This window comes from Pan paniscus, chromosome 6 (genome assembly GCF_029289425.2).
Source record: "Pan paniscus chromosome 6, NHGRI_mPanPan1-v2.0_pri, whole genome shotgun sequence".
In the NCBI taxonomy this organism is placed as follows: domain Eukaryota; kingdom Metazoa; phylum Chordata; class Mammalia; order Primates; family Hominidae; genus Pan; species Pan paniscus.
In genome coordinates this window covers 127,633,211-127,705,299 of record NC_073255.2, presented here as the reverse complement: position 1 = coordinate 127,705,299, position 72,089 = coordinate 127,633,211, and positions in this window count along the sequence as shown.

Here is a 72,089-nt window from a genome sequence, read left to right as displayed (position 1 = left end):
TGTTTACAGAGATGGTGGTGTAAGTATTTTCATGTTTATAGAGATAGCGGTGTACATATTTCCATGTTTATACAGATAATGGTGTTGTTATTTCCATGTTTATACAGATAGCGGTGTAGATATTTCCATGTTTCTAGAGATGGTGGTGTAGATATTTCCAAGTTTATGCACGTAGCGGTGTAGATATTTCCATGTTTATAGAGATAGCGGTGAAGATATGTCCATGTTTATACAGGTAGCAGTGTAGATATTTCCATGTTTACAGAGATAGCGGTGTAGATATTTCCATATTTATACAGATAGCGGTTTAGATATTTGTATGTTTATTCAGATGGTGGTGTAGATATTTCCATGTTTATACAGATAGCGGTGTGGCTATTACCATGTTTATACACATGGCAGTGTAGATATATCCATGTTTATACAGATAGTGGAGTAGATATTTCCATGGTTATAAAGATAGCGGTGAAGATATTTCCAAGTTTATAGAGATAGCGGTGGAGATATTTCCATGTTCATAGATATAGCGATGGAGATATTTCCATGTTTGTACAGATAACGATGTAGATATTTCCATGTCTATGCAGATAGCGGTGTAGATATTTCCTTGTTTATGCAGATAGCGGTGATGATATTTCCATGTTTATAGAGATAGCCATGTAGATATTTCCATGTTTATACAGATAGCGGTGTAGACATTTCCATGTTTATAGGGATAGCGGTGTGGATATTTCCATATTTATACAGATAGCGGTGTAGATATTTCCATGTTTATACGGATAGCGGTGTAGGTATTTCCATGTTTATACTGATAGCGGTGTAATTTCCATGTTTATACAGATGACTGTATACATATTTCCATATTTACTCAGATGGCGGTGTAGATATTTCCATGTTTATACAGATGGCGGTTTAGCTATTTCCATGTTTATTCAGATAGCGATGTAGATATTTCCATGTTTATAGAGATGGCTGTGTAGATATTTCCATGTTTATACAGATGGCATTGTAGATATTTCCACGTTTATACAGATAGTGGTGTGGATATTTCTATGTTTATACAGATGACTCTGAAGGGATTTCCATGTTTATACAGATGGCGGTGTAGATATTTCCATATTTATAGAAATAGCCATGTAGATATTTCCATGTTTATACAGATAGTGGTGTAGACATTTCCATGTTTACAGAGATAGCGGTGTAGATATTTCCATATTTCTACAGATAGCGGTGTAGATATTTCCATGTTTATACAGATAGCCGTGTAGATGTTTCCATGTTTATACAGATAGCGGTGTAGATATATCCATGTTTATACAGATCATGGTGTAGATATTTCCATGTTTATACACACAGCGGTGTAGATATTTCCATGTTTATATAGATAGCGGAGTAGATATTTCCATGTTTACAGAGATAGATGTGTAGATATTTCCATATTTCCACAGATTGCGGTGTAGATATTTCCACCTTTATATAGATAGCGGTGTAGATATTTCCATGTTTATACAGATAACGGTGTAGATATTTCCATCTTTATTCAAATGACTGTGTAGATATTTCCATGTGTATACAGATGGCAGTGTAGATATTTCCATGTTTATGCAGATAGCGGCGTGGCTATTTCCATGTTTATGGAGGTAGCGTTGTAGATATTTCCATGTTTATAGAGATGGCTGTGTAGGTATTTCCACGTTTATACAGATAGTGGTGTAGATGTTTCCATGTTTATACAGATGACTGTGTAGCTATTTCCTTGTATATACAGATGGCAGTGTAGATATTTCCATGTTTATAGAGATAGCGGTGTAGTTATTTCCGTGTTTATACAGATGGCAGTGTAGATATTTTCATGTTTATACAGAAGGCGGTGTAGACATTTCCATGTTTATAGAGATAGCGGTGTAGATATTTCCATATTTATACAGATAGCGGAGTAGATATTTCCATGTTTATACAGATTGTCGTGTAGATATTTCCATGTTTATACAGATTGTGGTGTAGATATTTCCATGTTTACAGAGATAGAGGTGTAGATATTTCCATATTTGTACAGATTGCGGTGTAGATATTTCCATCCTCACACAGATTGCAGTGTACATATTTCCATGTTTACACAGACAGCTGTGTAGATATTTCCATGTTTACACAGACAGTGTTGTAGGTATTTCCATGTTTATTGTGATTGCGGTGAAGATATTTCCATGTTTATAAAGATAGCAGTGTAGATATTTCCACGTTTATGCAGATAGTGGTGGAGATATTTCCATGTTTATACAGATAGCGCCGTAGATATTTGCATGTTTATACAGATGGCGGTGTAGATATTTCTATGTTTATACAGATGGCGGTGTAGATATTTCCATGTTTATACAGATAGCGGTGTAGATATTTCCATATTCATACAGAGAGCGGTGGAGATATTTCCATGTTTATACAGATAGCGGTGGAGATATTTCAATGTGTATAGAGATGGTGGTGTAGATATTTTCAAGTATATGCAGATAGCGGTGTAGTTATTTCCATGTTTATAGATATAGTGTTGTAGCTATTTCCATTTTTATACAGGTAGCGGTGTAGATATTTCCGTGTTTACAGAGATAGCGGTGTGGATACTTCCTTATTTATAGAGATAGCGGTGTAGATATTTGTAAGTTTATTCAGATGGCGGTGTAGATATTTCCATGTTTATACAGAGAGCAGTGTAGACATTTCCATGTTTATAGAGATAGCGGTGTAGATATTTCAATATTTATACAGATAACGGAGGAGATATTTCCATGTTTATACAGATAGTGGTGTAGATATTTCCATGTTTATACAGATAGCGGTGTAGATATATCCATGTTTATACAGATTGTGGTGTAGATATTTCCATGTTTTTACAGATAGCGGTGTCGATATTTCCATGCTTATACAGAGAGTGGTGTAGATATTTCCATGTTTACAGAGATAGAGGTGTAGATATTTCCATATTTGCACAGATTGCAGTGTAGATATTTCCATCTTCACACAGATTGCGGTGTACATATTTCCATGTTTACACAGACAGCGGTGTAGATATTTCCATGTTTACACAGATAGCGGTGTAGATATTTCCATGTTTATACAGATAGCGGTATAGATATTTCCATGTTTATACAGAGAGTGGAGGAGATATTTCCATGTTTATACTGATAGCGGTGGAGATATTTCCATGTTTCTAGAGATGGTGGTGTAGATATTTCCAAGTTTATGCACGTAGCGGTGTAGATATTTCCATGTTTATAGAGATAGCGGTGAAGATATGTCCATGTTTATACAGGTAGCGGTGTAGATATTTCCATGATTACAGAGACAGCGGTGTAGATATTTCCATATTTATACAGATAGCGGTTTAGATATTTGTATGTTTATTCAGATGGTGGTGTATATATTTCCATGTTTATACAGATAGCGGTGTGGCTATTACCATGTTTATACAGATGGCAGTGTAGATATATCCATGATTATACAGATAGTGGAGTAGATATTTCCATGTTTATACAGATAGCGGTGTCGGTATTTCCAAGTTTATACAGATAGCGGTGTAGATATTTCGATGTTTATAGAGATGACTGTCTAGATATTTGCACGTTTTTACAGATTTCCCTGTAGATATTTGCATGTTTATACAGATGGTGGTGTAGGTATTTCCATGTTTATAGAGAGAGCAGTGCAGATATTTCCATGTTTATTCAGATAGAGGTGTAGATAATTCGATGTTTATACAGATAGCGGTGTTGGTATTTCCATGTTTATACAGTTCCCAGTGCAGATATTTCCATCTTTATACAGATGGCTGTGAAGATATTTCCATCTTTATACAGATAGTGGTGTATATATTTCCATGTTTAAACAGATGGCGGTGTAGATACAGCCATGTTTCTGAAGATGGCGGTGTATATATTTTCATGTTTACACAGATGGCAGTGTAGATATTTCCATGTTTACAGAGATTTCGTTGTAGATATTTCCATGTTTATAGTGCAAGTGGTGTAGGTATTTCCATGTTTATAGACATAGCGGTGTAGTCATTTCCATATTTATACAGGTAGCGCTGTATGTATTTCCATGTTTATACAGATGGCGGTGTAGATATTTCCATGTTTCTAAAGATGGCGGTGTAGGTATTTCCTTGTTTATACAGATAGCGGTGTAGATATTTCCATGTTTATACAGATAGCGGTGTAGATATTTCCATGTTTACAGAGATAGCGGTGTAGATATTTCTAAATTTGCACAGATTGCCATGTAGATATTTCCATTTTTAAACAGATAGCTGTGTAGATATTTCCAAGTATACACAGATTGCTGTGTAGATATTTCCATGGTTACACAGATAGCGTTGTAGATATTTGCATGTTTATACAGATAGCGGTGAAGATATTTCCACGTATATACAGATAGTGGTGTAGATATTTTCACGTTTTACAGATAGCTGTGTAGATATTTTCCTGTTTACACAGATAGCGTTGGAAATATTTCCATGTTTACACAGATAGCTTTGTAGATATTTCCATGCTTACACAGATTGCGGTGTAGATATCTCCAAGTTTACACAGATAGCTGTGTAGATATTTCCATGTTTACACAGGTAGCGTTGTAGATATTTCATTGTATATAGAGATAGCGGTGTAGGTATTTCCATGTTGATAAAGATACTGGTTTAGGTATTTCCGTGTTTATAAAGATAGCGGTGGAGATATTTGCATGTTTATACAGATAGCGGTGTAAAAATTTTCATGTTTATACAGATAGCGGTGTAGATATTTACAAGTTTACACAGATAGCGGTGTAGATATTTCCATGTTTATACAGATAGCAGTGTAGATATTTCCATGTTTATAAAGATGGCTCGGTAGATATTTCCATGTGTATACTGATGGCGGTGTAGATATTTCCATGTTTATACAGATAACGGTGTAGATATTTCCATGTTTATTCAGATAGTGATGTAGATATTTCCAAGTTTATAGAGATGGCGGTGTAGATATTTCCATATTTATACAGATTGCAATGTAGATATTTCTATGTATATAGAGATAGCGGTGTAGATATTTCCATGAGTATAGAGATGGCACTGTAGGTATTTCCATGTGTATAGATATGGCGGTGTAGGTTTTTCCATGTTTATACAGATAGTGGTGAGGATATTTCCGTATTTATTCAGATAGCGTTGTAGATATTTCCATGTTTATACAAATAGCCGTTTTGGTATTTCCATGTTTATACAGATAGCGGTGTAGGTATTTCCATGTTTATACAGATAGCGGTGTAGATATTTCCATGTTTACAGAGATAGCAGTGTAGATATTTCCATCTTTGCAGAGATACCTGTGTAGATATTTCTATGTTTACACAGATAGCTGTGTAGATATTTCCATGTTTACACAGATAGCGTTTTAGATATTTTGATCTTTATTCAGATAGCGGTGTAGATATTTCAATGTTTATACAGATAACGGTGTTGGTATTTCGATGTTTATACAGATAGCGGTGTAGATATATCCATGTTTATACAGAAGGCGGTGTAGACATTTCCAAGTTTATAAAGATAGCGGTGTAGATATTTCCATGTTTACACAGATAGCAGTGTACATATTTCCATGTTTATACACATGGCTGTGTAGATATTTCCATGTGTATACAGATGGCAGTTTAGATATTTCCATGTTTATACAGATGGAGGTGTAGATATTTCCAAGTTTATACAGATGACTGTGTAGATATCTTCATGTTTTTACAGATGGCTGTGTAGATATTTCCATGTTTATACAGATAGCGGTGTCACTATTTCTATGTTTATACAGATAGCAGTGTAGCTATTTCCATGTTTATAGAGATAGCTGTGTAGATATTTCCATGTTTATACAGATAGCGGTGTAGATATTTCCATGTTTATACAGATGGCAGTGTAGATATTTCCATGTTTATACAGATGACTGTGTAGTTATTTCCATGTTTATACAGATGGCGGTGTAGATATTTCCATGTTTATAGAGATAGCCATGTAGATATTTCCAAGTTTATTAAGATAGCGGTGTAGGCATTTCCATGTTTATAGAGATAGCGTTGTAGGTATTTCAATATTTATAGAGATAGCAGAGTAGATATTTCCAAGTTTATACAGATAGCGGTGTAGATATTTCCATGTATATACAGGTAGCGGTGTAGACGTTTCCATGTTTATACAGATCGTGGTGTAGATATTTCCATGTTTATAGAGATAGTGGTGTAGATATTTCCATGTTTATCCTCATAACGGGGTAGATATTTCCATGTTTACAGAGATAGCGGTGTAGATATTTTGATATTTGCAAAGATTGCGGTGTATATGTTTTCATCTTTCACAGATAGCGGTGTACATATTTCCATGTTTACACAGATAGCGGTGTAGATATTTCCATGTTTATGAAGATAGTGGTGTAGATATTTCCATGCTTATACACATAGCGGTGTAGGTATTTCCATGTGTTTAGAGATGGCAGTGAAGATATTTCCATGTTTATACAGATGGCAGTGTAGATATTTCCATGTTTATACAGATAGTGGTGTACATATTTCCATATTTGCGCATATTGCGGTGTAGATATTTCCATCTTTACACAGATAGCGTTGTACATATTTCCATGTTTACACAGATAGCTGTGAAGACATTCCCATGTATACACAGATAGTGTTGTAGATATTTCCATCTTTATACAGATAGCGGTGTAGATATTTCCATGTTTGTAAAGATAGCGGTGTAGATATTTCCATGTTTATAGAGATAGCTGTGGAGATATTTCCATGTTTATACAGATAGCGGTGATATATTTCCCTGTTTATACAGATAACGATGTAGACATTTCCATGTTTATACAGATAGCGGTGTAGATATTTCCATGTTTATACAGATGGCTGTTTAGATATTTCCATGAGTGTACAGATGGCGGTGTAGATATTTCCATGTTTATACAGATGGCGCTGTAGATATTTAATGTTTATACAGATGGCAGTGTTGATATTTCCATGTTTCTACAGATAGCGGTGTAGATATTTCCATGTTTACAGAGATAGCGGTGTAGATATTTCCATCTTTGCACAGATTGCGCTGTAGGTATTGCCAAATTTACCCAGATAGTGGTGTTGATATTTCCAAGTTTACACAGATAGCTGTGTAGATATTTCCATGATTACAGGGACAGCATTGTAGATATTTCCATGTTTATACAGATTGCAGGGTAGTTATTTCCGTGTTGATACAGATGGCGGTGTAGATATTTCCACGTTTATACAGGTAGCAGTGTAGAAATTCCCATGTTTATACAGATCGCTTTGTAGACATTTCCATCTTTCTACAGATGTCAGTGTCGATATTTCTAAGTTTATACAGATGGCAGTGTAGATATTTCCATGTTTATACAGATGTCTGTTTATATATTTCCATGTTTATGCAGATGGCGGTGTAGATATTTCCATGTTTATAGAGATAGCGGTGTAGTTATTTCTATGTTTATAGAGATAGCGGTGTAAATATTTCCATGTTTACAGAGATGGTGGTGTAAGTATTTTCATGTTTATAGAGATAGTGGTGTAGATATTTCCATGTTTATACAGATAACGGTGTTGGTATTTAAATGTTTATACAGATAGCGGTGTAGATATTTCCATGTTTACAGAGGTAGCGGTGTAGATATTTTGATATTTGCTCAGATTGCGGTGTACATATTTCCATGTATACACAGATAGCTGTGTAGATATTTCCATGTTTACACAGACATTGTTGTAGATATTTCCATGTTTTTACAGATAGCGTTTCAGATATTTCCATGTTTATAAAGATAGCGGTGTAGATATTAACATGTTTATACATATAGCGGTGTAGATATTTCCATGTTTACACAGATAACGGTGTAGATATTTCCATGTTTATACAGATTGCGGTATAGGTATTTCCATGTTTATAGAGAAAGCGGTGTAGATATTTCCATGCTTATACAGATAGCAGTGTAGGTATTTCCATGTGTATACAGATGGCAGGGTAGATATTTCCAAGTTTATACCGTTGGCAGCGTAGATATTTCCATGTTTATACAGATAGCAGTGTTGGTATTTCCATGTTTATGGAGACAGCTGTGTAGATATTTCCATGTTTATACAGATGGCAGTGTAGATATTTCCATGTTTATACAGATAGTGATGTAGATAATTCCATGTTTATACAGGTAGAGGTGTAGATATTTCCATGTTTATGCAGATCTCTGTGTAGGTATTTCCATCTTTCTGGAGATGACAGTGTAGATGTTTCTATGTTTATAGAGATGGCGGTGTAGATATTTCCATGTTTATACAGATGGCGGTGTAGTTATTTCCATGTTTATGCTGATGGGGGTGTGGATATTTCCAAGTTTATAGAGATGGCGTTTTAGATATTTCTATGTTTATAGAGATAGCGGTGTAGATAATTCCATGTTTATACAGATATGGGGGTAGGTATTTCCATGTTCATACAGATAGCGGTGTAGATTTTTCCATGTTTATACAGATAGCGGTGTAGATATTTCCATATTTATACAGATAGTGTTGTATATATTTCCATCTTTATGCAATTGACTGTGTAGATATTTCCATGTTTATACAGATGGCAGTGTGGATATTTCCATGTTTATAGATATAGCCATGTAGGTATTTCCACGTTTATACTGCCAGCGGTGTAAATATTTCCATGTTTATAGCGAGAGCGGTGTAGATATTTCCATATTTTTAAAGATAGCGGTGTAGATATTTCCATGTTTATACAGATAGCGGTGCAGATCTTTCCATGTTTATACAGATTGCGCTGTAGTTATTTCCATGTTTATGGAGATAGCGGTGTAGATATTTCCATGTTTATACAGATGGCTGAGTAGATATTTCCATGTGTATACAGATGGAGGTTTAGATATTTCCATGTTTATACACAGGGAGATGTAGATATTTCCATGTTTTTACAGATGACTGTGTAGATATTTCCATGTTTTTACAGATGGCGGTGTAGATATTTCCATATTTATACAGATATCGGTGTGGATATTTCCATGTTTATACAGATACCTGTGTCGATATTTCCATGTTTATACAGATGGCGGTGTAGATATTTCAAAGTTTATGAAGAAAGCGGTGTAGATATTTCCATGTTTATACAGATAGCAGTGTAGATATTTCCATGTTTATAAACATTTCGGTGTAGGTATTTCCATGTTTATAGAGATAGCGGTGTAGATATTTCCATGTTTATACAGATGGCTGTGTAGATATTTCCATATGTATACAGATGGCAGTGTAGATATTTCCATGTTTATACAGATGGAGGTGTAGATATTTCCATGTTTATACAGATGACTGTGTAGATATTTTCATATTTTTACACATGGCAGTGTAAATATTTCATTGTTTATACAGATAGCGCTGTGGCAACTTCCATATTTATACTGATAGCAGTGGAGGTATTTCCATGTTCATAGAGATGGTTGTGTAGATATTTCCATGTTTATACAGATGGCAGTGTAGGTATTTCCATGTTTATACAGACAGCGGTGTAGATATTTCCATGTTTATGCAGATGACAGTGTAGGTATTTCCATGTTTATACAGATGGCGGTGTAGATATTTCCATGTTTATACAGATGGAGGTGTAGATATTTCCATGTTTATACAGATGACTGTGTAGATATTTCCATGTTTATGCAGATTGCGGTGTAGATATTTCCATGTTTATACAGATAGTGGTGTAGACATTTCGATATTTATAGAGATAGCGGTGTAGATATTTCCATGTTTATACAGATTGCGGTGTAGGTATTTCCATGTTTATAGAGAGAGCGGTGTAGATATTTCCATGTTTATACAGATGGCTGTGTAAATATTTCCATGTGTCTACAGATGGCAGTGTAGATATTTCCATGTTTATACACATGGAGGTGTATATATTTCCATGTTTATACAGATGGCTGTGTAGATATTTCCATGTTTTTACAGATGGTGGTGTAGATATTTTCATGTTTACACTGATAGCGGTGTGGCTATTTCCATGTTTATACAGATAGCAGTGTAGATATTTCTATGTTTATAGAGATGGCTGTGTAGATATTTCCATGTTTATACAGATGGCTGTGTAGATATTTCCATATTTATACAGATGGCAGTGTAGTTATTTCCATGTTTATACAGATGTCAGTGTAGATATTTTCATGTTTATAGAGAGAACGATCTAGATATTTCCATGTTTATACAGATGGCGGTGTAGATATTTCCATGTTTATAGAGATAGCCAGGTAGATATTTCCATGTTTATACAGATAGCTGTGTAGGCATTTCCATGTTTATAGAAATAGCGTTGTAGATATTTCAACATTTATAGAGATAGCGGTGTAGATATTTCCATGTTTATACAGATAGCGGTGTAGTTATTTCCAAGTTTATACAGATAACGGGGTAGATATTTCCATGTTTACAGAGATAGCGTAGTAGATATTTTGATATTTGTACGGATTACGGTGAACTTATTTTCATCTTGACACAGATAGTGGTGTACATATTTCCATGTTTACACAGATACCTGTGTAAATATTTCCATGTTTACTCTGATATTGTTGTAGATATTCCCGTTTGTAGAGATAGCGGTGTATGTATTTCCATGTTTATAAAGATAGCGGTGTAGATATTTCCATGTTTATACAGATAGTGGTGTAGATATTTCATGTTTATGCAATCGACTGTGTAGATATTTCCATGTTTATACAGCTGGCGGTGTAGATATTTCCATGTTTCTAAAGATAGCCAAGTAGATATTTCCACGTTTATACAGCTAGCGGTGTAGATATTTCCATGTTTATAGATATAGCGATCTAGATACTTCCATGTTTATACAGATCGCTGTGTGGATATTTCCATGTGTATACAGATGGCGGTGTAGATATTTCCAAGTTTATGGAATGGCGGTGCAGATATTTCCATGTTTATAGAGATAGCGGTTTAGATATTTCCATGTTTATAGGATAGCGGTGTAGGTATTTCCATGTTTATACTGATAGCGCTATAGATCTTTCCATGTTTATACAGATAGCGGTGAAGATATTTCCATGTATATGCGGATAGCGGTGTTCATATTTCCATGTTTATAGGGATAGCGGTGTAGATATTTCCATGTTTATACAAATAGCGGTGTAGATATTTCCATGTTTATAGAGATGACTGTGTAGGTATTTCCATGTTTATACAGATGGCCGTGTAGATATTTCCATATTTATACAGATAGTGATGTAGATATTTCCATGTTTATACAGATGACTGTGTAGGTATTTCCATGTTTATACAGATGTCGGTGTAGATATTTTCAGGTTTATAGAAATAGAGGTGTAGATATTTCCATGTTTATACAGATAGCGGTGTAGTTATTTCCATGTTTACAAAGATAGCGGAGTAGATATTTCCATATTTATATAGATAGCGGTGTAGATATTTCCATGTTTATATAGATAGCGATGTAGATGTTTCCATGTTTATACAGATAGCGGTGTAGATATTTCCATGTTTATAGAGATGGTGGTGAAGATATTTCCATGTTTATAGAGATAGTGGTGTAGACATTTCCATGTTTATAGAGATAGGGGTGTAGATATCTCCATGTTTATTCTGCTCCCGGTGTAGACATTTCCATCTTTATACAGACGACAGTGTAGATATTTCGATGTTTATACAGATAGTGGTGTAGATTTTTTCATGTTTATAGAGTTGGTGGTGTAGATATTTCCAAGTTTATAGAGACTGCGGTGTAGATATTTCCATGTTTATAGAGATGGCGGTGTAGCTGTTTCCATGTTTATAGAGACAGCGGTGTAGGTACTTCACGTTTCTACAGATGGCGTTGTAGATATTTCTATGTGTATACAGATGGCATGAGAGATATTTCCATGTTTATACAGATGGCGGAGTAGATATTTCCATGTTTATAGAGATAACAGTGTAGATATTTCCATCTTTATAAAGATAACGGTGTAGATATTTCCATGTTGATACAGACAGCAGTGTAGATATTTCCATGTTTACATAGATAGCGGAGTAGATATTTCCATCTTTGCACAGATTGCGCTGTAGATATTTCGATCTTTTCACAGATACCTGTGTAGATATTTGCAAATTTACAAAGATAACTGTGTAGATATTTCCATGTTTACACAGATAGAGTTGTAGATATTTCCATGTTTATACAGATAGCGTTGTACATATTTCCGTGTTTATAGAGATAGCGTTGTAGGTATTTCCATGTTTATACAGATAGCGGTGTAGATATTTCCATGTTTATACAGATAACGGTGTAGATATTTCCATGTTTATTCAGATAGTGATGTAGATATTTCCAAGTTTATAGAGATGGCGGTGTAGATATTTCCATATTTATACAGATTGCAATGTAGATATTTCTATGTATATAGAGATAGCGGTGTAGATATTTCCATGAGTATAGAGATGGCACTGTAGGTATTTCCATGTGTATAGATATGGCGGTGTAGGTTTTTCCATGTTTATACAGATAGTGGTGAGGATATTTCCGTATTTATTCAGATAGCGTTGTAGATATTTCCATGTTTGTACAAATAGCCGTTTTGGTATTTCCATGTTTATACAGATAGCGGTGTAGGTATTTCCATGTTTATACAGATAGCGGTGTAGATATTTCCATGTTTACAGAGATAGCAGTGTAGATATTTCCATCTTTGCAGAGATACCTGTGTAGATATTTCTATGTTTACACAGATAGCTGTGTAGATATTTCCATGTTTACACAGATAGCGTTTTAGATATTTTGATCTTTATTCAGATAGCGGTGTAGATATTTCAATGTTTATACAGATAACGGTGTTGGTATTTCGATGTTTATACAGATAGCGGTGTAGATATATCCATGTTTATACAGAAGGCGGTGTAGACATTTCCAACTTTATAAAGATAGCGGTGTAGATATTTCCATGTTTACACAGATAGCAGTGTACATATTTCCATGTTTATACACATGGCTGTGTAGATATTTCCATGTGTATACAGATGGCAGTTTAGATATTTCCATGTTTATACAGATGGATGTGTAGATATTTCCAAGTTTATACAGATGACTGTGTAGATATCTTCATGTTTTTACAGATGGCTGTGTAGATATTTCCATGTTTATACAGATAGCGGTGTCACTATTTCTATGTTTATACAGATAGCAGTGTAGCTATTTCCATGTTTATAGAGATAGCTGTGTAGATATTTCCATGTTTATACAGATAGCGGTGTAGATATTTCCATGTTTATACAGATGGCAGTGTAGATATTTCCATGTTTATACAGATGACTGTGTAGTTATTTCCATGTTTATACAGATGGCGGTGTAGATATTTCCATGTTTATAGAGATAGCCATGTAGATATTTCCAAGTTTATTAAGATAGCGGTGTAGGCATTTCCATGTTTATAGAGATAGCGTTGTAGGTATTTCAATATTTATAGAGATAGCAGAGTAGATATTTCCAAGTTTATACAGATAGCGGTGTAGATATTTCCATGTATATACAGGTAGCGGTGTAGATGTTTCCATGTTTATACAGATCGTGGTGTAGATATTTCCATGTTTATAGAGATAGTGGTGTAGATATTTCCATGTTTATCCTCATAACGGGGTAGATATTTCCATGTTTACAGAGATAGCGGTGTAGATATTTTGATATTTGCAAAGATTGCGGTGTATATGTTTTCATCTTTCACAGATAGCGGTGTACATATTTCCATGTTTACACAGATAGCGGTGTAGATATTTCCATGTTTATGAAGATAGTGGTGTAGATATTTCCATGCTTATACACATAGCGGTGTAGGTATTTCCATGTGTTTAGAGATGGCAGTGAAGATATTTCCATGTTTATACAGATGGCAGTGTAGATATTTCCATGTTTATACAGATAGTGGTGTACATATTTCCATATTTGCGCATATTGCGGTGTAGATATTTCCATCTTTACACAGATAGCGGTGTACATATTTCCATGTTTACACAGATAGCTGTGAAGGCATTCCCATGTATACACAGATAGTGTTGTAGATATTTCCATCTTTATACAGATAGCGGTGTAGATATTTCCATGTTTGTAAAGATAGCGGTGTAGATATTTCCATGTTTATAGAGATAGCTGTGGAGATATTTCCATGTTTATACAGATAGCGATGTAGATATTTCCATGTGTATACAGATAGCGGTGGAGATATTTCCATGTTTATACAGATAGCGGTGGACATATTTCCATGTTTATACAGATAGCTGTGTAGATTTTTCCATGTTTATACAGATAACGGTGCAGGTTTTCGCATGTTTACAGAGATAGCGGTGTAGATATTTTCATATTTATACAGATGGCTGTGTAGATATTTCCATGTGTATACAGATGGCAGCATAGATATTTCCATGTTTATACAGATGGAGGTGTAGATCTTTCCAAGTTTATACAGATGAATCTGTAGATATATTCATGTTTTTGTAGATGGCGGTGTAGGTATTTCCATGTTTATACAGATAGCGGTGAGGCTATTTCCATGTTTATACAGATAGCAGTGTAGGTATTTCCATGTTTATAGAGATAGCTGTGTAGATATTTCTATGTTTATGCAGATAGCGGTGTAGATATTTCCATGTTTATGCAGATGGCAGTGTATATATTTCCATGTTTATACAGAAAACGGTGTAGGTTTTTGCATGTTTATACAGATAGCGGTGTAGATATTTCCATGTTTATACAGATGGCTGTGTAGATATGTCCATGTGTATACAGATGTCAGTGTAGATATTTCCATGTTTATACAGATGGAGGTGTAGATATTTCCATGTTTATACAGATGACTCTGTAGATATTTTCATGTTTTTATAGATGGCAGTGTAGGTATTTCCGTGTTTATACAGATAGCGGTGTGGCTATTTCCATGTTTATACAGATTGCGGTGTAGGTATTTCTATGCTTATAGAGATAGCGGTGTTGTTATTTCCATGTTTATACAGATGGCTGTGTAGATATTTCCATGTGTATACAGATGGCAGTGTAGGTATTTCCATGTTTACACAGATGGAGTTATAGATATTTCCTAGTTTGTACAGATGACTGTGTAGATATTTTCATGTTTTCACTGATGGCTGTGTAGGTATTTCCATGTTTATCCAGATAGCGGTGTCGCTATTTCTAAGTTTATACAGATAGCAGTGTAGGTATTTCCATGTATATAGAGATAGCTGTGTAGATATTTCCATGTGTATACAGATAGCGGTGTAGATATTTCCATGTTTATACAGATGGCAGTGAAGATATTTCCATGTTTATACAGATAGTGGTGTAGGTGTTTCCTTGTTTATACAGATGACTGTGTAGGTATTTCCATGTTTATACAGATGGCGGTGTAGATATTTCCATGTTTATAGAGATAGACATGTAGATATTTCCATGTTTTTACAGATAGCTGTGTAGGCATTTCCATGTTTATAGAGATAGCGTTGTAGATATTCCAATATTTATAGAGATAGCGGTGTAGATATTTCCATGTTTATAAACATAGCAGTGTAGATATTTCCATGTTTATTCAGATAGCGGTGTAGACGTTTCCGTGTTTATGCAGATCGAGGTGTAGATATTTTCATGTTTACGCAGATAGCGGTGTAGATATTTTGATGTTTATACAGATAACGGGGTAGATATTTCCATGTTGACAGAGATAGCGTAGTAGATATTTTGATATTTGCACAGATTGCGTTGTACATATTTTCATCCTTACACAGATAGTGGTGTACATATTTTCATGTTTTCACAGACAGCTGTGTAGATATTTCCATGTTTACACAGATATTGTTGTAGATATTCCCATGTTTATACAGATAGCTGTGTAGATATTTCCATGTTTATAAAGATAGCGTTGTAGATATTTCCATGTTTATACAGACAGCGCTGTAGATATTTCCATGTTTATACAGATGACAGTGTAGGTATTTCCATGTTTATACAGATACTGGTGTAGATGATTCCATGTTTATACAATTAGTGGTGTAGACATTTCCATGCTTATACAGATAACGGGGTAGACATTTCCATGTTTAAAGAGATAGCGGTGTAGATATTTTGATATTTGCACAGATTGCGGTGTACATACTTTCATCTTTACACATATAGTGGTGTACATATTTCCATGTTTAAACAGATAGCTGTGTAGATATTTCCATGTTTACACAGATATTGTTGTAGGTATTCCCATGTTTATACAGATAGCGGTGTAGATATTTCCATGTTTATAAAGATAGCGGTGTAGATATTTCCATGTTTATACAGATAGCGGTGTAGATATTTCCATATTTATACAGATAGTGTAGATATTTCCATATTTATGCCATTGACTTTGAAGGTATTTCCATGTTTATACAGATGGCAGTGTAGATATTTCCATGCTTACAGAGATAGCCATGTAGATATTTCCATGTTTACACTGCCAGCGGTGTAGATATTTCCATGTTTATAGCGATTACGGTGTAGATATTTCCATATTTTTACAGATAGCGGTGTAGATATTTCCATGTTTATACAGATAGCGGTGTAGATATTTCCATGTTTATACAGATAGCGGTTTAGATATTTCCATGTTTATACAGATAACGGCGTAGATATTTCCATGTTTACAGAGATAGCGGTGTTGATATTTTGATATTTGCACAGATTGCGGTGTACATATTTCCATGTTTACACAGATAGCTGAGTAGATATTTCCATGTTTACACAGACATTGTTGTAGATATTTCCATGTTTTTACAGATAGCGTTGCAGATATTTCCATGTTTATAAAGATTGCGGTGTAGATATTAACATGTTTATACATATAGCGGTGTAGATATTTCCATGTTTACACAGATAACGGTGTAGATATTTCCATGTTTATACAGATTGCGGTATAGGTATTTCCATGTTTATAGAGAAAGCGGTGTAGATATTTCCATGCTTATACAGATAGCAGTGTAGGTATTTCCATGTGTATACAGACGGCAGTGTAGATATTTCCATGTTTATACCGTTGGCAGTGTAGATATTTCCATGTTTATACAGATAGCAGTGTTGGTATTTCCATGTTTATGGAGACAGCTGTGTAGTTATTTCCATGTTTATACAGATGGCAGTGTAGATATTTCCATGTTTATACAGATAGTGATGTAGATAATTCCTTGTTTATACAGGTAGAGGAGTAGATATTTCCATGTTTATGCAGATCTCTGTGTAGGTATTTCCATCTTTCTGGAGATGACAGTGTAGATGTTTCTATGTTTATAGAGATGGCGGTGTAGATATTTCCATGTTTAAACAGATGGCGGTGTAGTTATTTCCATGTTTTTGCTGATGGGGGTGTGGATATTTCCATGTTTATAGAGATGGCGTTTTAGATATTTCTATGTTTATAGAGATAGCGGTGTAGATAATTCCATGTTTATACAGATAGGGGGGTAGGTATTTCCATGTTCATACAGATAGCGGTGTAGATTTTTCCATGTTTATACAGATAGCGGTGTAGATATTTCCATATTTATACAGATAGTGTTGTAGATATTTCCATCTTTATGCAATTGACTGTGTAGATATTTCCATGTTTATACAGATGGCAGTGTAGATATTTCCATGTTTATAGAGATAGCCATGTAGGTATTTCCATGTTTATACTGCCAGCAGTATAAATATTTCCATGTTTATAGCGAGAGCAGTGTAGATATTTCCATATTTTTAAAGATAGAGGTGTAGATATTTCCATGTTTATACAGATAGCGGTGCAGATCTTTCCATGTTTATACAGATTGCGCTGTAGTTATTTCCATGTTTATGGAGATAGCGGTCTAGATATTTCCATGTTTATACAGATGGCTGTGTAGATATTTCCATGTGTATACAGATGGAGATGTAGATATTTCCATGTTTATACACAGGGAGATGTAGATATTTCCATGTTTTTACAGATGACTGTGTACATATTTCCATGTTTTTACAGATGGCGGTGTAGATATTTCCATATTTATACAGATATCGGTGTGGATATTTCCATGTTTATACAGATACCTGTGTAGATATTTCCATGTTTATAGAGATGGCTGTGTAGATATTTCCATGTTTATACAGATGGCTGTGTAGATATTTCCATGTTTAGACAGAAGGCAGTGTAGATATTTCCATGTTTATACAGATAGTGGTGTAGATTTTTCCATGTTTATACAGATGACTGTGTAGGGATTTCCATGTTTATACAGATGGCAGTGTAGATATTTCCATGTTTATAGAGATAAACATGTAGATATATCCATGTTTATAAAATAGCGGTGTAGGCATTTACATGTTTATTGAGATAACGTTGTAGGTATTTCAATATTTATAGAGATAGCGGTGTAGATATTACCATGTTTATATAGCTAGCAGTGTACATATTTCCATGTTTATACAGATAGCGGTGTAGACATTTCCATGTTTATACAGATCGTGCTGTAGATATTTCCATGTTTATACAGATAGCGATTTAGATATTTCCATGTTTATACAGATAACGGGGTAGATATTTCCATGTTTACAGAGATAGCGGTGTAGATATTTTGATATTTGCAAAGATTGCGGTGTACATATTTCCATGTTTACACAGATAGCTGTGTAGATATTTCCATGTTTACACAGGCATTGTTGTAGATATTTCCATGTTTATACAGATAGCGTTGTAGATATTTCCATGTTTATACAGATAACGGTGTAGATATTTCCATGTTTATACAGATTGTGGTATAGGTATCTCCATCTTTATAGAGATAGCGGTGTACATATTTCCATGCTTATACAGATAGCGGTGTAGTTATTTCCATGTTTATACAGATAGCGGTGTCGCTATTTCTATGTTTATAAAGACAGCAGTGTAGATATTTCCATGTTTATAGAGATAGCTTTGTAGATATTTCCATGTTTATATAGATAGCGGTGTAGATATTTCCATGTTTATACAGATGACTGTGTAGATATTTTCATGTTTATACAGATTGCGGTGTAGGTATTTCCAAGATTATAGAGATAGCGGTGTAGATTTTTCCATGTTTTCACAGATAGCGGTGTCCTTATTTGCAAGTGTATACAGATGGCAATGTAGATATTTCCATGTTTATACAGATTGCAGTGTAGATATTTCTATGTTTATAGAGATAGCAATGTAGATATTTCCATGTTTATACAGATTGCGGTGTAAGTATTTCCATGTTAATAGAGATAGTGGTGTAGATATTTCCATGTTTATGTAATTGACTGTGTAGGTATTTCCATGTTTATACAGATGGCGGTGTAGATATTTCCATGTTTATAGAGATAGCGGTGTAGATATTTCCATATTTTTACAGATAGCGGTGTAGATATTTCCATGTTTATACAGATAACGGTGTAGATATTTCCATGTTTATACAGATTGCTGTGTAGGTATTTCCATGTTTATGGAGATAGCAGTGTATATATATCCATGTTTACACAGATGGCTGTGTAGATATTTCCATGTGTATACAGATGGCAGTGTAGATATTTCCATGTTTATACACATGGAGGTGCAGATATTTCCATGTTTATACAGATGACTCTGTAGATATTTCCATGTTTTTACAGATGGCGGTGTAGATATTTCCTTGTTTATACAGATAGCGGTGTGACTATTTCCATGTCTGTACAGATAGCTGTGTAGATATTTCCATGTTTATAGAGATGGCTTTGTAGATATTTCCATGTTTATATAGATGGCTGTGTAGATATTTCCATGTTTAGACAGATGGCAGTGTAGATATTTCCATGTTTTTACAGATAGTGCTGTAGATTTTTCCATGTTTATACAGATAGTGGTGTAGGTGTTTCCTTGTTTATACAGATGACTCTGTCAGTTTTTCCATGTTTATACAGATGGCGGTGTAGATATTTCCATGTTTATAGAGATAGCCATGTAAATATTTCCATGTTTATACAGATAGCAGTGTAGACATTTACATGTTTATAGAGAAAGCGGTGTAGATATTTGCATGTTTATACAGATAGCGGTGGATGTATTTCCATGTTTATGCAGATGGCGTTGTTGATATTTCCAAGTTTATGAAGATAGCGGTGTAGATATTTCCATGTTTATACAGGTAGCGGTGTAGACAATTCCATGTTTACAGAGATGTCGGTGTAGATATTTCCATATTTGCACAAATTGCGGTGTAGATATTTCCATCTTTACACAGATAGCGGTGTACATATTTACATGTTTACACAGATACCTGTGTAGATATTTCCATGTTTACCCAGATAATGTTGTAGATATTTCCATGTTTATACAGATAACGATGTAGATATTTCCACGTTTATAAAGACAGCGGTGTAGATATTTCCATGTTTATAGAGATAGCGGTGGAGATATTTCCATGTTTACACATATAGTGTTGTAGATATTTCCATGTTTATACAGATAGCGGTGGGGATATTTCCAAGTTTATAATGATACCGGTGTAGATATTTCCATGTTTATACAGATTGCGGTGTGGCTATTTCCATGTTAACAGATAGCTCTGTAGATATTTCCATGTTTATAGAGATAGCTGTGTAGATATTTCCATGTTTATACAGATGGCGGTGTGGATATTTCCATGTTTATACAGAAAGCGGTGTAGATATTTCCATGTTTGTACAGATGGCGGTGTAGATATTTCCATGTTTGTACAGATGGCGGTGTAGATATTTCCATGTTTATAGAGATGGCCATGTAGTTATTTCCATGTTTATACAGATAGCAGTGTAGACATTTCCATGTTTATACAGATAGCCATGTAGATATTTCCATGTTCATAAAGATAGTGGTGTAGATACTACCATATTTATACAGATAGCTGTGTAGATATTTCCATGTTTACACAGGTAGAGGTGTAGGTATTTCCATGTTTATGCTGATGTCGGTGTAGATATTTCCAAATTTCTACAGATGGCAGAGTAGATATTTCTGTGTTTATTGAGATGGCGGTGTAGATATTTCCATGTTTATACAATTGGCGGTGTAGATATGTCCATGTTTATACAGATGGCGTTGTAGATATTTCCATGATTATGGAGATGGCAGTGTATATATTTTCATGTTTATAGAGTTGGCGGTGTAGTTATTTCCATGTTTATATAGATAGCAGTGTAGATATTTCCATGTTTATACAGATGGCTGTGTAAATATTTCCATGTGTATACAGATGGCAGTGTAGATATTTCCATGTTTATAGAGATGGTGGTGTATATATTTCCATGTTTATACAGAGGACAGTGTTGATATTTCCAGGTTTATATAGATGGTGGTGTACATATTTCCATGTTTATAGAGATAGCGGTGTAGATATTTACACGTTTCTACAGATAGCGCTGTAGATATTTCCATGTTTATAGAGATAGCGGTGTAGATATTTCCATATTTATACTGATAGTGGTGTAGATATTTCCATGTTTATACAGATGGCCGTGTAGATATTTCCATGTGTATACAGATGGCAGTGTGGATATTTCCATGTTTATACAGATGACCGTTTAGATATTTCCATGTTTTTACAGATGGTGGTGTATATATTTCCATGTTTATACAGATTTCGGTGTGGCTATTTCCATGTTCATACAGATAGCGGTGTAGATATTTCCATGTTTATATAGATGGATTGGTAGATATTTCCATGTTTATACAGATCGCAGTGTAGATATTTCCATGTTTATACAGACGGTGGTGTAGATATTACCATGTTTATACAGATGACTGTGTATGTATTTCCATTATTATACAGATGGCGTTGTTGATATTTCCATGTTTATACAGACAGCCATGTAGATACTTCCATGTTTATACAGATAGAGATGTAGGATCTTCCATGTTTATAGAGATAATGGGGTAGATATTTCCATGTTTATACACATGGCAGTGTAGATATATACATGTGTATACAGATGGCAGTGTAGGTATTTCCATGTTTATACAGATGGAGGTGTAGTTATTTCCAAGTTTATACAGATAGAGGTGTAGATATTTCCATGGTTCTACAGATAGCAGTGTAGATATTTCCTTGTTTATACAGATAGCTGTGTAGGTATTTTCATGTTTATAGAGATAGCAGTGTAGATATTTCCATGTTTATACAGATGGCAGTGTAGACATTTCCAAGTGTATAGAGATGGCAGTGTAGTTATTTCCAGGTTTATACAGATAGCGGTGTAGATATTTCCAAGTTTATGCAGATAGTGGTGTAGATGTTTCCATGTCTATACAGATAGCGGTGGAGATATTTCCATGTTTATACAGATAGTGGTGTAGATATTTCCATGTTTATACAGATAGCGGTGTAGATATTTCCATCTTTGCACATATTGAGGTCTAGTTATTTCCATCTTTACACAGATAGCGATGTACATATTTCCAGGTTTACACAGATATCTGTGTAGATATTTCCATGTTTACACAGATATTGTTGTATATATTTCCATGTTTACACATATAGTGTTGTAGATATTTCCATGTTTATACAGATAGCGGTGGGGATATTTCCAAGTTTATAATGATACCGGTGTAGATATTTCCATGTTTATACAGATAGCGGTGTGGCTATTTCCATGTTAACAGATAGCTGTGTAGATATTTCCATGTTTATATAGATAGCTTTGTAGATATTTCCATGTTTATACAGATGGCGGTGTAGATATTTCCATGTTTATACAGATAGTGGTGTAGATATTTCCATGTTTGTACAGATGGCGGTGTAGATATTTCCATGTTTGTACAGATGGCGGTGTAGATATTTCCATGTTTATAGAGATGGCCATGTAGTTATTTCCATGTTTATACAGATAGCAGTGTAGAGATTTCCATGTTTATACAGATAGCCATGTAGATATTTCCATGTTCATACAGATAGTGGTGTAGATACTACCATATTTATACAGATAGCTGTGTAGATATTTCCATGTTTACACAGGTAGAGGTGTAGGTATTTCCATGTTTATGCTGGTGTCGGTGTAGATATTTCCAAATTTCTACAGATGGCAGAGTAGATATTTCTGTGTTTATTGAGATGGCGGTGTAGATATTTCCATGTTTATACAATTGGCGGTGTAGATATTTCCATGTTTATACAGATGGCGTTGTAGATATTTCCATGATTATGGAGATGGCGGTGTATATATTTTCATGTTTATAGAGTTGGCGGTGTAGTTATTTCCAGGTTTATATAGTTAGCAGTGTAGATATTTCCATGTTTATACAGATGGCTGTGTAAATATTTCCACGTGTATACAGATGGCAGTGTAGATATTTCCATGTTTATAGAGATGGTGGTGTATATATTTCCATGTATATACAGAGGACAGTGTTGATATTTCCATGTTTATATAGATGGTGGTGTACATATTTCCATGTTTATAGAGATAGCGGTGTAGATATTTCCACGTTTCTACAGATAGCGCTGTAGATATTTCCATGTTTATAGAGATAGCGGTGTAGATATTTCCATATTTATACTGATAGTGGTGTAGATATTTCCATGTTTATACAGATGGCCGTGTAGATATTTCCATGTGTATACAGATGGCAGTGTGGATATTTCCATGTTTATACAGATGACCGTTTAGTTATTTCCATGTTTTTACAGATGGTGGTGTATATATTTCCATGTTTATACAGATTTCGGTGTGGCTATTTCCATGTTCATACAGATAGCGGTGTAGATATTTCCATGTTTATATAGATGGATTGGTAGATATTTCCATGTTTATACAGATGGCAGTGTAGATATTTCCATGTTTATACAGACGGTGGTGTAGATATTACCATGTTTATACAGATGACTGTGTATGTATTTCCATGTTTATACAGATGGCGTTGTTGATATTTCCATGTTTATACAGATAGCCATGTAGATACTTCCATGTTTATACAGATAGCGGTGTAGGAATTTCCATGTTTATAGAGATAACGGGGTAGATATTTCCATGTTTATACACATGGCAGTGTAGATATATCCATGTGTATACAGATGGCAGTGTAGGTATTTCCATGTTTATACAGATGGAGGTGTATTTATTTCCAAGTTTATACAGATAGCGGTGTAGATATTTCCATGGTTCTACAGATAGCGGTGTAGATATTTCCTTGTTTATACAGATAGCTGTGTAGTTATTTTCATGTTTATAGAGATAGCAGTGTAGATAATTCCATGTTTATACAGATGGCAGTGTAGATATTTCCATGTGTATAGAAATGGCAGTGTAGTTATTTCCAGGTTTATACAGATAGCGGTGTAGATATTTCCAAGTTTATGCAGATAGTGGTGTAGATGTTTCCATGTCTATACAGATAGCGGTGGAGATATTTCCATGTTTATACAGATAGCGATGAAGTCATTAAGATGTTTATACAGAAAGCGGTGGAGATATTTCCATGTTTATACAGATAGCGGTGTAGATATTTCCATCTTTGCACATATTGAGGTCTAGTGATTTCCATCTTTACACAGATAGCGATGTACATATTTCCAGGTTTACACAGATATCTGTGTAGAAATTTCCATGTTTACACAGATATTGTTGTATATATTTCCATGTTTATACAGACAGCGGTGTAGATATTTCCAGGTTTATACAGATAGCGGTGGAGATATTTCCATGTTTTTACAGATACTGGTGGAGATATTTCCATGTTTATACCGATGGCGTTGTAGTTATTACCAAGTTTATAAATATAGCGGTGTAGGTATTTCCATGTTTATACTGAGAGTGGTGTAGATATTTCCATGTTTATACAGATTGCCGTGAAGGTATTTCCATGTTTATGGAGATAGCGGTGTAGATATTTCCATGTTTACATAGATGACTGTTTAGAAATTTTCAAGTTTTTACAGATGGCGGTGTATATATTTCCATGTTTATACAGATAGCGGTGTGGCTATTTCCATGTTTATACAGACAGCAGTGTAGACATTTCGATGTTTATAGAGATGGCTCTGTAGATATTTCCATGTTTATACAGATGGCAGTGTAGATATTTCAATGTTTATACAAATAGTGGTGTAGATATTTCCATGTTTATACAGATAGTGGTGTGGCTATTTCCATGTTTATACGGATAGAGATGTAGATATTTTGATGTTTATAGAGATGGCTCTGTAGATATTTCCATGTCTATACAGATGGCAGCGAAGATATTTCCATGTTTATACAGATAGTGGTGTAGATATTTCCATGTTTATACAGATAGCAGTGTAGTTATTTCCATGTTTATACGGATGGTGTTGTAGGTATTTCCATGTTTATAGAAATAGCCATGTAGATATTTCCATGTTTATACAGATAGCGGTGTAGACATTTCCATGTTTATAGAGATAGCGGTGTTGATATTTCCTTATTTATACAGATAGCAGTGTAGATATTTCCATGTTTATAGAGATCGACGTGTAGATATTTCCATGTTTATACAGATAGCGGTGTAGATATTTCCATGTTTATACAGACAGCGGTTTAGATATTTCCATGTTTACAGAGAGAGCGGTGTAGATATTTCCATATTTGCACATATTGCGCTGTAGATATTTCCATCTTTACACAGATAGCTGTGTACATATTTCCATGTTTATACAGATAGCGGTGTAGATATTTCCATGTTTATACAGATGGCGTTGTAGATATTTCCATGTTTATGCAGATAGCGGTGTGGCTATTTCCATGTTTATAGAGATCGTGGTGTAGATATTTCCATATTTATACAGATAACGGTGTAGATATTTCCATGTTTATAGAGATAGTGGTGTAGATATTTCCATATTTGCACAGATAGCGGTGTTGATATTTCCATCTTTACACAGATAGCGTTGTACATATTTCCATGTTTCCACAGATAGCGGTGTAGATATTTCCATGTTAACAAAGATAGTTTTGTAGATATTTCCATGTTTATACAGATTGCGGTGGATATATTTCCATGTATATACAGATTGCGAAGTAGATATTTCCATGTTTATACAGATAACGGTGGAAATATTTCCATGTTTATACAGATGGTGGTGTAGGTATTTCCATGTTTATAGAGATAGCCATGTAGATATTTCCATGTTTATACAGATCGCGGTGTAGATATTTCCATGTTTATAGAGATAGCTGTGTAGATATTTCCATGTTTATACAGATATCGGTGTAGATATTTCCATGTTTATACAGCTCGCGGTGTAGATATTTCCATCTTTATACAGATGGCGGTGTAGATATTCCCATATTTATAGAGATAGCCTTGTAGATATTTCCATGATTATACAGATAGCGGTGTAGGTATTTCCATGTTTATACAGACAGCGGTGCATATATTTCCATGTTTATAGAGATAGCATTGTAGATATTTCCATCTTTGCACAGATTGCGGTGTGGATATTTCCATCTTTACAGAGATAGCGGTGTAGATATTGCCATGTTTACACAGATAGCTGTTTAGATATTTCCATGTTTACACAGATAGCGTTGTAGATATTTCCAGGTTTATACAGATAGCGGTGGAGATATTTCCGTGTTTATACAGATGGAGGTATAGACATTTCCATGTTTATACAGATGACTGAGTAGAAATTTTCATGTTTTTACAGATGGCGGTGTAGATATTTCAATGTTTATACAGATAGCGGTGTGGCTATTTCCATGTTTATACAGATAGCATTGTATATCTTTCCATGTTTATAGAGATAGCGGTGTAGGTATTTTCATGTGTATTCAGATAGCGGTGCAGATGTTTCCAAGTTTATACTGATGGCTGTGTAGATATTTCCATGACTATGCACATGGCAGTGTAGATATTTCCATGTTTACAGAGATGGTGGTGTAGATATTTCCATGTATATACAGATGACTGTGTAGATATTTCCATGTTTACACAGATAACGGTGCAGATATTTCCATGTTTATAGAGATAGCGGTGTAAATATTTCCATGTTTGCACAGATTGCGGTGCAGATATTTCCATCTTTACACAAATAGCGTTGTAGATATTTCCATGTTTACACAGATAGCTGTGTAGATGTCACCATGTTTATAGAGATGATTGTGTAGGTATCTCCATGTTTATACAGATTGCGGTGTAGATATTTCCATGTTTTTACAGATGGCGGTGTAGATTTTTCCATGTATATACAGATAGCGGTGTTGATATTTCCATGCTTATAGAGACAGTGGTATAGATATTACCATGTTTACACAGATAGCAGTTTAGTTATTTCCATCTTTGCACAGATTGCGATGTAGATATTTCTATCCTTACAAAGATAGCGGTGTCGAAATTTCCTATTTCACACACATTGCCGTGTAGATATTTCCATGTTTACACATATAGTGGTGTAGATGTTTCCATGTTTATACAGATTACTGTGTAGGTATTTCCATGTTTATACAGATGACAGTGTAGATATTTGTATGGTTATACAGATGGCGGTGCAGATATTTTCATGTTTATAAAGATGGCGGTGTAGATATTTCCATGTTTATGCAGATGGCGGTGTAGATATTTCCATGTTTATGGAGATGGCGGTGTAGATATTTCTATGTTTATAGAGATAGCGGTGTAGATATTTCCATGTGTATAAAGATGGCGGTGTACGTATTTCCATGTTTATAGAAATAGTGGTGCAGATATTTCCATGTTTATACAGATAGCGGTGTAGAGATTTCCACGTTTATAGAGATAGTGGTGTTGGTATGTCCATGTTTATACGGATAACGTTGTAGATATTTCCATGTTTACACAGCTCGCGGTGTAGATATTTCCATCTATATACAGATGAAAGTGTAGGTATTTACCTGTTTATGCAGATAGCCGTGTAGATATTTCCATGTTTACACAGATGGATGTGTAGATATTTCCATGATTATACAGATGACTGTGTAGGTATTTATATGTTTTCAAAGATGGTGGTGTAGATATTTCCATGTTTATACAGAGAGCAGTGCAGGTATTTACATCTTTATAGAGATAGCGGTGTAGATATTTCCATTTTTGCACAGATTGCGGTGTAGCTATTTTCATCTTTACATAGATAGCGGTGTAGATATTTCCATGTTTACACAGATAGCTGTCTGGATATTTCCATGATTACACTGATAGCTTTGTAGATATTTCCATGTTTATACAGATAGCGGTGTAGATATTTCCATTTTTATAGAGGTCGCGGTGCAGATATTTCCATGTTTATACAGATAGCGGTGGAGATATTTCCATGTTTATACAGATAGCGGTGGAGATATTTCCATCTTTATACAGATAGAAGTGTAGATATGTCTATCTTTATACAGATAACGGTTTAGATATTTCCATTTTACACAGATGGTGGTGTAGATAGTTCCTTGTTTATGGAGATGGCGGTGTAGATATTTCCATGTTTATAAATGTGTCAGTGTAGATATTTCTAGGTTTATAGAGATGGCGGTGTAGATATTTCCATGTTTATAGAGATAGCTGTGTAAATATTTCCATCTGTATAGAGATAGCGGTGTAGTTATTTCCATGTTTATGCAGATGGCTGTGTAGATATTCCCATGTTTATACATATGGCGGCATAGATATTTCCATGTTTATATAGATAGCGGTGTATATATTTCCATATTTATAGAAATAGCAGTGTAGATATTTCCATGTTTATTCAGAGGGCGGTATAGTTATTTCCATGTTTATACAGACAGCGGTGTATTTATTTCCATGTTTATACAAAGAGACTTGTAGATATTTCCATGTTTAAACAGATCGTGGTGTTGATATTTCCACGTTTATACAGATAGTGGTGTTGGTATTTCCCTGTTTATACAGATAGCAGTGTAGATATTTCCATGTTTATACAGCTCGGGGTGCAGATATTTCCATCTTTATACAGACGGCAGTGTAGATATTTCCATGTTTACACAGATGGCGGTGTAGATAGTTCCATGTTTATGGAGATGGCGGTGTAGATATTTTCATGTTTATAGAGATGGCAGTGTAGATATTTCCATGTTTATAGAGTTTGTGGTGTAGATATTTCCATGTTTATAGAGATTGCAGTGTAGGTATTTCCATGTGTATAGAGATAGTGGTGCAGATGTTTCCATGTTTATACTGATGGCTCTGTAGACATTTCCATGTTTATACAGACGGCAGTGTAGATATTTCCATGTTTATAGAGATGGTGGTGTAGATATTTCCATGTATATACAGATGACTGTGTAGATATTTCCATGTTTACAGATGGCAGTGTAGATATTTCCATGTTTATAGAGATGGTGGTGTATATATTTCCATGTATATACAGTTGACTGTGTAGATATTTCCATTTTTATACAGATAGCGGTGTAGATATTTCCATATATAAACAGAGAGCGGTGGTGATATTTCCATGTTAATACAGAGTGTGATGTAGATATTTCCATGTTTATACAGATTGCTTTGTATGTATTTCCATGTTTATAGAGGTAGCGGTGTAGGTATTTCCATGTTTATACAGATGGCTGTGTAGATATTTCCAAGTGTATACATGGCAGTGTAGATATTTCCATGTTTACGCAGATGGAGGTGTAGATGTTTCCATGTTTATAGAGATAGCGGTGGAGATATTTCCATGTTTATACAGATGGATGTGTAGATATTTCCATGTGTATACACATGGCAGTGTAGATATTTCAATGTTTATAGAGATGGTAGTGTAGATATTTCCATGTTTACAGAGTTAGCAGTGTAGATGTTTCCATCTTTAAAAAGAATGCGGTGTATATCTTTCCATCTTTACACAGATTGCGGGGTAGATATTTCCAAGTTTACACAGATAGCTGTGTAGATATTTCCATGATTACACAGATACCGTTGTAGATATTTCCACGTTTATACACAGAGCAGTGTAGATATTTCCAGGTTTATAGAGATAGCGGTGTAGATATTTCCATATTTATGGAGATGGCGGTGAAGATATTTCCATGTTTTTACTGATAGTGGTGTAGATATTTCCATGTTTATACAGATAGCGATGTTGACATTTCCATGTTTATACAGATAGCGGTGAAGGTATTTCCATGTTTATACAGATAGCAGAGTAGTTATGTCCATGTTTACACAGATAGCAGTGTAGATATATCCATGTTTACACAGATAGTGTTGCAGATATTTCCATGTTTATACAGATGCCTTTGTAGATATTTGGATGTTTATACAGATGGCGGAGTAGATGTTTCCATGTTTATATAGATGGTGGTGTAGATATTTCCATCTATATACAGATGACTGTGTAGATATTTCCATGTTTACAGATGGCAGTGTAGATATTTCCATGTTTATAGAGATGGTGGTGTATATATTTCCATGTATATACAGTTGACTGTGTAGATATTTCCATTTTTATACAGATAGCGGTGTAGATATTTCCATATATAAACAGAGAGCGGTGGTGATATTTCCATGTTAATACAGAGTGTGATGGAGATATTTCCATGTTTATACAGATTGCTTTGTATGTATTTCCATGTTTATAGAGGTAGCGGTGTAGGTATTTCCATGTTTATACAGATGGCTGTGTAGATATTTCCAAGTGTATACATGGCAGTGTAGATATTTCCATGTTTACGCAGATGGAGGTGTAGATGTTTCCATGTTTATAGAGATAGCGGTGGAGATATTTCCATGTTTATACAGATGGATGTGTAGATATTTCCATGTGTATACACATGGCAGTGTAGATATTTCAATGTTTATAGAGATGGTAGTGTAGATATTTCCATGTTTACAGAGTTAGCAGTGTAGATGTTTCCATCTTTAAAAAGACTGCGGTGTATATCTTTCCATCTTTACACAGATTGCGGGGTAGATATTTCCAAGTTTACACAGATAGCTGTGTAGATATTTCCATGATTACACAGATACCGTTGTAGATATTTCCACGTTTATACACAGAGCAGTGTAGATATTTCCAGGTTTATAGAGATAGCGGTGTAGATATTTCCATATTTATGGAGATGGCGGTGAAGATATTTCCATGTTTTTACTGATAGTGGTGTAGATATTTCCATGTTTATACAGATAGCGATGTTGACATTTCCATGTTTATACAGATAGCGGTGAAGGTATTTCCATGTTTATACAGATAGCAGAGTAGTTATGTCCATGTTTACACAGATAGCAGTGTAGATATATCCATGTTTACACAGATAGTGTTGCAGATATTTCCATGTTTATACAGATGCCTTTGTAGATATTTGGATGTTTATACAGATGGCGGAGTAGATGTTTCCATGTTTATACAGATGGTGGTGTAGATATTACCATGTTTATACAGATAGCGGTGGAGATATTTCCATGTTTATACAGATCGTGGTGAAGATATTCCATGTTTATACAGATCACGGTGTAGATATTTCCATGCTTATACAGATCGCAGTGTAGATATTACCATGTTTACACAGATAGCGGTGTAGATATTTCCATGTTTATGCAGATACAGGTGTAGATATTTCCATGTTTATAGAGATGGCGGTGTAGATATTTCCATGTTTATAGAGATAGCGGTGTAGATATACCCATGTTCATAGATATAGCAGTGAGGATATTTCCATGTTTATACAGATAGCAGTGTAGATATTTCCATTTTTATAGAGATAGCGGTTTTGATATTTCACATTTATACAGATAGCGTAGTAGATATTTCCATGTTTATACAGATTGCGGTGTAGATATTTCCATGTTTATACAGATAGCGGTGTAGATATTTCCACGTTTATACAGATGGTGGTGTAGATATTTCCATCTTTCTACAAATGGCAGTGTAGATATTTCCATGTTTATAGAGATGGCGGTGTAGATATTTCCATGTTTATACAGATGACTTTGTAGGTATTTCCATGTTTATACAGATGGCGGTGTAGGTATTTCCATGTTTATACAGATAGCGGTGTAGATATTTCCATGTTTTTACAGATATCGGTGTACATATTTCCATGTTTGTACAGACGGCGGTGTGGATGTTTCCATCTATGCACAGATTGCCGTGTAGCTATTTCCATGTGTATACAGATGGCAGTGTAGATATTTCCATGTTTATACAGATGGTGGTGTAGATATTTCCATGTTTATAGAGATAGCGGTGTAAATATTTCCATATTTATACAGATAACGGTGGAGAAATTTCCATGTTTATACAGATCACGGTGTAGGTATTTCCATGTTTATAGAGATAGCTGTGCAGATATTTCCATGTTTATACAGATAGCGGTGTAGATATTTCCATGTTTATACAGACCGCGGTGTAGATATTTCCATGTTTATACAGATAGCGGTGCAGATATTTCCATGTTTGTACAGATTGCGGTGTTGATATTTCCATCTATACACAGATGACCGTGTTGATATTTCCATGTTTATACAGATGGCGGCGCAGATATTTCTATGGATATGTAGATAGTGGTGTAGATATTTCCATGTATATACAGATAGCGCTGTACTAATTTCCATGTTTACATAGAGAGCGGAGTAGTTATTTCCATGTATGTACACCTGGCTGTGTAGATATTTCCATGTTTATACAGATGGCGGTGTAGATATTTCCATGTTTATACAGATAAATTTGTAAGTATTTCCATGTTTATACAGATGGCAGTGTAGATATTTCGAAGTTTATAGAGATAGCAGTGGAGATATTTCCATGTTTATACAGATAGCGGTGTAGTTCTTTCCATGTTTATATAGATAGCGGTGTAGATATTTCCATGTATATACTCATGGCTGTGTAGACAATTCCATGTTTATACAGACGGCGGTGTAGATATTTCCATGTTTATACAGATAACTTTGTAACTATTTCCATGTTTATAGCGATGGCGGTGTAGATATTTCGATGTTTATAGAGATAGCAGTGGAGATATTTCCATGTTTAAACAGATAGCGGTGTAGATATTTCCATGTTTATACCGATCGCGGTGTAGATATTTCCATGTTCATAGAGATGGTGTTTTAGATATTTCCATGTTCATAGAGATAGCGGTGTTTATTTTTCCATGTTTATATAGATAGCTGTGTGGATATTTCCATGTTTATACAGATAGGGGTGTAGATATTTCCATGTTTATAGAGATGGCGGTGTAGATATTTCCATATTTCTTCAGATCACGGTGTAGATATTTCCATGTTTATACAGATCGAGGTGTAGATATTTCCATGTTAATACAGATCACTGTGTAGATATTTCCATGTTTATACAGATCGCGGTGTTGATATTACCATGTTTATAGGGATAGCGGTGCAAATATTTCCACATTTATACAGATAGCGGGGTAGTTATTAGCATGTTTATACAGATAGCGGTGTAGATATTTCCATGTATAAATAGATGTCTGTGTATATATTTCCATGTTTAAACAGATGGCGATGTAGATATTTCCTTGTTTATACAAATAGCGGTGTAGTTACTTCCATGTTTATACAGATAGCAGTGTAGATATTTCGATGTATATACAGATGGCTGTGTAGATATTTCCATGTTTATACAGATGGCTGTGTAGATATTTCCATGTTTATACAGATGACTTTGTAGGTATTTCCATGTTTATACAGATGGCGGTGTAGGTATTTCCATGTTTATACAGATAACGGTGGAGATATATCCATGTTTATAGAGACAGCAGTGGAGATATTTCCATGTTTACACACATAGCGGTATACATATTTCCATGTTTATAGAGACAGCGGTGTAGGTATTTAGATGTTTATACAGATAGCGGTGCAGATATTTCCATGTTTATACAGATGCCTATGCAGATATTTCCATATTTATACAGAGGGCTGTGTAGATATTTCTGTGTTTATACAGATGGCAGTGTAGATATTTAAATCTTCCTACACATGACTGTGTAGGTATTTCCATGTTTCTACAGATGGCTTTGTAGATATTTCCATGTTTATAGAGATAGCGGAGCAGATATTTCCATGTTTATACAGATAGCGGTGTATATATTTCCATGTTTATACAGATCGTGGTGTAGATATTTCCATGTTTATACAGATACGGGTGTAGATATTTCCATGTTTATACAGACCACAGTGTAAAGATTTCCATGTTTATAGAGATAACTGTGTAGATATTTCCATGTTTGTAAACATGGCGGTGTTGATGTTTCCATCTATACACAGATTGCCGTGTAGGTATTTCCATGTGTATATAGATGGCATTGTAGATATTTCCATGTTTACACAGATGACTGTATAGGTATTTCCATATTTATACAGATGGCGGTGTAGATATTTCCATGTTTATAGAGATAGCGGTGTAGATATTTCCAAGTTTGTACAGACAGCGGTGTGGATATTTCCATGTTTATACAGATAGCGTTGTAGTTATTTCCATGTTTATATAGATAGCGCTGTAGATATTTCCATGTTTATACACATGGCTGTGTAGATATTTCCATGTATTTACAGATGGCGGTGTAGATATTTCCATGTTTATACAGATAACTTTGTAAGTATTTCCATGTTTATACTGATGGCGGTGTAGATATTTCGATGTTTATAGAGATAGCAGTGGAGATATTTCCATGTTTATACAGATAGCAGTGTAGATATTTCCCTTTTTATACAGACTGCAGTGTAGATAATTCCATGTTTATTGAGATAGCAGTGTAGATATTTCCGTGCTTATACACATGGCGGAGTAGATACTTCCATCTTTATGGAGATGGCAGTGTAGATATTTTCATGTTTATGGAGATGGCGGTGTAGATATTTCCATATTTATAGAGATAGCGGTGTAGATATTTCCATCTTTCTACAGATGGCAGTGTAGATATTTCCATGTTTATACAGATGGCGGTGTAGACATTTCCATATTTATAGAGATGTCTGTGTAGATATTTCCATGTGTATACAGATAGCGTTGTTGGTATTTCCATGTTTATACAGATAGCCGTGGCGATATTTCCATGTATATAAAGATCGCAGTGTAGATATTTCCATCTTTATACAGATGGCAGTGTAGATATTTCCACGTTTCTACAGATAGAGGTCTAGATATTTCCATGTTTACACAGATGTCCTTGTAAATAGTTACATGTGTATGGAGATGGCGGTGTAGATATTTTCATGTTTACAGAGATGGTTACAGAGATGGCGGCGCAGATATTTCTATGGGTATGTAGATGGCGGTGTAAATATTTCCATGTTTATACCGATAGCGGTGTTGGTATTTCCACGTTTATACAGATAGCGATGTAGATATTTCCTTGTTTATACAGCTCGTGGTGCAGATATTTATATCTTTATGCAGATGGCATTGTAGATATTTCCTTATTCACACATATGGCGGTGTAGATATTTCCATGCTTATAGAGATAGCAGTGTAGATATTTACATGTTTATACAGATGGCTGTGTGGATATTTCCATGTGTATTCAGATGGCATTGTTGATATTTCCATGTTTATATAGATGACTGTATAGGTATTTCCATGTTTTTACAGATGGCACTGCAGATATTTCCATGTTTATCAAGATAGCGATGTAGATATTTCCATGTTTGTACAGATGGCGGTGTTGATATTTCCATCTATACACAGATGGCCGTGTAGATATTTCCATTTTTATACAGATGGCGGCGTATATACTTCCATGGACATGCAGGTGGCGGAGTAGATATTTCCATGTTTATGCAGATAGCGGTGTAGATATTTCCATGTTTACACAGAGGGTGGTGTAGATATTTCCGTGTTCATACACATGGCGGAGTAGATACTTCCATCTTTACGGAGATGGCAGTGTAGATATTTTCATGTTTATAGAGATGGAGGTGTAGATATTTCCATATTTATAGAGATAGCCGTGAAGATATTTCCAACTTTCCACAGATGGCAGTTTGTTTATTTCCATGTTTATACAGATGGCGGTGTAGATATTTCCATATTTATACAGATGTCTGTGTAGATATTTCCATGTGTATACAGATGATATTGTAGGTATTTCCATGTTTATACAGATGGTGGTGCAGATATTTCCATGTTTATTCAGATGACTGCCTAGATATTTCCATGTTTTTACAGATGGCAGTGTAGATATTTCAATGTTTATAGAGATGGCGCTGTAGATATTTCCATGTTTATACAGATATCGGTGGAGATATGTCCATGTTTATACAGACAGCAGTGGAGATATTTCCATGTTTATACACATAGCGGTGTACATATTTCCATGTTTATAGAGACAGCGGTGTAGGTATTTCCATGTTTATAAAGATAGCGGTGCAGATATTTCCATGTTTATACAGATGACTATGCAGATATTTCCATATTTATACAGAGGGCTGTGTAGATATTTCTGTGTTTATACAGATGGCAGTGTAGATATTTAAATGTTCCTACACATGACTGTGTAGATATTTCCATGTTTATACAGATGGCTTTGTAGTTATTTCCATGTTTATAGAGGTAGCGGTGTAGACATTTCAACGTTTATACAGATAGCGATGAAGATATTTTCATATTAATAAAGATAGCGGTGTAGATATTTCCATGTTTACATAGATACCGGTGTAGATATTTCCATTTTTGCACAGATACGGTGTAGATATTTCCATATTTATACAGATGTCTGTGTAGATATTTCCATGTGTATACAGATGGTATTGTAGGTATTTCCATGTTTATACAGATGGTGGTGCAGATATTTCCATGTTTATTCAGATGACTGCCTAGATATTTCCATGATTTTACAGACGGCAGTGTAGATATTTCAATGTTTACAGAGATGGCACTGTAGATATTTCCATGTTTATACAGATAACGGTGGAGATATGTCCATGTTTATACAAACAGCAGTGGAGATATTTCCATGTTTATACACATAGCGATGTACATATTTCCATGTTTATAGAGACAGCGGTGTAGGTATTTCCATGTTTATACAGATAGCGGTGCAGATATTTCCATGTTTATACAGATGACTATGCAGATATTTACATATTTATACAGAGGGCTGTGTAGATATTTCTGTGTTTATGCAGATGGCAGTGTAGATATTTAAATGTTCCTACACATGACTGTGTAGGTATTTCCATGTTTATACAGATGGTGGTGTGGATATTTCCATGTTTACACAGATAGCGGTGTAGATATTTCCGTGTTTATAGAGATATATTTGTAGATATTTCCATGTGTATACTGATGGCAGTGTAGGTATTTCCATGTTTATTCAGATGGCAGTGTAGATATTTCGATGTTTATAAAGAAGGCGGTGTAGTTTGTTCCATGTTTATAGAGATGGCAGTGTGGATATTTTCATGTTTATAGAGATGGCGGTGCAGATATTTCCATGTTTATAGAGATGGTGGTGTAGGTATTTCCATGTTTACAGAGATAGCGGTGTAGATATTTCCAAATTTATACAGATAGCGGTGTAGATATTTTTATGTTTATACAGATAGCCGTGTATATATTTACATGTTTATACAGATAGCAGTGTAGATATTTCCATGTTTATACAGATCGCAGTGTAGATTTTTCCATGTTTATACAGATAGCGGTGTAGATATTTCCAGCTTTTCACATAAGCGGTGTTGAAATTGCCATGTTTCTACAGATGGTAGTGGAGATATTTCCATGTTTATACAGATGCCAGTGTAGATATTTCCACGTTTATACAGATAACGTTGAAGATATTTCCACGTATATACACATATCGGTGTAGATATTTGCACGTTTATACAGATAGCGGTGTAGATATTTCCTTCTTTATACAGATAGCTGTGTAGATATTTCCATGTTTACATTGATAGCGTTGGAGATATTTCCATGTTCATACAGATAGCGGTGTAGATATTTAGATGTTTATTCAGATATTGGTGTAGATATTTCCATGTTTATGCAGATGGCGGTGTAGATATTTCCATGTTTATGCAGATGGCGGTGTAGATATTTCCAAGTTTATAGAAATGGCGGTGTAGATATTTCCGTGTTTATACAGATAGCGGTGTAGATATTTCCATTTTTATACGGATCGCGGTGTTTTTCTTTCCATGTTTATAGGGATAGCGGTGTAGATATTTCCAAGTTTATACAGATAGCTGTGTAGTTATTTCCATGTTTATACAGATAGCAGTGTAGATATTTACATGTTTATAGAGATGGTTTTGTAGATATTTCCATATTTATACAGATAGCATTGTAGATATTTCCATGTTGACACAGATAGCATTGTAGACATTTACATGTTTACAGAGATAGCGGTGTAGATATTTCCAGGTTTACACAGATTGCTGTGTAGATATTTCCATGTTTACTCAGATAGGGTTGTAGATATTTCCATTTTTTTACAGATGGCGGTGTAGATATTTCCATGATTATACAGGTAGCGGTGTGGCTATTTCCATGTTTATACAGATAGCGGTGTAGGTATTTCCATGTTTATAGATATAGCGGTGGAGATATTTCCATGTTGATACAGATGGCTGTGTAGATAACTGCATGTGTATAAAGATGGCTGTGTAGATATTTCCATGCCTATACAGACGGTAGTGTAGATAATTCCATGTTTATACAGATAGTGGTGTAGATATTTCCATGTTTATACAGATGGCTGTGTAGATATTTCCATGTTTATACAGATGATAGTGTAGATATTTCCATGTTTATACAGATAGTGGTGTAGATATTTCCATGTTTATACAGGTGACAGTGTAGGTATTTCCATGTTTATACAGTTGGCGGTCTAGATATTTCCATGTTTATAGAGATAGCCATGTAGATATTTCCATGTTTGTACAGATAGCGGTGTACACATTTCCATGTTTATAGAGATAGCAGTGTAGTTATTTCCATATTTATACAGATAGCGGTGTAGATATTTCCATGTTTATAAAGATAGCGGTGTAGATGTTTCCATGTTTGTACCGATAGCAGTGTAGATATTTCCATGTTTATACAGATCATGATGTAGACATTTCCATGTTTATACAGATAGTGGTGTAGATATTTCCATGTTTATACAGATAGCGGTGTAGATATTTCCATCTTTACAGAGATAGCGGTGTAGATAGTTCCATATTTACACATATTGCGGTGTAGATATTTCCATCTTTACACAGATTGCGATGTACATATTTCCATGTTTACACGGATAGCTGTGTAGATATTTCCATGTTTACACAGAGAGTGTTGTAGATATTTACATGTTTATACAGATAGCGGTGTAGATATTTCCATGTTTATAACGATAGCCGTGTAGATATTTCGATGTTTACAGAGATAGCGGTGTAGATATTTCCATGTTTATACAGATAGCAGTGTAGATATTTCCATGTTTATACAGATAGCAGTGTAGATATTTCCATGTTTGTACAGATTGCGGTGTAGATATTTCCATATTTATAGAGATAGCGGCGTAGATATTTCCATATTCGCAGAGATCGCAGAGTAGATATTTCCATGTTTATACAGATAGCGGTGAATTTATTTCCATGTTTATAGAGATAGCGGTGAAGGTATTTCCATGTTTATAGAGATAGCGGTGTAGATAATTCCATGTTTATACAGATGGCTGTGTAGATATTTCCATGTGTGTAAAGATGGCAGTGTAGATATTGCCATGTGTATACAGATGGAGGTGTACATATTTCCATGTTTGTACTGATGACTGTGTAGATAATTCCATGTTTTTACAGATAGCGGTGTGGATATTTCCATGTTTATACAGTTAGCGTTGTAGTGATTTCCATGTTTATAGAGATGGCTGTGTAGATATTTCCGTGTTTATACGGATGGCCGTGTAGATATTTTCATGTTTATACAGATAGGTGTGTAGTTATTTCCATGTTTATACAGATGACTCTGTAGGTATTTCCATGTTTATACAGATGGCGCTGTAGATATTTCCATGTTTATAGAGATTGTCATGTAGATATTTCCATGTTAATACATTTAGCGATTTAGATATTTCCATGTTTATAGAGATAGCGGTGTATATATTTCCATGTTTAAAGATGTATCGATGCAGATATTTCTAGGTGTATACAGATAGCAGTGTAGATATTTCCATGTTTGTATAGATGGCGTTGTAGATATTTCCAGGTGTATACATATAGCGGCATAGATATTTCCCGGTTTATACAGATAGATGTGTAGGTATTTCCATGTTTACAGAGATAGCGGTGTAGATATTTCCATATTTGCTCTGTTTGCAGTGTACATATTTCCATCTTTACACAGATAGCGGAGTACTTATTTCATGTTTACACAGATAGCTGTGTAGATATTTCCATGTTTACACAGATAGTGTTATAGATATTTCCATGTTTATTCAGATAGCGGTGTAGATATTTACATGTTAATAAAGATAGCGGTGGAGATGTTTCCATGTTTATAGAGATACCGGTGGAGATATTCCCTTGTTTATACAGATGGCTGTGTAGATATTTCCATGTGTATACAGATGGCAGTGTAGATATTTCCATGTTTTTAGAGATGGAAATGGAGATATTTCCATGATTGTACAGATGACAGTGTAGATATTTCTATGTTTTTACAGATGGCGGTGTAGATATTTCCATGTTTATACAGATAGTGGTGTAGTTATTTCCATGTTTATACAGATAGCTGTGTAGATATTTCCATGTTTACAGAGAAAGCGGTGTAGATATTTCCATAATTGTTCTGATTGCGGCGTAGATATTTCCATCTTTACACAGATAGCCGTGTACATATCTCCATGTTTACACAGATAGCTGTGTAGATATTTCCATGTTTACACAGATAGTGATATAGATATTTCCATGTTTATACAGAGAGGGGTGTGGATATTTCCATGTTTGTAAAGATAGCGATGTAGATATTTACATGTTTAAACAGATAGCGTTGTGGATATTGCCATGTTTATAAAGATAGCGATGTAGATATTTCCATGTTTATAGAGATAGGGGGGACATGTTTCCATGCTTATACAGATAGCGGAGTAGATAATTCCATGTTTATACAGATGGCTGTGTAGATATTTCCATGTTTATACAGACGGCAGTGTAGATATTTCCATGTGTATAGCGATAGAGGTGTAGATATTTCCATGGTTATACATATGACTGTGTTTTTATTTCCATGTTTTTACAGATGCCGGTGTAGATATTTCCATGTTTATACAGATAGCGGTGTGGCTATTTCCATGTTTATACAGATAGCAGTGTAGATATTTCCATGTTTATAGAGATGGCTTTGTAGATATTTCCATGTTTATACAGATGGCAGTGTAGAAATTTCCACGTTTATACAGATAGTAGTGTAGATATTTCCATGTTTATACAGATGACTCTGTAGGTATTTCCTTGTTTATTCAGTTGGCGGTGTAGATATTTCCATGTTTATAGAGATAGCCATGTAGATATTTCCATGTTTATACAGATAGCTGTGTACACATTTCCATGTTTATAGAGATAGCAGTGTAGATATTTCCATATTTATACAGATAGCGGTGTAGCTATTTCCATGTTTATACAGATAGCGGTGTAGATATTTCCAAGTTTATACTGATAGCGGTGTAGGTATTTCCATGTTTATAGAGATAGCGGTGTAGATATTTCCATGTTTATACAGATGACAGTGTACACATTTCCATGTGTATACAGATGGCAGTTTATATATTTCCATGTTCATACAGATGGAGATGTAGATATTTCCATGTTTATACAGATAGCGGTGTAGATATTTCCATGTTTATAGAGATTGTTGCATAGATATTTCCAAATTTATACCGATAGCGGTGGAGATACTACCATGTTTATACAGATAGCGGTGTAGGTATTTCCATGTTTACAGAGATAGCAGTGTAGATATTTCCATATTTGCACAGATTGCGGTGCAGATATTTCCATCTTTACACAGATAGCGGTGTACATATTTCCATGTTTATACAGATGGCGGAATACATATTTCCATGTTTAGCCATATAGCGTTGTGGATATTTCCATATTAACACAGATAGTGTTGTAGATATTTCCATATTTATGCAGATTGCGGTGTAGATAGTTCCATGTTTATACAGACAGCTGTGTAGATATTTCCATGTTTACAGAGATAGAGGTGTAGATATTTCCATATTAGCACAGATTGCGGTATAGGTACTTCCATCTTTACACAGATGGCGGTGTACATATTTCCATGTTTAGAGAGATAGCGGTGTAGATATTTCCATGTTAACACAGATAGTGTTGTAGATATTTCCATGTTTATACAGATAGCGGTGCAGATATTTCCATGTTTATACAGATGGCAGTGTAGATATTTCCATGTTTATACAGATGGCAGTGTAGATATTTCCATGTTTATACAGATAGTGGTGTAGATATTTCCATGTTTGTACAGATGACTTTGTACGTATTTCTATGTTTACACAGATGGCAGTTTAGATATTTCCATGTTTATAGAGAAGGCCATGTAGATATTTCCAGGTTTATACTGAGAGCGGTGTAGATATTTCCATGTTTATACAGATAGCGGTGTAGATATTTCCATGTTTATATAGTCAGCGGTGTAGATATTTCCATCTTTACAGAGATAACGGTATAGACATTCCCATATTTGCACAGATTGCTGTGTAGATATTTCCATCTTTAACCAGATAGCGGCTTACATATTTCCATGTTGACACAGATAGCTTTGTAGATATTTCCAAGCTTACAAAGATAGTGTTGTAGATATTTCCATGTTTATACAGATAGTGGTGTAGATATTTCCATGTTTATTATGATAGCTGTGTAGATATTTCCATGTTGATAGAGATTGCGGTAGAGATATTTCCATGTTTATACAGATAGCCTTGTAGATATTTCAATGTTTATACAGACAGCGGTGTAGATATTTTCGTGTTTATGCAGATAGTGGTGGAGGTATTTCCATGTGTATACAGATGGTGGTGTAGATATATCCAAATTTATACAGATAGCGGTGTAGATATTTCCTTGTTTATACAGATAGCATTGTAGATATTTCCATGTTTATACAGATTACGGTGTAGGTATTTCCATATTTATAGAGATAGTGGTTTAGATATTTCCATATTTATGCAGATCTCGATGTAGATAATTCCATCTTTCTGCAGATGGCAGTGTATATATTTCTATGTTTATAGAGATGGCGGTGTAGGTAATTCCATGTTCATACAGATGGCGGGGTTGTTATTTCCATGTTTATGTTGACGGCGGTGTAGATATTTCCATGTTTATAGAGATGGCAATGTAGATATTTCCATGTTTATACTGATAGCGGTGTAGATATTTCCATGTTCATACAGGTAGAGGTGGAGTTATTTCCATGTTTATACAGATAGCGATGTAGATATTTACATGTTTATACAGATAGCGGTGTAGATATTAACATGTTTATAGAGATAACATTGTAGATATTTCCATATTTATACAGATAGCGGTGTAGTTATTTCCATGTTTACACAGATGTCGGTGTAGATATTTCCATGATTATACAGATGGCGGTGGAGATATTTCCATGTTTTTACAGATCATGGTGTAGATATTTCCATGTTTATACAGATAGCGGTGTTTGTATTTACATGTTTATTCAGATAACGGTGCAGATATTTCCATGATATAGAGATAGCGGTGTAGATATTTCCATGATCATACAAATAGCGGTGTAGGTATTTCCATGTTTATACAGATAGCTGTGTAGTTATTTCCATGTTTATAGAGATAAAGGTGTAGATATTTCCATATTTATACAGATAGCGGTGTAGATATTTCCATGTTTTTACAGATGGTGGTGTAGATATTTCCATGTTTATACTGATAGCGGTGTAGATATTTCCATGTTCATGCAGATGGCGATGTAGATATTTCCATGTTTATAGAGATGGCGGTGTACGTATTTCCATGTTTATAGAGATAGTGGTTAAGATATTTCCATGTTTATACACATAGCGGTGTAGATATTTCCATGTTTATACAGATAGCTTTGTAGATATTTCCATGTTTGTACTGATGGCTGTGTAGATATTTTCCATGTGTATACAGATGGCAGTTTAGCTTTTTCCATGTTTATAAAGATAGTGGTGTAGATATTTCCAAGATTATACAGATGAATGTGAAGATATTTGCATGTTTATACAGATGGCGGTGTATACATTTCCATGTTTATAGAGATAGTGGTGTAGATATTTCCATGTTTATTAGAGATAGCGTTGTATATATTTCCATATTTATACAGATAGCGGTGTAGATATTTCCATGTTTATACAAATGGCGGTGTAGATATTTCCATGTTTATTCAGATGGCGGTGTAGATATTTCCATGTTTATACAGATGGCGGTGTACACATTTCCATGTTTATACATATATCGGTGTAGATATTTCCATGTTTACAGAGATAGCGTTGTAGATATTTCCATTATTGCACAGATAGCGGTGTAGATACTTCCAACTTTACACAGATAGCTGTGTGGATATTTCTATGTTTACACAGATAGCGGTGTAGATATTTCCATGTTTATACAGATAGCGGTGTAGATATTTCCACCTTTGTACAGATAGCGCTGTAGATATTTCCACATTTATACAGATAGCGGTGTAGATATTTCCAAGTTTATGCAGATGGCGATGTAGATATTTCCATGTGTATACAGATAGCGGTGTAGATTTTCCATGTATATACAGATAGCGGTGTAGATGTTTCCACGTTTACACAGATAGCGATGTAGAGCTTTCCTCATTTATACAGATAGCGTTGTAGATATTTCTACGTTTATACAGCTAGCGGTGTAGGTATTTCCACGTTTATACAGATAGCGTTGTAGATATTTCCATGTTTATACAGATGGCGATGTACATATTTCCATGTTTATGCAGGTAGCGGTGTAGATATTTCCATGTTTATACAGATAGCGGTGTAAATATTTCCATGTTTATACAGATGGCGTGAAGATATTTCCATGTGTATACATATGGTAATGTAGATATTTCCAGGTTTATAGAGATGGTGGTTTAGATATTTCCATGTTTATACAGATGGTGGTGTAGATATTCCCATGTTTATACAGATGACTGTGTAGATATTTGAATGTTCATACAGATTGCAGTGTAGATATTTCCATGTTTATAGAGATAGTGGTGTAGATATTTCCATGTATATACAGATGGCGGTGTAGTTATTTCCATGTTTATTTAGATAACAGTGTAGATTTTTCCATACTTATACCGATAACGGTGTAGATATTTCCATGTTTACAAAGCTCGCGGTTTAGATATTTCCATGTTTATACAGATGGCGGTGTAGGTATTTCCATGTTTATACAGATGGAGGTGCAGATATTTCCATGTTTATACACATAGCAGTGTAGATAATTTCATGTTTACAGAGATAGCGGTGTAGATATTTCCTTCTTTGCACAGATTGCGGTGCTGATATTTCCATCTTTACACAGATAGTGGTGTAGATATTTCTTAGTTTACGCAGATACCTGTGTAGATATTTCCATGTTTACACAGATAGGGTTGTAGATATTTCCGTGTTTATTCAGATAGCGATGTAGATATTTCCATGTTTACGCAGATAGCTGTGGAGATATTTCCTTGTTTATACAGATCGTGGTGGAGATATTTCCATGTTTATACAGATGGCGGTGTAGATATTTCCATGTTTATAGAGATAGCGATGTAGATATTTCCATCTTTCCAGAGATGGCAGTGTACAGATTTCCATTTTTATAGAGATCGCGGTGTAAATATTTCCATGTTTGTACAGATGGCGGTGTAGATATTTCCATGTTTATAGAGATAGCGGTGTAGATATTAACATGATTATACAGATAGTGGTGTAGATATTTCCATGTTTATACAGATAGCGGTGTAGATATTTCCATATTTACATAGATAGCTTTGTACATATTTCCATCTTTGCACTGATAGCGGTGTAGATATTTCCTTGTTTACACAGATAGCTGTGTAGATATTTCCATGTGTATACAGATAGCGTTGTAGAAATTTCCATGATTATGGAGATAGCCGTATAGACATTACCATGTTTATAGAGGTAGCGGTGTAGATATTTCCATGTTTATAGAGATAGCGGTGTAGATATTTCCATGTTTATACAGATAGCGGTGTAGATAGTTCCATGTTTATACAGATAGCGGTGTAGATATTTCCATGTTTATAGAGAGAGCGGTGTGGATATTTCCATGTTTATACAGGTAACATTGTAGAAATTTCCATGTTTATAGCGATCGCAGTGTAGATACTTCCATCTTTCTACAGATGGCAGTGTAGATATTTCGTTGTTTATACCGATGGCGGTGTAGATATTTCCATGTTTATACAGATGGCGGTGTAGATATTTCCATGTTTATGCACATGGCGGTGTAGATATTTCCATTTTTATAGAGATGGCAGTGTAGATTTTACAATGTTTATAGAGATAGCGGTGTAGATATTTCCATGTTTACAGAGATGGCGGTGTAGGTATTTCCATGTTTATAGAGATAGTGGTGTATATATTTCCATGTTTAAACAGATATTGGTGAATATATTTCCATGTTTATACCGCTCGCGGTGTCGATATTTCCATCTTTATACAGATGGCAGTGTAAGTATTTCCATGTTTATAGAGACAGCGGTGTAGATATTCCATGTTTATACAGATAGCGGTGTAGATGTTTCCAGGTTTATACAGATAGCGGTGTAGATATTTCCATGTTTATAGAGAGAGCGGTGTAGATATTTCCATGTTTATACAGGTAGCGTTGTAGAAATTTCCATGTTTATACAGATGGCGGTGTAGATATATCCAAGTTTATACAGATAGCGGTGTAGTTATTTCCATGTTTATACAGATTACGGTGTAGGTATTTCCTTGTTTATAGAGATAGAGGTGTAGATATTTCCATCTTTATGCAGATCTTTGTGTAGACATTTCCATCTTTCTACAGATGGCAGTGTACATATTTCTATGTTTATAGAGATGGCGGTGTAGATAATTCCATGTTTGTACAGATGGCGGTGTAGTTATTTCCATGTTTATGCTGATGGCGGTGTAGATATTTCCATGTTTATAGAGATGGCGATGTAGATATTTCCATGTTTATACAGATAGTGGTATAGATATTTCCATGTTTATACAGATAGTGGTGTACATATTTCCATGTTTACAGAGATAGCACTGTAGGTATTTTCATATTTGCACAGATTGCGGTCTAGATATTTCCATCTTTACACAGATATTTTTGCAGATATTTTCATGTTTATACAGATGGCAGTGTAGATATTTCCATGTTTATACAGATATTTGTGTAGAGATTTCCATGTTTATACAGATGACTGTGTAGCTATTTCCGTGTTTATACAGATGGCAGTGTAGATATTTCCATTTTTATACAGATTGAAATGTAGATATTTCCATGTTTATAATGATAGCGGTGTAGATATTTCCTTGTTTATACAGATAGCGGTGTACATATTTCTATGTTTATACAGATCGTGGTGTAGATATTTCCATGTTTATACATATCGTGGTGTAGATATTTCCATGTTTATTCAGATACCGGTGTAGATATTTCCATGTTTACAGAAATAGCGGTGTAGATATTTGCATATTTGCACAGATTGTGGTGTAAATATTTCCATTTTTATACAGATATCGGTGTACATATTTCCATGTTTACACAGATAGCTGTGTAGATATTTCCCTGTTTACACATATAGTGTTGTAGATATTTCCATGTTTATACAGGTAGTGTTGTAGATATTTCCATGTTTATAGAGATAGCGCTGGAGATATTTCCATGTTTATACAGATAGCGATGTAGATATTTCCATGCTTACACAGATAGCGGTGTAGATATTTCCATGTTTATACTGATAGCGGTGTATATATTTCCATGTTTATGCAGATAGCGGTTAAGATATTTCCATGTTTTTTCAGATAGCGGTGTAGATATTTCCATGTTTACAGAGATAGCGGTATAGATGTTTCCATCCTTGCACAGATTGCAGTGTAGATATTTCCATGTTTACACAGATAGCGGTGTAGATATTTCCATGTTTACACAGATATCTGTGTATATATTTCCATGTTTACACAGATAGCCTTGTAGATATTTCCATGTTTATACAGATAGGGGTGTAGATATTTCCATGTTTACAAAGATACCAGTATAGATATTTCCATGTTTATACAGATAGCGTTGCAGTTATTCCCATGTTTATAGAGATAGCGGTGTAGATATTTCCATGTTCATAGAGATAGCGGTGTAGATATTTCCACGTTTATAAAGATAGCAGTGTAGACATTTCCATGTTTATAGAGATAGCTGTGTAGATATTTACATGTTCATACAGATGGCAGTGTAGATATTTCCATGTTTATGCAGATGGCAGTGTAGGTATTTCTATGTTTATGCAGATGTCTGTGTAGCTATTTCCATGTATATACAGATGGCGGTGTAGATATTTCCATTTTTATAGAGACGGCTGTGTAGATATTTCGCTGTTTATACAGATAGCGCTGTAGACATTTCCATGAATATAGAGATGGCGGTGTAGATATTTGTATTTTTATAGAGAGGGCGTGTAGTTATTTCCACGTGTATAGAGATGGCAGTGTAGTTATTTCCATGTTTATAGAGATAGCGGTTGAGATATTTCCATGTTTATACAGATAGCGGTGTAGATATTTCCATGTTTATACAGATAGCGGTGTCGATATTTCCATGTTTAAAAAGATGGCGGTGTACATAGTTCCATGTTTATGGAGATGGCGGTGTAGATATTTTCATGTTTATAGAGATGGCGGTGTAGATATTTCTATGTTCAAAGAGATTGCGGTGTAGATATTTGCATGTTTATAGAGATAGCGGTGTATGTATTTCTATGTTTATAGAGATACGGGTGTAGTTATTTCCATGTTTATACAGATGGCAGTGTAGATATTTCCACGTTTATGCAGATGGCGGTGTAGATATTTCCAAGTTTATAGAGATAGGGGTGTAAATATTTCCATGTTTATACAGATGGCCGTGAAGAAATTTCCATGTGTATACATATGTCAGTGTAGATATTTCCATGTTTATAGAAATGGCGGTGTAGATATTTCCATGGTTATAGAGATAGCGGTGTACATATTTCCATGTTTATACATATGGCGGTGTAGATATTTCCTTGTTTATACAGATAGTGGTGTAGATATTTCCATGTTTATATAGATAGCGGTGTAGATATTTCCATGTTTATAGAGATAGCGGTGTAGTTATTTCCCTCTTTGCACAGATTGCGGTGCAGATATTTCCATCTTTACACAGATAGCCCGGTAGATATTTCCAAGTTTAGACAGATAGCTGTGTATATATTTCCATGTTTACAGAGATAGCGTTGTAGATATTTACATGTTTATACAGACAGCGGTGTAGTTATTTCCATGTTTATACAGATAGCGGTGCAGATATTTCCATTTTTGCACAGATAGCGGTGTAGATATTTCCATGTTCATGCAGATGGCGGTGTAGATATTTCCATGTTTATAGAGATGGCGGTGTAGATATTTCTATGTTTATACAGATAGCAGTGTAGATATTTCCATGTCTATAGAGATGGCAGTGTAGGTATTTCCATGTTTATAGAGATAGTGTTGAAGGGATTTCCATGTTTATAAACATAGCGGTGGAGATATCTCCTTGTTTATAGAAATACTGGTGTAGATATTTCCATGTTTATACAGATAGCGCTGTAGATATTTCCATGTTCATACAGATAGCGGTGGAGATATTTCCATATTTATACTGATCGTGGTGTAGATATTTCCATGTTAATGCAGATAGCGGTGGAAATATTCCAACATTTACAGAGACAGCGGTGTAGATATTACCATGTTTATACAGATGGCTTTGTAGATATTCCCATGTGTATACAGATGGTATTGTAGATATTTCCATGTTTATAGAGATGGTGGTGTAGATATTTCCATGTTTTTACCGACGACTGTGTAGATATTTGCATGTTTATATAGATGGCGGTGTAGATATTTCCATGGTTATAGAGATAGCGGTGTAGATATTTCCACGTTTATACAGATGTCGGTGTAGATATATCCTTGTTTATACAGATAGTGTGGTAGATATTTCCATGTTTATACATATAGCGGTGCAGATATTTGCATGTTTATAGAGATAGCGGTGTAGATATTTCCATCTTTGCACAGATTGTGGTGCAGATATTTCCATCTTTACACAGATAGCTCTGTAGATATTTCCAAGTTTACACAGATAGCTGTGTTTATATTTCCTTGTTTATACAGATCGTGGTGTAGATATTTCCATGTTTATACAGATACCCTTGTAGATATTTCCATGTTTATACAGGTCGCGGTGTAGATATTTCCTAGTTTATACAGATCGCGGTGTAGATATTTCCATCTTTCCACAGTTGGCAGTGTTGATATCTCCATGTTTACACAGAGAGCGGTGTAGATATTTCCATGTTTATGGAGATAGTGGTGTAGATATTTCCATGTTTATACAGATGGCTGTGTAGTTATTTCCATGATTATACAGATGGCTGTGTACATATTTCCATCTTTATACAGATAGCGGTGTAGATATTTCCATGTTTACAGATATAGCGTTGTAGATATTTCCATCTTTGCACAGATTGCGGTGGAGATATTTCCATTTTTACACAGATAGCAGTGTAGATATTTCCAAGTTTACACAGATATCTGTGTGGATATTTCTATGTTTATACAGATAGCGTTGAAGATTTTTCCATGTTTACACAGATAGTGGTGTAGATATTTCCATGTTTATACTGATAGTGGTGTAGATATTTCCACGTTTGTACAGATAGCGGTGGATATATTTCCACGTTTATACAGATAGCGATGAAGAGATTTCCACGTGTATACAAATAGCATTGTAGATATTTCCATGTTTATACAGATTGCGGTGTACATATTTCCATGTTTACACAGATAGCTGTGTAGATATTTCCATGTTTATACAGATAGCGGTGTAGATATTTCCATGTTTATACAGATTGCGGTGTACATATTTCCATGTTTATAGAGATATCGGGGTAGATATTTCCATGTTTATACGGATGGCTGTGTAGATATTTCCATGTGTATACAGAACGCAATGTAGATATTTCTATGTTTATACAGATTGTGGTGTAGATATTTCCATGTTTATACAGATGGCGGTGTAGATATTTCCATGTTTATGCCGATGGGGTTGTAGTTATTTCCATGTTTATAGAGATGGCCGTGTAGATGTTTTTGGTTTACAGATATAGCGGTGTAGATAAGTACATGTTTACAGAGATGGCGGTGTAGGTATTTCCATGTTTATAGAGATAGTGGTGTAGATATTTCCATGTTTATACAGATAGCAGTGTAGATATTTCCATGTTTATACAGGTAGTGGTGTTGGTATTTCCGTGTTTATACAAATAGCAGTGTAGATATTTCCTGGTTTATACAGCTCACGGCGTAGATATTTCCATCTTTATACAGACAGCAGTGTAGATATTTCCATGTTTACACAGATAGCGTTGTAGATATTTCCATCTTTATACAGACAGCATTGTAGATATTTCCTTGTTCGTACAGATAGCAGTGGAGATATTTCCATCTTTATACAGATAGCGGTGTAGATATTTCCATGTTTATACAGATATCGGTGTAGATATTCCCATGTTCATACAGATTGCGGTGTTCGTATTTCCATGTTTATAGAGGTAGCGGGGTAGATATTTCCATGTTTATACTGATGGCTGTGTAGATATTTCCATGTGTGTACAGATGGCAATGTAGATATTTCTATGTTTATACAGATTGTGGTGTGGATATTTCCATGTTTATACAGATGGAGGTGTAGATATTTCCCTGTTTATACAGATGACTGTGTAGATATTCCCATGTTTTCACAGATGGCGGTGTAGATATTTCATTGTTTGTACAGATAGCGGTGTGGCTATTTCTATGTTTATACAGATTGCGGTGTAGATATTTCCATGTTTATGGAGATAGCGGTGCAGATATTTCGATGTTTATAGACGTTGAAGTGCAGATATTTCCATGTTTATTGAGATTGCGGTGTAGATATTTCCATCTTTACACAGATAGCAGTGTACATATTTCCAGGTTTTCACAGTTGGCTGTGCAGATATTTCCATGTTTACACAGATAGTGTTGTGGATATTTCCATGTTTATAAAGATAGCGGTGTAGATATTTCCATGTTTATGCAGATGGCGTTGTGGATATTTCCATGTTTATAGAGACGGCCGTGTAGATATTTCTATGTTTACAGAGATAGCAGTGTAGATAATTCCATGTTTACAGAGATGGCTTTGTAGGTATTTCCATGTTTATAGGGATAGTTGTGTAGATATTTCCATGTTTATACTGCTCACGGCGTAGATATTTCCATCTTTATACAGACGGCAGTGTAGACATTTCCATGTTTATAAATATAGCGGTGTAGATATTCCCATGTTTACACAGATGGCAGTGGAGATAGTTCCATGTTTATTGAGATGGCAGTGTAGATATTTTCATGCTTATAGAGATGACGGTGTATATATTTCCATGTTTATTGAGATAGCGGTGTAGACATTTCCATGATTATACAGATGGCTGTGTAGATATTTGCATGTGTATATAGATGGCAATTTAGATATTTCCATGTTTATAGAGATTGTGGTATAGATAATTCCATGTATATACAGATGACTGCGTAGATATTTCCATGTTTATACAGATAGCGGTGAAGGTATTACCATGTTTATAAAGAGAGCGGTGTAGATATTTCCATGTTTATACAGATAGCGGTGGAGATATTTCCATGATTATACAGACAGCGTTGTAGATATTTCCATGTTAATACAGATACCGGTGTAGATATTTCCATGTTTATACAGACAGCGTTGGAGATATTTCCATGTTTATACAGATAGCGGTGGAGATATTTCCATGTTTATACAGATAGCGGTGTAGATATTTCCATGTTTATATACATAGGGGTGTAGATATTTCCAAGTTTATACAGATAACGGAGAAGATATTTCCATGTTTATACAGATGGCGGTGTAGATATTTCCAAGTTTATACAGATAGCGGTGCAGATATTTCCATGTTTATACAGATTGCGGTATACATATTTCCATGTTTATAGAGATAGCGGTGTAGATATTTCCATGTTTATACGAACGGCTCTGTAGATATTTCCATGTGTATACAGATGTCAGTGTAGATATTTCCATGTTTATGCAGATGGAGGTGTAGATATTTCTTTGTTTATACAGATGACTGTGCAGAAATTTCCATGTTTTTACAGATGGCGGTGTAGATATTTCCATGTTTATACAGATAGCGGTGTGGCAATTTCCATGTTTATACAGATAGCTGTGAAGATATTTCCATGTTTATAGAGATGGCTGTGTAGATATTGCCATGTTTATACAGATGGCTTTGTGGATAGTTCCATATTTATACAGATGTCATTGTAGATATTTCCATGTTTATGCAAATAGTTGTGTAGATATTTCCATGTATATATAGATGACAGTTTAGTTATTTCCATGTTTATACAGATGGCGGTGTATATATTTCCATGTTTATAGAGATAGCCATGTACAAATTTCGATGTTTATATGGATAGCGGTGTAGGCATTTCGATGTTTATATAGATAGCGGTGTACATATTTCCATATTGATACTGATAGTGGTGTAGATATTTCCATGTTTATACAGATGGTGGTGTAGATATTTCCAAGTTTATACAGATGGCTGTGTGGATACTTCCATGTTTATTCAGATGGCAGTGTAGATATTTTCATGTATGTTCAAATAGTTCTGTAGATATTTCCATGTTTATACAGATGACCGTGTAGGTATTTCCTTGTTTATACAGATTGCGGTGTAGATATTTCCGTGTTTATAGAGATATCCATGTAGATATTTCCATATTTATACAGATAGCGGTGTAGACATTTCCATGTTTATAGAGATTGCGGTGTAGATATTTCCATGTTTATAGAGATAGCGGTGTAGATATTTCCATGTTTATACAGATAGCGGTGTAGATATTTCGATGTTTATACAGATAGCGGTGTAGATAATTCCATGCTTACAGAGATACCGGTGTATATATTTCCATATTTGCACAGATTGTGGTGTAGACATTTCCATTTTACACAGATAGCGGTGTACATATTTCCATGTTTACTCAGATAGCTGTGTAGATATTTCCATGTTTAAACAAATAGTGTTGTAGTTATTTCCATGTTTATACAGATAGCGGTGTAGATATTTACATATTTATACAGATAGCGGTGTAGATATTTCCATGTTTATGCAGGTAGAGGTGTAGATATTTCCATGTTTATGCAGATCATAGTGCAGATATTTCCATCTTTCTACAGATGGCAGTGTAGATATTTCTATGTTTATACAGATTGCGGTGTAGATATTTCCATGTATATACAGATGACTGTGTAGATATTTTCATGTTTATACAGATGGCTGTGTAGATATTTCCATGTTTATACAGATGGCGGTGTAGACATTTCCATGTTTTTGGAGATAGCGGTGTAGATATTTCCATGTTTGTACATATAACGGTGCAGATATTTCCCAGTTTATAGAAATAGCGGTGTAGATATTTCCATCTTGGAACAGATTGCGGTGAAGATATTTCCATCTTTACACAGATAGCGGCGTATATAATTCCATGTTTACACTGATAGCGTTGTAGATATTTCCATGTTAATACAGATAGTGGTGTAGATGTTTCCATGTTTATACAGACAGCGGTGGAGATATTTCCATGTTTATACAGATAGCGGTGTAGATATTTCTTGTTTATACACATAGCGGTGTAGATATTTCCATGTTTATACAGAGAGCAGTGTAGATATTTCTATGTTAACAGAGACAGCGCTGTAGATATTTCCATATTTGCAGGGATTGAGGAGTAGATATTTCCATCTTTACACAGATAGTGGTGTACATATTTCCATGTTTACACAGATAGCTGTGTAGATATTTCCATGTTTACACAGTTTTGTAGATATTTCCATGTTTATACAGATAGCGGTGTAGATATTTCTATGTTTATAAAGATAGCGTTGTAGTTATTTCCATTTTTATAGAGATAGCGATGGAGGTATTTACATGTTTATTCAGATAGCTATGAAGAAATTTCCATGTTTATAAAGATAGCAGTGTAGATATTTCCATGTTTATACCGATAGTGGTGTAGATGTTTCTATGTTTATAGTGATAGCGGTGTAGATATTCCCATGTTTATACAGAGAGCGGTGGCGATATTTCCATGTTTATACAGATAGCGCTGGAGATATTTCTATGTTTATACAAATGGCAGTGTAGATATTTCCAAGTTTATAGAGATAACGGTGTATATATTTCCATTTTATAGAGATAGCATTGTAGATACTTCCATCTTTATACAGATTGTGGTGTAGGTATTCCCATGTTTATGGAGATAGCGGTGTAGATATTTCCATGTTTATACAGATGGAGTTGTAGATATTTCCATGTTTATACAGATGACTATGTAGATATTTTCATGTTTTTACAGATGGCGGTGTAGATATTTCCATGTTTATGCAGATAGCAGTGTAGATATTTCCATGTTTATACAGATTGCAGTGTAGATATTTCCATGTTTATACAGATAGCGGCGTAGATATTTCCACGTTGATACAGATGGCGGTGTAAATATTTCCATCTTCTTACAAATGGCAGTGTAGATATTTCTATGTTTATAGAGATGGCTGTGTAGATATTTCCATGTTTATATAGATGGCAATGTAGATATTTTCTTGTTTATGTAGATGGCGTTGTAGATATCTCCATGTTTAAAGTGATGGCGGTGTATATATTTCCATGTTGATGGAGATAGCGGTGTAGATATTTCCATGTTTATAGAGATAGCGGTGTAGTTATTTCCATCTTTATAGAGATAGCGGTGTAGATATTTCCATATTTCTACAGATGACTGTGTAGATATTTCCATGTTTGTAGAGATCTCAGTGTAGATATTTCCATGTTTATAGACAGAGCGGTGTAGATATTTTCATGTTTATACAGATTGCGGTGGAGATATGTCCATGTTTATACAGATAGCAATGGAGATATTTCCACGTTAATACACATAGCGGTGTAGATATTTCCATGTTTATACAGATAGCGGTGTAGATATTTCCATGTTTATACAGATGGCTGTGCCGATATTTCCATGTTTATACAGAATTCTCTGTAGATATTTCCATGTTTATATAGATGACAGTGTAGATATTTCCAGGTTTATACAGATGACTGTGTAGATATTTCCATGTTAATACAGATGGCGTTGTAGATATTTCCATGTTTATAGAGATAGCGGTGTAGATATTTCCATGTTTATTGAGATAGTGGTGTAAATATTTCCATATTTATACAGATAGTGGTGTAGATATTTCCATGTTTTTACAGATAGCGGTGTAGATATTTCCATCTTTATTCAGAGAGTGCTGTACATATTTCCATGTTTATACAGATCACTGTGTAGATATTTCCATGTTTATACAGACAACGTTTTAGATATTTCCAGCTTTATACAAACGGTGGTGTAGATATTTCCATCTTCCTACACATGACTGTGTAGTTATTTCCATGTTTATACTTATGGCGGTGTAGATATTTCCATATTTATAGAGATAGCAGTGTTGATATTTCCAGGTTTATACAGATAGCGGTGTAAATATTTCCATGTTTATACAGATCGTGGTGTAGATATTTCCATGTTTATTCAGATACCGGTGTAGATATTTCCATGTTTATACAGACTGCAGTGTAGGTATTTCTATGTTTATAAAGATAGCGGTGCAGATATTTCCATGTTTGTACAGATGGCGGTGTTGATATTTCCATCTGTACACAGATTGCCGTGTAGATATTTCCATCTTTATACAGATGGCGTTGCAGATATTTCCATGGATATGCAGATGGCGGTGTGGATATTTCCATGTTTATACAGATAGCGCTGTAGGTATTTCCATGTGTATAGACATAGCGGTGTAGATATTTCCATGTTTATATAGATGGCGTTGTAGATATTTCCATGTTTATACCAATAGCGATGTTGGTATTTCCATGCTTATGCAGACAGCGATGTAGATATTTACAAGTTTATACAGCTCGCGGTGCAGATATTTATATCTTTATACCGATGGCATTGTAGATATTTCATTATTCACACAGTTGGCGGAGTAGATGCTTTCATGTTTATACAGATGGCGGAGTAGTTAGTTCCATGTTTATGGAGATGGCAGTGTAGATATTTTCATGTTTATAGAGATGGCGGTGTAGATATTTCCATGTTTATAGAGATAGCAGTGTAGATATTTACATGTTTATTCAGATGGCTGTGTATATATTTCCATGTGTAAACAGATGGCATTGTAGATATTTCCATGTTTATACAGATGACTGTCTAGGTATTTCCATGTTTTTACAGATGGCAGTGCAGATATTTAAATGTTTATAGAGATAGCGGTGTAGATATTTCCATATTTCTACAGATGGCGGTGTTGATATTTCAATCTATACACAGATGGCCGTGTAGATATTTCCATGTTTATACAGATGGCAGCGTAGATATTTCCATGGACATGCAGATGACGGTGTAGTTATTTCCATGTTTATACAGATAGCGGTGTAGATATTTCCATGTTTACACAGATAGTGGTGTAGATATTTCCACGTTTACACAGTTACCATTGTAGATATTTCCATGTTTATACAGATGGCTGTGTAGATATTTTCATGTTTATACCGATGGTGGTGTAGATATTTCCATGTTTACACAGATGACTGTATAGGTATTTCCATATTTATACAGATGGCGGTGTAGATATTTCCATGTTTATAGAGATAGCGGTGTAGATATTTCCATATTTATACAGATAACGGTGTAGAAATTCCCATGTTTATACAGATATCGGTGTAAATATTTCCATGTTTATGCAGATCACGGTGTAAATATTTCCATGTTTATAGTGATAGCGGTGTAGGTATTTCCATGACTATAGACATAGCGGTGAAGGTATTTCGATGTTTATACAGATGGCGGTGTAGATATTTCCATGTTTATTCAGAAAACTTTGTATTTCCATGTTTATACAGCTGGAGGTGTAGATATTTCGATGTTTATAGAGATAGCAGTGGAGATATTTCCATGTTTATACAAATAGCGGTGTAGTTATTTCCATGTTTATATAGATAGCGGTGGAGATATTTCCATGTATATACACATGGCTGTGTAGATATTTCCATGTTTATACAGATGGCGGTGTAGATATTTCCATGTTTATACAGATACCGGTGTAGATATTTCCGTGTTTATACAGACCGCAGTGTAGATAATTCCATGTTTATAGAGATAGCAGTGTAGATATTTTCATGTTTGTACAGATGGCGGTGTTGGTGTTTCCATCTATACACAGATTGCCGTGTAGGTATTTCCATGTGTATACAGATGGCATTGTAGATATTTCCATGTTTATACAGATGGTGGTGTAGATATTTCCATGTTTATACAGATGGCGGCGCAGATATTTCCATGGATATATAGATGGCGGTGTAGATATTTCCATGTTGATACAGATAGTGGTGTAGTTATTTCCATGTATATATAGATTGCGGTGTAGTTATTTCCATGTATATACACATGGCTGTGTAGATATTTCCATGTTTATAGAGATAGCGGTGTAGATATTTCCATGTTTGTACAGACCGCGGTGTAGATATTTCCATCTTTATACAGATAGCGGTGCAGATATTTCCATGTTTGTACTGCTGGCGGTGTTGATATTTCCATCTATGCACAAATGACCGTGTAGATATTTCCATGTTTATACAGATGGCGGCACAGATATTTCCATGGATATTTAGATGGCGGTGTAGATATTTCCATGTTTATACACATAGCGGTGTAGTTATTTCCATGTTTATATAGATAGCGGTGTAGATATTTCCATGTATATACACATGGCTGTGTAGATATTTCCATGTTTATGCAGATGGCGGTGTATATATTTCCATGTTTATACTGATAACTTTGTAAGTATTTCCATGTTTATACAGATGGCGGTGTAGATATTTCGATGTTTATAGAGATAGCAGTGGAGATATTTCCATGTTTATGCAGATAGCGGTGTAGATATTTCCATGTTTATACTGATAGTGGTGTAGATATTTCCATTTTTATAGAGATGGCGGTGTAGATATTTTCCATGTTCATAGAGATAGTGGTGTTGATTTTTCCATGTTTACAGAGATTGCGGTGTGGATATTTCCATGTTTATACAGATGGCTGTGTAGATATTTCCATGTTTATACAGATGACTTTGTAGGTATTTCCATGTTTATACAGATGGCGGTGTAGATATTTCCATGTTTATAGAGATAGCTGTGTAGATATTTCCATGTTTATACAGATAGCGGTGAGGATATTTCCATGTTTATACAGATCGCGGTGTAGATATTTCAATGTTTTTACAGATGGCAGTGTAGATATTTCAATGTTTATAAAGATGGCGCTGTAGATATTTCCATGTTTATACAGATAACGGTGGAGATATTTCCATGTTTATACAGAGTGCAGTGGAGATATTTCCATGTTTATACACGTAGCGGTGTACATATTTCCATGTTTATAGAGACAGCGGTGTAGGTATTTCCATGTTTATACAGATAGCGGTGCAGATATTTCCATGTTTATAAAGATGCCTATGCAGATATTTCCATATTTATACAGAGGGCTGTGTAGATATTTCTATGTTTATACAGATGGCAGTGTAGATAATTAAATGTTCCTACACATGACTGTGTAGGTATTTCCATGTTTATACAGATGTCTTTGTAGATATTTCTATGTTTATAGAGATAGCGGTGCAGATATTTCCATGTTTATACACATACCGGTGTAGATATTTCCATGTTTATACAGACCGCAGTGTAGATATTTCCATGTTTATAGAGATAGAAGTGTAGATATTTCCATGTTTGTACAGATGGCGGTGTTGATGTTTCCATCTATACACAGATTGCTGTGTAGTTATTTTCATGTGTATACAGATGGCATTGAAGATATTTCCATGTTTATACAGATGGTGGTGTAGATATTTCCATGTTTACACAGATGACTGTATAGGTATTTCCATGTTTATACATATGGCGGTGTAGATATTTCCATGTTTATAGAGATAGCGGTGTAGATATTTCCATATTTACACAGATAACGGTGTAGAAATTTCCATGTTTATACAGATAGCGGTGTAAATATTTCCATGTTTATACAGATCACCGTGTAGATATTTCCATGTTTATAGAGATAGCGGTGTAGATATTTCCATGTTTATACAGATAGCGGTGAGGATAATTCCATGTTTATACAGATCGCGGTGTAGATATTTCCATGTTTATACAGATAGCGGTGTAGATATTTCCATGTTTATACAGATGGCTGTGTCGATATTTCCATGTTTATACAGAGTTCTCTCTAGATATTTCCATGTTTATATAGATGATAGTGTAGATATTTCCCGGTTTATACAGATGACGGTGTAGATATTTCCATGCTAATACAGATGGCGGTGTAGATATTTCCATGTTTAGAGAGATAGTGGTGTAGGTATTTCCATGTTTATAGAGATAGCGGTTTAAATATTTCCATCTTTATAGAGATAGTGGTGTAGTTATTTCCATGTTTATAGAGATAGCGGTTTAAATAATTCCATCTTTATAGAGATAGTGGTGTAGATATTTCTATATTTATACAGATGACGGTGTAGATACTGCCATGTTTCTGAAGATGGCAGTGTAGATATTTTCATGTTTACATAGATGGCGGTGTAGATATTCCCATGTTTACTGAGATTGCAGTGTAGATATTTCCATGTTTATACTGCAAGTGGTGTGGGTATTTCCATGTGTATAGAGATAGTGGTGTAGACACTTCCATATTTATACAGGTAACGGTGTAGGTATTTCCATGTTTATACAGATAGCGGTGCTGATATTTCCATGTTTACACAGATGCCTATGCAGATATTTCCATATTTATACAGAGGGCTGTGTAGATATTTCTATGTTTATACAGATGGCAGTGTAGATATTTAAATGTTCCTACACATGACTGTGTAGGTATTTCCATGTTTATACAGATGTTTTTGTAGATATTTCCATGTTTATAGAGATAGCGGTGCAGATATTTCCATGTTTATACAGATAGCGGTGTCTATATTTCCATGTTTATACAGATGGACGTGTAGATATTTCCATATTTATACAGATGTCTGTGTAGATATTTCCATGTGTATACACATGGTATTGTAGCTATTTCCATGTTTATACAGATGGTGGTGTAGATATTTCCATGTTTATTCAGATGACTGTGTAGATATTTCCATGTTTTTACAGATGGCAGTGTAGATATTTCAATGTTTATAGAGATGGCCCTGTAGATATTTCCATGTTTAAACAGATAACGGTGGAGATATTTCCATGTTTATACACATAGCCGTGTACATATTTCCATGTTTATACAGACAGTGGTGTAGGTATTTCCATGTTTATACACATAGCGGTGCAGATAATTCCATGTTTACACAGATGCCTATCAGACATTTCCATATTTATACAGAGGGCTGTGTAGATATTTCTATGTTTATACAGATTGCAGTGTAGATTTTCCATGTTCCTACACATGACTGTGTAGGTATTTCCATGTTTATACAGATGGCTTTGTAGATATTTCCATGTTTATAGAGATAGCGGTGCAGATATTTCCATGTTTATACATATAGCGCTGTATATCTTTCCATGTTTATACAGATCGTGCTGTAGATATTTCCATGTTTATACAGATACCGATGTAGATATTTCCATGTTTATACAGATAACTTTGTAAGTATTTCCATGTTTATACAGATGGCGGTGTAGATATTTCGATGTTTATAGAGATAGCAGTGGAGATGTTTGCATGTTTATACAGATAGCGGTGTAGATATTTCCATGTTTATACTGATCGTGGTGTAGATATTTCCATGTTTATAGAGATGGCGGTGCAGATATTTCCATGTTCATAGAGATAGCGGTGTTGATTTTTCCATGTTTATAGAGACAGCGGTGTGGATATTTCCATGTTTATACAGATAGGGGTGTAGATATTTCCATGTTTATAGAGATGGCGCTGTAGATATTTCCATGTTTATACAGATCACGGTGTAGATATTTGCTTGTTTATAAAAATAGCGGTGTAGTTATTTCCATGTTCATACAGATAACGGTGTACATATTTCCATGTATATACAGTTGGCTGTGTAGATATTTCCAGGTTTATACAGATGGCTGTGTAGATATTTCCATGTTTATACAGATAGCGGTGTAGATATTTCCATGTTTATACAGATCGCGGTGTAGATATTTCCATGTTTATACAGATCGCGGTGTAGATATTTCCATGTTTATACAGATAGCTCTGTAGATATTTCCATGTTTTTACAGATATCGGTGTTGATATTTCCATGTTTACACAGATTGCGGTGTAGATATTTCCATCTTTCTACAGATGGCATTGAAGATATTTCCATGTTTATATAGATGGCGGTGTAGATATTTCCATGTTTATATAGATTGTGGTTTAGATATTACCATTTTTATACAGATAGCGGTGTAGTTATTTCCATGTATATACAGATAGCGGTGTAGATATTTCCATGTTTATAGAGATAGCGGTGTAGGCATTTCCATGTTTATAGACATAACGCTTTAGATATTTCCATGTTTATATAGATGGCGTTGTAGATATTTCCATGTTTATACCGATAGCGGTGTTGGTTTTTCCACGTTTATACAGATAGCGATGTTGATATTTCCATGTTTATACAGCTCGTGGAGCAGATATTTATATCTTTATGAAGATGGCATTGTAGATATTTCCTTGTTCACACAGATGGCGGTGTAGATGTTTCCAAGTTTATACAGATGGCGGAGAAGTTAGTTCCATGTTTATGGAGATGTCAGTGTAGATATTTTCATGTTTATAGAGATGGCGCTGTAGATATTTCCATGTTTATAGAGATAGCAGTGTAGATATTAACATGTTTATACAGATGGCTGTGTAGATATTTCCATGTGTATACAGATGGCATTGTAGATATTTCCATGTTTATACAGATGACTGTATAGGTATTTCCATGTTTTTACAGATCGCAGTGCAGATATTTCCATGTTTATAGAGATAGCGGTGTAGATATTGCCATGTTTGTACAGATGTCGGTGTTGATATTTCCATGGACATGCAGATGGCGTTGTAGATATTTCCATGTTTATACAGATTGCGGTGTAGATATATCCATGTTTACACAGATGGTGGTGTAGATATTTCCATGTTTATACAGATGGCTGTGTAGATATTTCCATGTTTATACAGATGACTTTGTAGGCATTTCCATGTTTATACAGATGTCTTTATAGATATTTCCATGTTTATAGAGATAGCGGTGCAGATATTTCCATGTTTATTCAGATAGCGGTGTTTATATTTCCATGTTTATACAGATCATGGTGTAGATATTTCCATGTTTATACACATACCGGTGTAGACATTTCCATGTTTATAGAGACCGCAGTGTAGATAATTCCATGTTTATAGAGATAGCAGTGTAGATATTTCCATGTTTTTACAGATGGCGGTGTTGATGTTTCCATCTATAAACAGGTTGCCGTGTAGGTATTTTCATGTTTATACAGATGGCATTGAAGATATTTCCATGTTTATAGAGATGGCGGTGTAGATATTTCCACGTTTATAGAGATAGCGGTGTAGATATTTCCATGTTTATAGAGATAACGGTGTAGAAATTCCCATGTTTATACAAATAGCGGTGGAAATATTTCCATGTTTATACAGATCACGGTGTAGATATTTCCATGTTTATAGAGATAGCGGTGTAGATATTTCCATGTTTATACAGATAGCGGTGTAGATATTTCCATGTTTGTACAGACCGCGGTGTAGATATTTCCATCTTTAAACAGATAGCGGTGCAGATATTTCCATGTTTGTACTGATGGCGGTGTTGATATTTCCATCTATGCACAGATGACCGTGTAGATATTTCCATGTTTATACAGATGGCGGCACAGATATTTCCATGGATATTTAGATGTCGGTGTAGATATTTCCATGTTTATACACATAGCGGTGTAGTTATTTCCATGTTTATATAGACAGCGGTGTAGATATTTCCATGTATATACACATGGCTGTGTAGATATTTCCATGTTTATACAGATGGCGGTGTATATATTTCCATGTTTATACTGATAACTGTAAGTATTTCCATGTTTATACAGATGGCGGTGTAGATATTTCGATGTTTATAGAGATAGCAGCAGAGACATATCCATGTTTATGCAGATAGCGTTGTGGATATTTCCATGTTTATACAGATAGGGGTGTAGATATTTCCATGTTTATAGAGATGGCGGTGTAGATATTTCCATGTTTATACAGATCAAGGTGTAGATATTTCCTTGTTTATATAAATAGTGGTGTAGTTATTTCCATGTTTATACTGATAGTTGTGTAGATATTTCCATTTTTATAGAGATGACGGTGTAGATATTTTCCATGTTCATAGAGATAGCGGTGTTGATTTTTCCATGTTTACAGAGAGAGCGGTGTGGATATTTCCATGTTTATACAGATAGGGGTGTAGATATTTCCATGTTTATAGAGATGGCGGTGTAGATATTTCCATGTTTATACAGATCACGGTGTAGATATTTCCTTGTTTATATAAATAGTGGTGTAGTTATTTCCATGTTTATACAGATAGCGGTGTAGATATTTCCATGTATATACAGATGGCTGCGTAGATATTTCCATGTTTACACAGATGGCTGTGTGGATATTTCCATGTTTATACAGATGACTTTGTAGGTATTTCCATGTTTATACACATGGCGGTGTAGATATTTCCATGTTTATAGAGATAGCTGTGTAGATATTTCCATGTTTATACAGATAGCGGTGAGGATATTTCCATGTTTATACAGATCGCGGTGTAGATATTTCAATGTTTTTACAGATGGCAGTGTAGATATTTCAATGTTTATAGAGATGGCGCTGTAGATATATCCATGTTTATAGAGATAACGGTGGAGATATTTCCATGTTTATACAGAGAGCAGTGGAGATATTTCCATGTTTATACACATAGCGGTGTACATATTTCCATGTTTATAGAGACAGCGGTGTAGGTATTTCCATGTTTATACAGATAGCGGTGCAGATATTTCCATGTTTACACAGATGCCTATGCAGATATTTCCATATTTATACAGAGGGCTGTGTAGATATTTCTATGTTTATACAGATGGCAGTGTAGATAATTAAATGTTCCTACACATGACTGTGTAGGTATTTCCATGTTTATACAGATGTCTTTGTAGATATTTCCATGTTTATAGAGATAGCGGTGCAGATATTTCCATGTTTATACAGATAGCGGTGTATATATTTCCATGTTTATACAGATCATGGTGTAGATATTTCCATGTTTATACACATACCGGTGTAGATATTTCCATGTTTATACAGACCGCAGTGTAGATATTTCCATGTTTATAGAGATAGAAGTGTAGATATTTCCATGTTTGTACAGATGGCGGTGTTGATGTTTCCATCTATACACAGATTGCCGTGTAGGTATTTTCATGTGTATACAGATGGCATTGAAGATATTTCCATGTTTATACAGATGGTGGTGTAGATATTTCCATGTTTACACAGATGACTGTATAGATATTTCCATGTTTATACATATGGCGGTGTAGATATTTCCATGTTTATAGAGATAGCGGTGTAGATATTTCCATATTTAAACAGATAACGGTGTAGAAATTTCCATGTTTATACAGATAGCGTTGTAAATATTTCCATGTTTATACAGATCACTGTGTAGACATTTCCATGTTTATAGAGATAGTGGTGTAGACATTTCCATGTTTATACAGATAGCGGTGTAGATTTTTCCATGTTTATACAGACCGCGGTGTAGGTATTTCCATGTTTGTACAGATAGCTGTGCAGATATTTCCATGTTTGTACAGATGGCGGTGTTGATATTTCCATCCTTACACAGGTGACCGTGTAGATATTTCCATGTTTATACAGATGGCGGCACAGATATTTCCATGGATATGTAGATGGCGGTGTAGATATTTCCATGTTTATACACATTGCGGTGTAGTTATTTCCATGTTTATATAGATAGCGGTGTAGATATTTCCATGTATATACACATGGCTGTGTAGATATTTCCATGTTTATAGAGATAGCGGTGTAGAAATTTGCATGTTTATACAGATAACTTTGTAAGTATTTCCATGTTTATACAGATAGCGCTGTAGATATTTCGATGTTTATAGAGATTGCAGTGGAGATATTTCGATGTTTAAACAGATAGCGGTGTAGATATTTCCATGTTTATACTGATAGTGGTGTAGATATTTCCATGTTTATAGAGATGGCGGTGTAGATATTTCCATGTTCATAGAGATAGCGGTGTTGATTTTTCCCTGTTTATAGAGATAGCAGTGAGGATATTTCCATGTTTATACAGATAGGGGTGTAGATATTTCCATGTTTATAGAGATGGCGGTGTAGATATTTCCATGTTTATACAGATCACGGTGTAGATATTTCCTTGTTTATACAAATAGCGGAGTAGTTATTTCCATGTTTATACAGATAGCGGTGTAGGCATTTCCATGTATATACAGATGGCTGTGTAGATATTTCCATGTTTATACAGATGGCTGTGTAGATATTTCCATGTTTATACAGATAGCTCTGTAGATATTTCCATGTTTTTACAGATATCGGTGTTGATATTTCCATGTTTACACAGATTGCGGTGTAGATATTTCCATCTTTCTACAGATGGCATTGAAGATATTTCCATGTTTATATAGATGGCGGTGTAGATATTTCCATGTTTATATAGATTGTGGTTTAGATATTACCATTTTTATACAGATAGCGGTGTAGTTATTTCCATGTATATACAGATAGTGGTGAAGATATTTCCATGTTTATACAGATCGCGGTGTATATATTTCCATGTTTGTACAGATCGCGGTGTAGATATTTCCATGTTTATACAGATAGCGATGTAGATATTTCCATGTTTATACAGATAGCGGTGTAGATATTTCCATGTTTATAGAGATAGCGGTGTAGGTATTTCCATGTTTATAGACATAACGCTTTAGATATTTCCATGTTTATATAGATGGCGTTGTAGATATTTCCATGTTTATACCGATAGCGGTGTTGGTTTTTCCACGTTTATACAGATAGCGATGTTGATATTTCCATGTTTATACAGCTCGTGGAGCAGATATTTATATCTTTATGAAGATGGCATTGTAGATATTTCCTTGTTCACACAGATGGCGGTGTAGATGTTTCCAAGTTTATACAGATGGCGGAGAAGTTAGTTCCATGTTTATGGAGATGTCAGTGTAGATATTTTCATGTTTATAGAGATGGCGCTGTAGATATTTCCATGTTTATAGAGATAGCAGTGTAGATATTAACATGTTTATACAGATGGCTGTGTAGATATTTCCATGTGTATACAGATGGCATTGTAGATATTTCCATGTTTATACAGATGACTGTATAGGTATTTCCATGTTTTTACAGATCGCAGTGCAGATATTTCCATGTTTATAGAGATAGCGGTGTAGATATTGCCATGTTTGTACAGATGTCGGTGTTGATATTTCCATGGACATGCAGATGGCGTTGTAGATATTTCCATGTTTATACAGATTGCGGTGTAGATATATCCATGTTTACACAGATGGTGGTGTAGATATTTCCATGTTTATACAGATGGCTGTGTAGATATTTCCATGTTTATACAGATGACTTTGTAGGCATTTCCATGTTTATACAGATGTCTTTATAGATATTTCCATGTTTATAGAGATAGCGGTGCAGATATTTCCATGTTTATTCAGATAGCGGTGTTTATATTTCCATGTTTATACAGATCATGGTGTAGATATTTCCATGTTTATACACATACCGGTGTAGACATTTCCATGTTTATAGAGACCGCAGTGTAGATAATTCCATGTTTATAGAGATAGCAGTGTAGATATTTCCATGTTTTTACAGATGGCGGTGTTGATGTTTCCATCTATAAACAGGTTGCCGTGTAGGTATTTTCATGTTTATACAGATGGCATTGAAGATATTTCCATGTTTATAGAGATGGCGGTGTAGATATTTCCACGTTTATAGAGATAGCGGTGTAGATATTTCCATGTTTATAGAGATAACGGTGTAGAAATTCCCATGTTTATACAAATAGCGGTGGAAATATTTCCATGTTTATACAGATCACGGTGTAGATATTTCCATGTTTATAGAGATAGCGGTGTAGATATTTCCATGTTTATACAGATAGCGGTGTAGATATTTCCATGTTTGTACAGACCGCGGTGTAGATATTTCCATCTTTAAACAGATAGCAGTGCAGATATTTCCATGTTTGTACTGATGGCGGTGTTGATATTTCCATCTATGCACAGATGACCGTGTAGATATTTCCATGTTTATACAGATGGCGGCACAGATATTTCCATGGATATTTAGATGTCGGTGTAGATATTTCCATGTTTATACACATAGCGGTGTAGTTATTTCCATGTTTATATAGACAGCGGTGTAGATATTTCCATGTATATACACATGGCTGTGTAGATATTTCCATGTTTATACAGATGGCGGTGTATATATTTCCATGTTTATACTGATAACTGTAAGTATTTCCATGTTTATACAGATGGCGGTGTAGATATTTCGATGTTTATAGAGATAGCAGCAGAGACATATCCATGTTTATGCAGATAGCGTTGTGGATATTTCCATGTTTATACAGATAGGGGTGTAGATATTTCCATGTTTATAGAGATGGCGGTGTAGATATTTCCATGTTTATACAGATCAAGGTGTAGATATTTCCTTGTTTATATAAATAGTGGTGTAGTTATTTCCATGTTTATACTGATAGTTGTGTAGATATTTCCATTTTTATAGAGATGACGGTGTAGATATTTTCCATGTTCATAGAGATAGCGGTGTTGATTTTTCCATGTTTACAGAGAGAGCGGTGTGGATATTTCCATGTTTATACAGATAGGGGTGTAGATATTTCCATGTTTATAGAGATGGCGGTGTAGATATTTCCATGTTTATACAGATCACGGTGTAGATATTTCCTTGTTTATATAAATAGTGGTGTAGTTATTTCCATGTTTATACAGATAGCGGTGTAGATATTTCCATGTATATACAGATGGCTGCGTAGATATTTCCATGTTTACACAGATGGCTGTGTGGATATTTCCATGTTTATACAGATGACTTTGTAGGTATTTCCATGTTTATACACATGGCGGTGTAGATATTTCCATGTTTATAGAGATAGCTGTGTAGATATTTCCATGTTTATACAGATAGCGGTGAGGATATTTCCATGTTTATACAGATCGCGGTGTAGATATTTCAATGTTTTTACAGATGGCAGTGTAGATATTTCAATGTTTATAGAGATGGCGCTGTAGATATATCCATGTTTATAGAGATAACGGTGGAGATATTTCCATGTTTATACAGAGAGCAGTGGAGATATTTCCATGTTTATACACATAGCGGTGTACATATTTCCATGTTTATAGAGACAGCGGTGTAGGTATTTCCATGTTTATACAGATAGCGGTGCAGATATTTCCATGTTTACACAGATGCCTATGCAGTTATTTCCATATTTATACAGAGGGCTGTGTAGATATTTCTATGTTTATACAGATGGCAGTGTAGATAATTAAATGTTCCTACACATGACTGTGTAGGTATTTCCATGTTTATACAGATGTCTTTGTAGATATTTCCATGTTTATAGAGATAGCGGTGCAGATATTTCCATGTTTATACAGATAGCGGTGTATATATTTCCATGTTTATACAGATCATGGTGTAGATATTTCCATGTTTATACACATACCGGTGTAGATATTTCCATGTTTATACAGACCGCAGTGTAGATATTTCCATGTTTATAGAGATAGAAGTGTAGATATTTCCATGTTTGTACAGATGGCGGTGTTGATGTTTCCATCTATACACAGATTGCCGTGTAGGTATTTTCATGTGTATACAGATGGCATTGAAGATATTTCCATGTTTATACAGATGGTGGTGTAGATATTTCCATGTTTACACAGATGACTGTATAGATATTTCCATGTTTATACATATGGCGGTGTAGATATTTCCATGTTTATAGAGATAGCGGTGTAGATATTTCCATATTTAAACAGATAACGGTGTAGAAATTTCCATGTTTATACAGATAGCGTTGTAAATATTTCCATGTTTATACAGATCACTGTGTAGATATTTCCATGTTTATAGAGATAGTGGTGTAGACATTTCCATGTTTATACAGATAGCGGTGTAGATTTTTCCATGTTTATACAGACCGCGGTGTAGGTATTTCCATGTTTGTACAGATAGCTGTGCAGATATTTCCATGTTTGTACAGATGGCGGTGTTGATATTTCCATCCTTACACAGGTGACCGTGTAGATATTTCCATGTTTATACAGATGGCGGCACAGATATTTCCATGGATATGTAGATGGCGGTGTAGATATTTCCATGTTTATACACATTGCGGTGTAGTTATTTCCATGTTTATATAGATAGCGGTGTAGATATTTCCATGTATATACACATGGCTGTGTAGATATTTCCATGTTTATAGAGATAGCGGTGTAGAAATTTGCATGTTTATACAGATAACTTTGTAAGTATTTCCATGTTTATACAGATAGCGCTGTAGATATTTCGATGTTTATAGAGATTGCAGTGGAGATATTTCGATGTTTAAACAGATAGCGGTGTAGATATTTCCATGTTTATACTGATAGTGGTGTAGATATTTCCATGTTTATAGAGATGGCGGTGTAGATATTTCCATGTTCATAGAGATAGCGGTGTTGATTTTTCCCTGTTTATAGAGATAGCAGTGAGGATATTTCCATGTTTATACAGATAGGGGTGTAGATATTTCCATGTTTATAGAGATGGCGGTGTAGATATTTCCATGTTTATACAGATCACGGTGTAGATATTTCCTTGTTTATACAAATAGCGGAGTAGTTATTTCCATGTTTATACAGATAGCGGTGTAGGCATTTCCATGTATATACAGATGGCTGTGTAGATATTTCCATGTTTATACAGATGGCTGTGTAGATATTTCCATGTTTATACAGATAGCTCTGTAGATATTTCCATGTTTTTACAGATATCGGTGTTGATATTTCCATGTTTACACAGATTGCGGTGTAGATATTTCCATCTTTCTACAGATGGCATTGAAGATATTTCCATGTTTATATAGATGGCGGTGTAGATATTTCCATGTTTATATAGATTGTGGTTTAGATATTACCATTTTTATACAGATAGCGGTGTAGTTATTTCCATGTATATACAGATAGTGGTGAAGATATTTCCATGTTTATACAGATCGCGGTGTATATATTTCCATGTTTGTACAGATCGCGGTGTAGATATTTCCATGTTTATACAGATAGCGATGTAGATATTTCCATGTTTATACAGATAGCGGTGTAGATATTTCCATGTTTATAGAGATAGCGGTGTAGGTATTTCCATGTTTATAGACATAACGCTTTAGATATTTCCATGTTTATATAGATGGCGTTGTAGATATTTCCATGTTTATACCGATAGCGGTGTTGGTTTTTCCACGTTTATACAGATAGCGATGTTGATATTTCCATGTTTATACAGCTCGTGGAGCAGATATTTATATCTT